The sequence below is a fragment of the Saccostrea echinata genome, unplaced genomic scaffold (genome assembly GCF_033153115.1).
Source record: "Saccostrea echinata isolate AGI-Se365-2 ecotype Australia unplaced genomic scaffold, CSIRO_AGI_Sech_v1 ptg000023l, whole genome shotgun sequence".
Taxonomy (NCBI): Eukaryota; Metazoa; Mollusca; class Bivalvia; order Ostreida; family Ostreidae; genus Saccostrea; species Saccostrea echinata.
In genome coordinates this window covers 14417757-14489845 of record NW_026889772.1, presented here as the reverse complement: position 1 = coordinate 14489845, position 72089 = coordinate 14417757, and the positions used below count along the sequence as shown (strand labels likewise).

The following is a 72089-nucleotide window of genomic DNA, read 5'->3' as shown; positions in this document are numbered from 1 at the left end:
TTTTTATTTGTTTGTTTTATTTTTTTGTTTTTTTGTTTTTTTTGTTTTTTTTTTTTTTTGTTTTTTGGTTTTAGATCGGTCACTGTTCGTTTTCCCCTTTTTCATTCCGATTACCAATACTTCAGCACGATAGTAGTAAAAAAATTGCTATTTAATTGACTGCTTAAACTATATATAGAGATAAAATTCTGGAATGAATAGTCTTAGATTTTTCCATCAGCAAAAAACATTTGATTTCTGTGATAAAAATATGTATATAAAAAATTTAATTGGTATATTAACTTTCAGACACATTGAATTTATATTCACCATATGTTGGAATATTAAAAAAAAGAAATGACCAGTTTTTACAAAATTATTGAGACTCTTTTTTATATTTTGTTGAATTCGAGATATACACATACATGTAATTTTGAACTCATTCTCTCGAGTATCGCAATGTTGCAATTTAGCATTCGTATTCTACAGAAGAAAGGATGGCTTCGCCGCGCCCCCATGGTCATAACTTGAACAAATTTGAATCTGCACTACCTGAGGATGCTTGCATATTGATATGACAAATTATGGCCCTGTTATTAAAAAAGATTTTAAAACATATACCAGTGAATAGCTTCAAATTTAGACCTTTACTCGAGGCACACAGGGCCACTGAGCAGTGAGGATTTTTTTTTATTGTGACATGGGGCCTCGGTTTTTAAGGTCTCATCCGAAAGACCCGCGACTTTCACTTCAAAGTGCTGAGCGCTTGGCGAGGGAACAGTTGCTACACATTTTAATCGACTTTGGTCGGTCGCGGCCGTTATTCGAACACACGGTCTTCCTATCACGAAGCAAGCGCTCTCCCGACTGAGCTTCTGTCATGTTTTAAATTTTGAATTTACCGGGTGGCAGTAAATACAAAATTTACAGTTGTAAACTTTGTATTTACTGTCACCCGAAAAATTCAAAATTTATAACATGACACTACTGTGACGGTTTCGAATAAATTTGAATCTACATTATACTGGGATGCTTGGCTAATAAAGTGATTTATATTATGACCCTGTTGGTCTAGAGAAAATTTCCGAAGACCGCCCCCCCCCACTTCTTTCAGACCAATGACAATAATCATGTCCATGCTGTTCTTGAGAAGTTATTTTAATAGTTTTGCCTACATAATATACACATACCCATGCAAACCTTTGATTCCATTTTTTGCCCCCCCCTTCCGGGCTTGAATTTGTAAATCTAAAGATGCCTACATCTTAGTATGACAAATCATGAAGCAGCTGTTTTTGAGAAGATTTTAAAAACCTATATTTCTCATATGTAAAATTCTGACCCCATTTTGTGGCCACCTTCTGGCCATGATTTGTATTTTTTTTTTTTTTTTTTTTACCTTTTTTGGGGGAGGGAGGAGGGGGGGGTGCTGAGCTATTGTTTCATGAGATTTATAATTGTAACTACTATATTTGTGCTCTCTTAATTATCTTAACCCTGAAAGATGGCGTTGCTCATCATTTGAAGAGAAATGAATTCCTTTACCCAAGGATGCTTTGTGGCATTGACCACTGGTTCTGTAAGAGAAGAAAAAATGGTGGAAGGTTAAGACGACTGAAACATATAATAGAAGGACAGACGACTGACAAATATTGATAGACTGGAATTGCCTGTCTCTATCGTACGAAAAATATTGCGCATATCAGACAGGCAAGGCTGGTATAAAATATTGATTTAAAAAATTCAATTTAGCCCTTGGCCTAGTTGACCTAAAGTATCAGGACTAAGAAATTGCTAAATTAATATATTCAGTGAACACGAACATTCAATTTGAAATCAACTAGGTTTTTTCTTGATAACATTTTTAAATTCAGGTATATTTATATATAATTTAATTTTGTTTGTATTCTAGCCTCTGATTGGTTAGTATCCAAAAAGGAACACAAATTATTTCTGTATAACCTGGTTTGGTATGGGGACACACCCCCTGACAACCAGCTGAATCATCTGTATCTGTACAATCCTCTCATTTCCAGTCCTCGGGATTCATGGAAAATTCCAGATTTAATAAATATACCTTTAACTTCAAACAATAATTCGATCTTACCACATGTAAACAAACTTTGAAACTTTTGAAACTTTGAAACTTTTTTTTTCACTAAAGCCCCGACATGGGGTATGTTAGTACAATAAGAGTTTAACAATTGAACAAATAAACATGTGAACAGTTAACATAATGAACCTCAAAAAGAACTTTGATATGGACAGTACTGACGGTTGTATAAAAAAGCAAATCGTTTAATGTTTTACAACAAGGCTGCTAGGCCTATGTATCAGTTTTTACCTCCCCTCGCTTCCCATCACTTCCGTTACTACGATTGTATTTTTGAGCGGCAAATTTGAACTAATAAAAAGCAACGAAATTTTACACCCATAGTTATTTAATGATTTTAAAATTAAATTTTAAGGAATGACTCTAATTCTGGGCCAAATTATTCGAGTATAACCTGGTTTGGGTCAGCTTACGCTGTTTTAAAATCCGCTTCGCGGATTATAAAGCGTAAACTGACATAAACCAGGTTATACTCGAATAATTTGGCCAAGAATTAGAATCATTCCTGAAATATTTTTAAAAGTGTATATGTAAGTTGAAAACACAAAATACACAAAATCACAATGTTACCCACTGATCTTCATAATATTAATTTGAAATCAACTATGTTTTTTCTTGATAACATTTTTAAATTCGGGTATATTTATTTTTAAAAGTGTATACGTAAGTTGAAAAAAAAATCACAAAATCACAATGTTACTCACTGATCTTCATAATATTAATATACTAGTTAAATTAAATAAATCCTTCAGCTGCAATTTTTTTTATTCATAATATATTTGATTTTAGCTCACCTGGCCTTGTCGCTCCTGAAAACTGGACAGATCAAACTGTGAGATGCGCGGTTTTAGCGTTGCTCAAAGAGATGAGCCAATCAACTCTTGCCAAGCAGTGTCCTCTAACTCAGGTATGTGGTCTCTCGCCCAAATGCCTACAGCAACCCCCAACTAGAGAAAGCACGAACCTTTGCTTTAAGATTTTTCCCGAAACAACAGGATTACTGTCGAGGTTTATTCTTCAAATATTCATGTTTTCGTAAACAATAATGACATTATTTGGATGAACCAACCTGATCTTCATAACAACTGTATTTTGAATTTAATTAAATTTTCTAACAAAGGTTTCGACGCTGTAAACAATAGCAAAAATCTTGTTCATAAAACGTTCAGTTTTGTATTCCACCATATCTTAAGTTGAAGTCTAGGCATACACCTGGTATTTCCTACCGATATTTCCCAACTGCTGATCTAAAATTTTCAATTATAAACGAACTCTTCAATGTGTAGATATTGACCACCTAAAACAAAACCCACTTAAGTGTACTTGTTCTTCCTCTGCTTTCAACTAAAGTATAGCTGGACCCATCATTACAGATGATGTAAGTATAGTTAAAAATGATGAACTAAAACCTGTGATTTTACAAGGTCCTAATTTCAGATCTTTCAAATGGCGACAGAACTTTATTTCTATGAATTCCGTCGAGGAATATGCTAGACGATGGATAATAGAAGAACGGTTCTAACTCCACATCTGGTAATTCAACGTATACTCAGAATTCCCTTTCAAAAGATGAAATTCTTTAAAATCACCTCTCAGTTTTAAATACTTTTATCATTCAAGTCAGTTGTAAGTGAGTTTAGTGAAGGGTGGTCTTTGGCAGTTTGTCACAGTTTAAGTAGCTACCTCAATAGTTACTAAATTCTCCATACAAACTGAATGTTTTTCATATTATAAGGGAACTATTAATATTTATATATCATCATAGTTAATTTGAGTTTAAAAATGCACAAATTAAAACTGTGTAACGAAATATTGGATAAAAAAGGTATTTAAGAAATCACTCTACAGTAGACGAAAATGCCTATCAAATGCGCTATGGATCTTTACGACCTCAAAACTTTTCAAACATCAAAAGCTTCCGAACATAGAACTTCTCTACCCTTTATACAACCATTCTTCACGATAAATTAAAGAGGAGGCTTGTTGACATCATAGAAAAGTACTTCTCGTATTAAGCAGAATTTATTCAAAAACTTTTCAAAAACCCGTGAAGTAGATATTTGAAGACACTATGGAGTCTGAACATCTATTTCATATTTAGATGTTTTACTGACTATAGACGCTAATAACTAAACTGTTTGGCAAGCGGAATAATTTCAGCTTTCCCATTGTCAACTTCCTTTTTTTTAAAATTAAGTAATATTCCACCATCACCTGCATATGGTGTTTTTGTCTCCCGACTGATTCAATACGCAAGAACTTTCTCTGAATATGATCTGAAACAAGCTTCTGACAAATAAGTTGATGCCACAAGGATTTCAACAAACTCGTTTAAAGTCAGCTTTTCGCAAATTCTACGGTCGTTAAAATAACCGTATTGGTAAATATATCTATCATTGGATCGTTTTTTGTCTAACATGTTTGATACCATTTGTTAGGTCATTGCTTAACAATGCTCAGTATACCTGATCATCTTATAGGGCTCACGGCGGGTGTGGCCGGTCAACAGGAGATGCTTACGTCTCCTGGGCACCTGATCCCACCTCTGGTGCTACCAGGGGTTCGTGTTTATGCCTTTTTTTTGATTCATTTGTTTACTGAATTTCTGAGATTGATCACTGTTCGTTATCTTCACATTTTAGATACTACTCCCCACCAGCAGATGTGTTTTCGTGATCTGTTCCAAGATCTGCAACTTATGTTGGTAACAGTGAAAAAAAAATATATTTTTGGAAAGAACCTATATTTTTTTTGGTAATTGTAACGTTTTTGGAAACCTTACATCGGTGTTTGAAAGCAACATTTTCCCATAGTAAGTTTCCCAGTGTTCAATATTTTTCCATAGTCAGTATCCCGGTGTTCAATAGCAAAAGTTCCTCTCTTTCAAAAATTTGCCGAGGAAGATTTGTTTTTATAACTGAACCTCCCTCAGATTATTTGCAAAAAATGTAAACCCCCCCCCCCCCACAACACACACACACGCATCCAGACACACATGAAAAAAAATGTTACATTGCAGTTTTCCCCCTAGAATGTTTGTTATTTATTCTTATCAAGCATTAAAAATATTTTATAAATAAACATTTTCAAAAAGTTCGGATGTAAACACTATCACATGTAAATTGCATCTAAATACCAAATTGCATTGTCTTTCAAATTTCAATGCATAGATGTTTACCTAATGAGATTGGTTCCTAATATCAAAATTATTAAGATTTTTTTATCAAGTATATTTTAAGAACCTACACACATAGCTTAATTAAAATTCACAACAAAAAATAGGGGTTAATGCGCTTGTTTTAGCGCTACGGAGCATTTAATTTGACATTTTTGTACTGTAATTACGTCTAACACATAAATCAATTTTTCGAAGTTTTTCCTCCAATATTTTTTTTCCCAAATAAATCATGAGACCAAATAAAGTCTTATTTTACTTTTTAAAGACACTAGAAAATTTGTAAAATCGAAAAAAGTTTTAAATTACTTTGCATAGTCAATTATTTGACCTTTCTGCACTGAAAAAAATGTCATCTTTATGACATTAAAATTTAACAAGCAAAAAAAAAATTCATTTTAAAGTATTTAGATTTTACTGAATTTAAGCAGGATGGTTAAAAATATCTTAAAATCAGAAAAGAAAATTAACAGTGCAGGTCTATGATGTAATCTTTAATTTTTTTTATATTTCTAAAATAGTGTTATGTCAATCTTGAACTGGGGCTATTTTTTCTTTGACTTTCATGATATGTTTGCTATATTTGTTAGAATATGATGATACAATTCATGACAGTTAATTTAATAAATAATTTGGGAAAAACATGAAACATTTCGAGGCACAAAATGACTGAGTGTGCAACATTAATGGAAAAATAGGAATCCAAACTTAACAGTGTTGTAAATACTTCATAGAGAAAAATTGATCATTTTCTTCTAAAAAAGAAACAACCTTCCATCACAAAAAATACGAGGGTCGTTCAATAAATAATACAAAAGGTCATCTAAAAATAGGAAAAGCATGTAAAGCAGATTATTAATACTTTCAATCCCTCAAAGGATTCCCTGATAACATTTACACATGACTAAAGTCTTTGTATCCATGGCCAGAACACCTCAGGGATACCCTAGAGGCACTGATGAATAGCACTTTCCATTATACACCTGAAATTGTAAAATCTTCCTTTGATTGCTTTCATATATTTTTGGAAGAAAAAAATCTCTCAGTGGCCGAGATCTAGCTAATATGGGGGGTGCCCAAGCTCTGTAAACTTTCCTTTCTTCAATTTTTTCTTCTTCTATGTTTATGTGCGGCAGCGTTTTCAGATGCAGAAAAAATACTCCGGGGACCGGTATTTGGGCTTGCTTTGCAGGATATCTGCTTAACTTTCCTGGGTGAAATTTTAACATAAAAGTAACCATTGAAAGTACTTTTTTTGGCTGTATGTACATGTTTTAGTGGACCTCTTGAATAAAAAGAAAATTAATAAAACATATTTGGAGCCCTTGCTTCTCTTTGCAATAAGAGGACGACAGCTTTCTCTTTGAGTCCACATCTTATTCTTGATCTTCCTTTTCGGCTATAAAAAGTACACCAATGTTTCGTCATCCATCACCCAACGTTTATAAAATTTTCTTTTTTGGAAAAAAATGTTTATTTTTAAATAGACCTTTTGCACATTTAACGTGTGTTTTCTCTTAGGCATTTGTAAAGAAATAAAGCACCCTTCTGAGAGAATTATTCTTAGATTTATTTCATTTGTCACAATTCTATAAACTGTTATGACGATGAAATGCTTTGTGTTTTAGCAAAGTCTGTCAATGGAAATTTTTGCATTTTCAGATATCATGTTGCTCACAGCATCCATATTTTTGGTGCCCCTACAGATTTCGATCGACCACTTTGACTGCGATCTTTTAATTGTACTCTTTTTCTTTTAAATTTCCGAATCCATCTGAAAACTATACAGCATGAAAAACTATTCTTTCCACATATTAAATCATATCTTAAATATGGGTTATTCAGCTATTTATGTAATGAATTAAAGTTTTCACACACGTCTTCATTTTCATCTTCTTGGCAGAGATCATTTTTAAACAGTTTTCAGCTCAGTGTAGTGACCATGCTTACTTTAAAAATGAATTCCTTTGCGACAACAATAGGAAAAATCATGGGATTTTCTGTGATTAGATTATTAAATAGAACTTTTCAACTGTTAAAAAATAAAATTAGATACTTCTACATTTATTATGATAAACCGGATGTTGCAATACTTATTGAATGACCCTCGTAATTCCTCACTAAATACTTTTGGTATTAAATTTCATCGTTGGATTTGAATCAAATATAGTTAAATTGGCATTGTAGAATCCAAGTTTATTATAAGAACTAAAATATTAGGTAGGATTTATTATATAGAGGTTCGGACAAAAATCTACTCAAAAGCTCATGATCGAATCTCTTTAACAAGTATTTAACCAATCACACTTTTGATTTCAATGCGCGCATCAAATCAATAATTGTCATCACGCGCACATGACTTTATTTGATGCGCACTTCAATTTACTGGTTGATCTCAATTTGAATTAAGTTCAGTATAAATAATTTGTTAATAATATCTTTTATTTAAATGAATTAAAAGTTTGGTTATATCGTTATATCGTTTTTTGGTCTATCCGTCCACCGTCTGTCAAAATAACTTTTCCCTCAAACTCAATACAATTACACTTGAGAGAAAAATCTTCCATATCTCGAACATTCCAAGGAGAAGCCAGCTATAAAGTTGGGAAAATTTGCTTTATATAACGAGCATTTTTTAATCGAATTCAATAGATCTTAAATTATTGAAAACAATTTTATTGTAAGAATTATTTTTCGCACCAGTTCTTTTCAAGAGAGCAATATGAATTCAATTATAAGGCCATTCCAAGTTTTTTCTCTGTTTAGCGTCCATCCATCTTTCAAAAACCTACCTACCTATTCGCAAAAAACACACAAACCAAAAAAATAAAGCACAGACTCTATAGTCATAAAAACGACGTCACTCAAAAGATTTGATTTCATTAATCTATTTTTCTCGTATAAAAAAAACCTATTCTTCAGCAAAATCAAGGTATTCAATTCTTACAATATTCCTAATATGACATATTGTAGACAAATATTTTAAGGAATTGACAGAATTCAGTGATTTTGACCAGAATATTCAATTTGAGGACTCATGTCTTGTTTTTTTGTGATACTTGTATGGGGTGTCAAAAACCAAGGCGCACGCGGACGCTAAACATAGAAAAAAAACTCGGAATGGCCTAATCATACATTCAGTTATGGATATGTTAAAATAAAGATATCAAAACAAGTTGCTCTATTCAAACTATATATATATTAAAACTATATATTGTCCTCTGCAATTTGCGCGTCGCCCGCGTGGCGCAGTGGTAGAGCGTCCGCTCTAGAGTCGCGGAGTAAGGATTTTAAATCCTTAAATCGCGGGTTCGAATTCCACTGTGGGACGTGGAGACCGGTCCTTCGGATGAGACCGCATAAACCGATGTCCCGTGTCGCAGAAGATGCTGGCACGAAAAAGATCCCTCACTGCTCAATGGCCCTAAGTGCCGAGTATAGGTCAAAATTTGCAGCTCTCTACCGGCAAGTAGTGGCGTCTCCATATGAGTGAAAATTCTCGAGAGGGACGTTAAACAATGCACAAACAAAAAACATTTATAGCGCACATCAATTTAATTGATGATAGCATTAATCATTGAAGAAAGCAACAATTATTCAAATATCGCGCGCTTCACGTCAGCAAAATAATTAAATGCTTATTGAATGCCATCAACAATTTTAATCCGCGCCATAATTTAGAATCGAATCGAAGATATGAATTATTTCTAGAGACATTTGACTGAAATGTTGCTCGCATCAAATGAATTGATGATGTCCTCAAATTATTAAAAGGGCTGTGACACAGATTTGAAGCTCATATTTTCTAAAATTTTCAAAATAATATCATGACTTACTAGTATCTGTTGCTAGAACATTTCACACCATATACTAAAAGCGTGTAAGATTATTAAAACTACGATTTTCGGGACGCGTTTGATTGACACGTACCCTTGCACTTTCACAAAGTAAAATTTATCCAAAATACATAAGGAAAGTAGAAATTTTGTTGTGTATTAATGAAAAATATGAAAACTATAATCCAGAAAGTTCAGAGTATAAATGCAAGAAAGCAAAACCAACTCATCAGTATTGTCAGTCCGTGCTCAGTGGTGTGTGCAGACTATACAAATTGAACACACCGGGTAAAACTTAAACACTAACAATAACAGAGCTCGTGCCCTGTGTACAAACACAGGTGTTTGACGTGATGTTATGAAGTATGTTGTTGTCATTGAATTCTTAGAATATTCATGTAAGTTCAAATCATAAAACTGAAGTTATTTTTAATTAAAAATAGGCATTTAAAATTGTAAACAATACAACTGTGTCCAGGTCCCTTTAAAGACAAAAAAGATGAAGATAACGAACAGTGATAGATCTAAAATAAACAAATAAATAAATAAATAAATAAAAACAAATATCAATTTTCATTTGACTTTAGGTTATCCTGGCTCTCCATATCCTCTAATGATAAAACTTATTCTTTCTCTTACAGTCAGCGATTTCTAATATTGCAAACTGGAAATATACAAGCAAACTAAGTGACGAAAAATGTAAGGAATTTGGAGCATGGTACAAGCAATACAACTCCAAGAAAGGTATGCAACTTAATACTAATTGCACAATAATATTCTAAGATTTCGAGAAAATAAGTTTAAAACTTTAAGAAACAGAGAACCTGTATAAATATTGCATTGTAGAAATCCGGAGCGAGGGTTTTGGAGTACCGAAAGACTCCAGATTGACGTTCCATCCTCAACATGAGATTCCGCAGATGAGAAAATGGTACACAACTTGTAAAACGCCTTCAGACGAAAAATTAAAATTTTTTGCCGCTGAATTGAATAAGGGTCATGTGAGACAGGAGAGACCAAACGTGACAGTCGCAAGATTGAAAATATGGTGGAAAAATGAGCGGCAAAGGGAAAAGCGTCAGCAGCATCAGACTCCAACGGAAAGCGAGGCTGAAGAAGGGAAAGATTATGATGCCGATCCACAACCTTCAACTTCAAGCAATTTACAGCCTTCAACTTCAAGCAATTTGCAGCCTTCAACTTCAAGTGAAACTGCTTCCACTTCCAAATCTTTTGTTGAATTAAGGAATGTATCAAGTGAACTGCTTACGTCTGAATTATTATGTAGAAATAGTTACTCCAGCGACGGCTCTAATGCTGGTGATCCTTTTCACGAGACTGAATTCCAGTGATTATGATTCCTTGAATTGCGATGCGACCATTCTGACAAAACCATAGAGTATGATAAATTATTATAACGCAATACCTTGTCCAGACTGAATGTTTTACTGTCAGAGATGGATTGCACATTGTTTATTATAAATAATGCTTTCGTATTCTTGTATTCTGAAAAAAATATCTTTCTACAAGTTGAACGTATGTAAAGTGTATTGTGTATAATAGTGCATGCATCGATTTTAGGGCTGTCACGGTTCCAAAATTTTTCGGGTCGGGTCGGGTCTGTAAATTTTCGGTTCGGTTTCGGGTTTTTCGGGTCGGGTATTTACATCTATTTTAAACCTTAATTTCATGAATTTAACTTGAAAAATCTTTATTTGTTACATTAAATTTACATTGAAAACGTCTAGACATCGGTGACTTGGCCTACTATTAGTCACAACCTGACCGTGGCATTCCTGCTCGTTTTGATAATTATCTAACACTTTCGTGACAAGTGTTTTGTCATGGAATGAAGTAAATTTCAGTTGTGACGTTTATTTATCACTGTTATCGTCATCATTCCTTTGATTTTTTTTTGTATTGAACAGACTCTAATATATAAACCAGACCCGAACCGAAATCCGGAAAAATGGAACCGAACCGAACAACTTGGACCGCGGTTCTCGGTTATTTCGGGTACTCGTGACAGCCCTAATCGATTTTGTTGTACATCATTGATATTGGAAATTTTAAATAGGTTTTACCTTTTTGCTTATTGTAAATGTGCTGTATTGCATTTTCTTACTTGCTGCATGCATTGTTTTCTGTTTTGTTTTGTTTACTCACACAGTGTATTTTTAATGTCCTATGCATGCAATAAAAACAATTTTACACCAAAATACTTTAAAGGCCCGTGTGCTCTTGATGAGTCTTATTCGGTCCAGTAAAGAGCAGATGCTCATAGTGAGTGACCCTTTGAGGTTTTTATCGTGAGTTTCTCAAGATATCACCAACTTAATCTCATCAGGGACTGAAAGAGGACATGAATTTTACAGTTTCTGTAAAACTAAATGAAAACTCTAACATCATATTGCAAAAGGTATTCCTAATAGGAGCTAAGAAGACTTGACAAAATGTTATGCATTTTCTATGTATAGTCGACTTGTACTCATCCTGGGACCTACATGCTGGAATCAGGGGACATGCCGTGATGGATTTCAAAATTTTGGTAGGTAACAGTAACTCACTGATCATTGTCTTCATCCATTTGGGTTTTCTGATAAATGATCAAGTAAAGAAAATATTACACTGTAGTCCTACCGTGGTACAAGATCATGAAGTTTACCATTTTTGCTTCATGAATATACGTGAAGAATAATGTTTTAAAAATTGTGTTAATTTTGGTGAATTTGGTTCCTCAAGTCTTGTTGGGTTTGCATCTTGAAAATCATTATTTTTTTCTCCCATGCTCATTGATGTTATTTAAAAAGGTTGAAAGTGGCTTCAGAAGCTTAAGAAGGATAAACAGTCACCTCAGTGTCAATATGCAAGTTTTTTTTCTGAGCCACGTAATGTATTTTTCTTGTTTCCTCTTGTAATTCGTGGGATCTCTGATGCATTTCTAATTCATCCAAAGGGCAATGGTTCAGAAGAATTTGAAATTACAAATGAAACCTTTATTATTTAAGTAGAAGTTTGCGCAGTCTTTAGTTTACCTGAGCCGTACTCAAATAAGCTTTTTTTTTTTTTTTTTTTTTTTTTTTTTTTTTCAAAAGTCACTCGTTCTCTATCGTCGTCGTTTTTCGTAATATTTTCATCTCTGTCCTTCTCTATTTTATAATACCGCGGGTATGATTTTTTAGTAAAACGTTAATTCTGCGTTATTTTTTGGATTTTTCTTATGGAATACATTGTAAATGTGTACTAGAAGAATAATTTATGAAAAAAATACATAAAAATATTTTTTGACCCGTGGGATATATTGGGGGGGGGGGGGGGTCCTGTCTACAAGTACCTTTGGTTAGGATTAGTCCAGTGGTTCTATGAAAAAAGAACCACTGCTCAATGGCCCTGAGTACCGAGTATAGATCTAAATTTGATGACATTTCTGTATGAGTGAAAAATTCTCGAATGGGACGTTAAACAAAATATAATCAATCAATTAAACATGATTTTAAAACACCCCCCTCTCTCTCTCTCTCTCTTCGTGCACCTGACTGTGTATTCATTATATCTATAACATATACACGTAGGTAAATATATGAAAAATGCTAGTTGCAATAATGTAGCCCTCTCCGATTTTTTTTTAAATCTGATATTTTCAGGAGAGGGCTACAACTCCACTGCATCTCCGTAATGGTGCAAATATATTTTTTAGATACGGGCGACTGCAGGCAAAATAAATTGTTTTTGCATTCAACTTACTTCCAATATTCACTATCAACATCATAGCCCTTTATACGCGAAAACCAAGTAAAATAAATCTTCGTGTTCACCAGTCGTTCTCCTCAGAAACCATGACAGTTATCGCGTGATGTACAGAGACTTGCGCTTGAAATTTAGAATCACTTGGTAAAGTAAATGTCGGTGTTGATAAATGATTGTGTTGTAATGGTATCACTAAACATCGATAAATAAAAGCATTCCATGTGATATTTTTTTCATAAACAGTGATATTTATGCTTAAAATAAGGGAAATCCTAAATGATCCGCTCCCCTAGATCCCGAATTCTCATTGGTTGTCCCAAAATAAAATCGATCAAGGTCAGTAAACATGGCGGATAAATTCAAGTTGTGATGTTGACATACACGAAAAATAACCGATATACGGATTGTTCTGTATATTTTTGGATCAATTCATGTCTTGCAGAACTACATTTTATGAGTTCAGGTAAGATATGTTAATAAAATACCCACTTACTGATAATTTGAGCCGAAATCTGTGCGGTAGTGAATCACTCCCGCACTTGCACCATTACGGAGATCCTAAGGAGTTGTAGCCCTCCCCCCCCCCCCCCCAAAAAAAATGGGAGAGGGCTACATTATTGCAGCTAGAAAAATGCAAGCATTAAATATTTGTTAAGTATTTCCCTACGTTGCAATGACTGAATTTCTTATTGCAGTAAAAATATGTTCCTGCAATTCTGTTTTTTATTTGTTGGGTTGTTTTATATTTTGAGGTATGTTAGGGTTAATGTACGAGTAGCGCTCCATTCCTTAAAAGCAATGGGCCTCGGCCCCGAATTTACGAGTAGCGCTCCATTCCTTAAAAGCAATGGGCCTCGGCCCCGAATGTACGAGTAGCGCTCCATTCCTTAAAAGTTAGAGCCGAGGCCCCGAAGGGGCCGAGGCCCATTGCTTTTAAGGAATTGAGTGCTTCTCGTACATTAACCCGCTTAAAATCCACTGTACGAGTAGCGCTCCATTCCTTAAAAGGCGAGTAAAGTGTTATCAAATAATTTAAATCCATCGTTTGTCAACGGGTTCGATAGGTTAGTGAGATGAGTGTCTAATTATTATGGTGAGGGTACCGGGATCGATTCTCAGCGGTACAGTATGATTTTTTTTCTTAATATGTAAATAAACTATAGTTAATGAAATTTTCTAAGTTTTTCCTTTGGTAGAGGCACGGGAAGGAGAATTTGAACATAGCAAATACCGTTGTCAATTAATTTATAACTCTCCAATCCTGAAAAATAATGGAACGCTCAAACAAGTGTGACTTCACAAGTGGATTTTTATCGGCACTCATAACTACTAAGTAGCAGTTATTGCAAAAGAGATCTTCATTTATACGGTCTCATCCGAAGGACTGGCCTGCGATTCATGAAACCTCTATGAATTTTCTTAAAAGTTGCACTTAAGTATTTTAAAAAAATTCTGCCTTGTCTGCTGGAATCAGAATCCATGTATGGACTTGCTTTAGCTTCCTCAAATTGTTTATTCAAAGATTTCAAGGAAATCGAGTAAAGTTAAGCGCAAATATGATGAAAACCTTATTGTTTATTGACGTAAGTGAATCAACAGAGATATCATGTGTATTTGGTCTATTGTATGATTGATGACAATGACTACACCTACGTCTAGGTGCTTTGTTAAAAAGTCCCGTCACATTCACACTGGAACAATGTGGGTTTGAAAGATTCCTACATTATTTATGTGGGCTTTGCAATCATATGGAAATACACTGCAACACAGAATCTTCCACATTTGTTTCATATTTGGATGGTTTACTGACTATAGACGATAATGGCCAACTAGCAATCAAACTGTATGACAACCGAGATGATTTCATCTTTTCAATCGTCAACTTTCCTTATTTATATAGCAGATTCCTATCACCTGAATATGGTGTTTATGTCTCCCAATTTATTCGATACTCAAGGACATGCTCTGAGTACGATCAATTTTTAAACCGAGAAAGGTTACTTACAGATAAGTTACAGGGATTTTAACAACCTCGTTTAAAGTCAGCATTTCGTAAACGCTATGGTCGTTACAATGACCTTGTTGGCAATTATAGCCTATCATTGGACCGTATTTTGACTGATATTTTTCATAACAATTGTTAGGCTTTTGTATTTATACTAAATTTGACTACGGAATATTTCGTCTATCTGATCAATACATAGGGCTCACGGCGGGTGTGACCGGTCAACAGGGGATGCTTACTCCTCCTTGGCACCTCATCCACCTCTGGAATTTGCAGGAGTAAGATTTTTGTACCTTGTTCACTATGTTGTATTGTCTGTAGTTTTTAGCTCACCTGAGCCAAAGGCTCAAGTGAGCTTTTCTGATCAAAATTTGTCCGTTGTCTGTCGTCGTTGTTGTCGTTGTAAACTTTTCACTTTTTCATCTTCTTCTCAAGAACCACTGGGCCAAATTTAACCAAACTTGCCACAAAGTATCCTTGGGTGAAGGGGATTCAAGTTTGTTCAAATGAAGGGCCACGCCCTCTTTCAAGGGGAGATAATTAGGAATTAGTGAAAAAATAATGGCATCATTTAAAAATCTTCTTCTCAAGAACCACTTGGCCAGGAAAGATGAAACTTATGTGGAAACATCATCAGATAGTGTAGATTCAATTTTGTTCAAATCATGACCCCCGGGGGTAGGGTGGGGCCACAATGGGTGATCAAAGTTTTACATAGAAATATATAGGAAAATATCTTTAAAAATCTTCTTCTTAAGAACAGCAAAGCCATGTTTGGTCATATTTATATGGAAGCATCCTCAGGTAGTGTAGATTCAAGTTTGTTCAAATCATGACCCCCGGGGGTAGGGTGAGGCCACAATGGGGGATCAAAGTTTTACATAGAAATATATAGGAAAATATCTTTAAAAATCTTCTTCTTAAGAACAGCAAAGCCATGATTGGTCATATTTATATGGAAGCATCCTCAGGTAGTGTAGATTAAAGCTTGTTCAAATCATGACCCCTGGGGGTAGGGTGGGGCCACAATGGGGGGGGGGGGTCAAAGTTTTTCATAAGAGTATATAGAAAAAAATCTTCTTCTCAAGATAAGCAAAGACATGATTGGTCATATTTATGTAGAAGCATCCTCAGGTAGTGTAGATTCAAGTTTGTTCAAATCATGACCCCCGGAGGTAGGATGGGGCACAATGGTTGATCAAAGTTTACAGAGGAATGTATAGGAAAAAATCTTTCTCTCAAAAACAGCAAAGCCATGATTAGTCAAATTGATATGGAAGCATCGTTGGGTAGTATAAAATGACATTTGTTGAAATGAGCGCCCCCAGGGGTAGGGTGGGGCCACAATGGGGGATCAAATTTTTACAAATGAATATATGGGAAAAAATCTTCTGCTCAAGAACAGCAAAGTCATTTGTTATATTGATATGAAAGAATTGTTAGGTAGTTTAAAATCCCCCTTCCCCCCCCCCCTCTCCCCCGTTAACTTTTCAATACTGAACTGATTTTTGCTTTTTTTTCCTAGCCAATGTGCTCAGGTGAGCGATGTGGCCCATGGGCCTCATTTTTTTTTTTTTTTTTTTTTTTTTTTTTTTTTTTTTTTGATCGATATTAAAGTGTTCGTTAATCATGGCCCAGGATATATTCATAGGGTTTGACATGAAATATAAAGATTGCAATTCATTCAGTTCAAAGAGACAACAAAGCTTCGCTATAGGTGCACGTACGTTAATCAGTTTTTTAACTAAATATTTATACTCTACTCATGCTACTCTACAGATTGAACACGCAGCACATCTGATAAAAAGCTTTTGTTATGACATAAGTTTCCTCTCAATGAAATCCATATTGTTTTCCTACTCTGTCTGAAATACAGTAAAGCCAAATTGATATTGATGGAATTCGGAAAATACAGTTAAACTATCTAAATGTTTGTAGTTGATTTTCCCTCTCTTTCGAAGGTTTAAGGCTTTCTGGTTCGCAGCCAGAAGTTAGAAACTTGTTCGCTATTCGTTATTCACTATTCGAATACCGAATCACATTCTGTGTTTGGTTCACTAATCAAATTACCGTAAGTATCCTAATAATTTGTTTTTCTTTCCGAAAAAAATTGACTCAGTCTAACACATGTATGAGAAAGTAATCGAAGACCCTGAAGAAACAAAAGAGAAAACAAAATCAAACAAACAAACAAAACAATTAAAAAAAAATACACAAGACCCCAACCCTTATGGCTAGCCTGACCAAAATGGTAGCGGTAAATATACTGTATATGTTTTATATTAAGCGTATACGATGTTTGGCGCGAATTTATTTATCAATAAGTTAGCGTAGACTTGACTTAGCGCATTTCTGAATATGCAATATATTCTGAAACGCAAAAGAAACGCAACAAGCAGTAATCTATAAATAGTTTAATTACTTATCTAATGGTTTTCAAAAATGATTAAAGTAAGGTAAAACTCGATTTAAAAACATCAGAGCTTTGAAAAAATGTTAAACGATTACCTTTAATTTAACATTAGAAAGTAAAATATGACTGTAAAACACCCCCCATCCCGGGCATTCAATTTCAGCCTGCAGGACTGCCATGCACAACAATTGCAGCTTGATTTCTACGATGTAAAAGGTTTATCAATCTCGAGATCTGAGCTAAAAAAAAATTCTTTGCCATTTTTAAATGCCTGTTTTTCAGATGATGAGGTCGAATTTTCTCTAGCCTAGCGCAGTGTAGTAACCGTTGGACTTCCGGACCAAGGATTGTCATTCATGCTGATGATACGTAAGGGCCTGTTGAGGGGTGATGTAGTGCATATTTGCAGCTGAAACTCTCCATTATCTTTACTTCGAAATTTTCCAGCTAGAGCAATGGAAATGCGTACTTACGTCATTTTCAGGAAGCCCTGGCATCGCTTACGGAAAAGAAAGAAGAATTTAATTTTCGGAATATTGCTGCATTAATTGTGATGAACAGATACAAACCCTTTAAACCCCATATTATTGCCAAATGTTTTTTAAACATGCAGTTTTTAATTTCTGTTAAGCTGACTCAAAACTTAACTTCCGGTTATGGTATGAAAATCATTCAACCGTTAAATTACCTATATTTACAAAGTTGAAGATGTCCTTACTTTTTAAGTACAAAATTATATCCTATATATAATATTTTCCCCTAAAATAGAATGTTGCGTTTCATTTGCGTTTCAGTATATATATAGAAATATACAAAAGCCATTTAGCGATGGACTTGATATAGCGGAAACTGCCTTCCGCTAAGGGGCTAAATAGAATACACAACCAAATGTATGACCTTTACAGTAATACTGTTATAAGGGGAACATAATCCAAGGGTGTGGATCAGAATCCCATAATTCGACCTTTACCTTTGGCCAGGGGAGGGTTCTGGGACTGACCAGTTGACCTGCAAAAAGAAGGATTACAAGACCCCAGCTCCTAAAGCTAACCTGGCTAAAATGGTGTCAATGCATATAATATTGTTCTAAGGGGTATCATAGTTAAAAGGCATAATAACGTCCAGAATCCCAAAACTCAACCTTTGTCTTTGTTCAAGGGAGGGTATATGACGGACAAAAAGTTTATCCTAAAAGGAATTAGGTTAACAGGATCCTCAACCCCTATAGCTAGTGTGGCCAAATGGTGGCAGTGCATATAATACTGTTATAAGAGAAACATAGTACAAGGGACTGGATACCATCCAGAATCCTATAATACGATCTTTATCCTTGGTCAAGGGAGGAGTCTGGGATTGGCCATTTGGCCCTCTAATGGAAATTAATTACAAGAACCCCAAACCCTGTAGCTAGCCTGGCCAAAATGGATGACAGTGTATGCAATCCTGTTATAAGGGGAACACATTACAAGGGGCTTGACAACATCCAGAATCCCATAATTTGACCTTCATCTTTGTAAAAGGGAGGGATTTGGCACTGGCTAGTTGACCCTCAAAAGAAATTAGATTTGCAAGACCTCCAATCCCTCTAGCTAGCCTAGTCAAAATGGAGGCAGTGCCTATAATACTGTTATAAGGGTAACACAGTATAAGGGGCTAAATAGCATCCAGAATCCTATAATTCGACCTTCATTTTCAATTTCCCTTATTCATGTAGTTATATGCCAACATCACCTGCATCTGGTTTTTAGGTCTCCCTATGAAAAAGATGAAGATAACGAAAAGTGATAACGAACTGATTCTATACGCAAGAGCTTGCTCTGAATACGATCAATTTTTAAACCAAAAGCTACTGACAAAAAGTTAATGTTACAAGGATGTCCACAACTTTGTTAAAGTCAGCTTTTCGCAAATTCTACGGCCGTTATAATGACCTTGTTTGTAAATACCGTATAAGTAGAAATTTTAACGAGTTCAATTTTGGCATTTTTAGCGAGGGTATTGAGTTTGCTAAAATTGAATACCGCTAAAAATTTATTTTGCATCGGAGGTTACTGTTGTCTTTCTAGGCATCAATAAATCGCTAAAATTACTACTCACTAAAAATTGATACTGAGTTTTAAGGAAAAACCGCTAAATTTGCGTCTCGCTAAAAATTCCACTTATAGGATACAACCTATCTTTGGGTCGAATTTTTTGTCCGACATATTTCATACCATTTGTTAGGTCATTGCTTTTATGTCAAATTTGACTACTGATTACGCCGTCTACCTGATCAATACATAGCGCCCAAGGCAGTCGACAGAAGATGCTTACTCCTCCTAGGTACCTGATCCCACCTCTGTTGTTTTCAGGGGTCCGTGTTTTTGCCCTGTTTACGATTCGTTTTGTCTACTGTATTTATGAGACTGATTCTTGTGCGTTATCTCCACCCTTTACATTTAAGTCAGGGGAAGAGTCTAGGGTTTACAAGGACCCAACCCCATATAGCTAGCCTGGCAAAATTAATGGCACTGAATATAACACTGCTGTAAATGGAACATAATCCAAGGGCTGAGTAACTTCCAGAATCTCATAATTTTACCTTCATCTTTGGAAGAGTGTAGGACTGACAATGTGACCCTAGAAAGAAATGAGGCTTGCAAGACCTCCAAACCCTATAGCTAGCCTTGCCAACATTGCGGCAGTGCATATATGACTGTTTAAAGGGGAACACAGTACAAAGGGCTGGATAACATCCAGAATCCCATAATTCGACCTTCATTTTTTAGTCAGTTTATTTATCTGACCAGTTGACCCTCAAAAGGAATTGGGCTTATAAGAACCCCAGTAAAATTGTTATCATATTATGTTCACATATATAAACTAGTGTTTGAAAAATGAAAGTTTTGTTAATTTCATCCACAAAATTCAAGAAGATAAAAACCAAACTTATTATCGAAAGGGAAAGGGGCATCAAAAAGTTGTTATTTAATATTTAGTTATGATACGATAAGCAAGTCTTCTAACATGGATATTCAGCCTATTCAGAATCTTAATTTAAAAAAAAACAAACCCAAAACTGTACATTTCAATGACTTTTTCCCCTTCATATATATGTAGGATCTGCTAGCATACCAAGGATGAACATTTCAAAGATAAAAAGAAGTATATATTGCAAGTAAATCTGATGTTGAAAAATTAAGAACCGAATCATCAAAAACTCTGATGCAGAAATGGACAATTCTGATGATGATAAAAGCAATGAGGGGCATGGAATCTCAGTTTAAAAAGAGAGTGCTAATTTCAATATCTAATGGTGAAAAGACTCCGGAGATGGGAGATGCACCTTATCTGCCAAACAAACTGCTGTGTATGAAAGATGAAGATGACAAATAGAAACCAAGCTCAAAGGTGCATTGGAACAATACAAATTGGGAGCAGAGGAAACACGGACCTCTAAAAGCATCAGAGGTGGGATCAGGAGCCATGGAGAAGTAAGCATCCCCTGTCCACCTGTCACACCCGCTGTCTGCATCATCAATACTTCCAGTATAAATAGTCATGAGGATGATGATAATGAACCCAGGGAACTTTGTGTTTTGTCAAATTCTCATAAATCTAGTGAAGGGAAGAAGGAAATACTGGACACAGCTAACAAGTGCATGTATTCCTTTTAAAGGAATTGAACGATAAGTTAAATATTCAGATGTCAAACTTGTGGCTTAATAGCACAGAATGTACTAAACAGTCGATCACCTAATCAACAAATAAACTCATGGATCCCATGTCCTATATAAGCAAGATAGAGATCAAAGTGCTTTTGCAGTCAAGATACCCATTCATCTGGCATCATCTTACAATAACAGACAAATACTACGAAGAACTGAACAAGTCAGACTTTCGCCAAAAGTTTCCAAACTTGGAAGCCAAAAATGTGCAACTGTGGTTCAAAAATCATAGGGCCAAAGTGAAGCGAATGCGAGTCTCTTGATTTACATGGTATGGAGTATTGAGTCAAGAAATATTAAATTATTTTGTGCACATTTTACCACTTTACATTAAGGTCTACACTTGTGAATTGTATAAGTACACTTATTATTGTATCTTTTCTCTTGAATTCCTATATTAAATTTTCACAAGAGCCAAGATAAAAATATGTGTACTTTACAAGATTAATATTATTTGATGAAAACCTATTATCTTCTTAAAAAAGAAAAACATATTTTGATAAACATGTAAAGTATTTCTGTAAATGTCAGATTAACATTAAAGCTGATGATCTGTTGTTTTAGTTGGGTGTGTTTTGCACACATTTGATAATTAGGTATAGAACAATAGGTGTGAAATATGTTTTGATAGCAATTATAGTCTGATCTCCATCTGGGATTTACCTGGAATTACCTGTATTTCACCAATGAATCATAATATATATATAAAGGAATAAAGTTTGAAAATTTAACTTGTCCAGTCTAACTGAAGTGGTTAAATCAGACAAATATCGTCACGCAGTCCCCCTTCTTTTTTTTGTTTTTATTTCTTGAAGATAATAAGAATGAGTTAATGAATTGAATCTTAATGAAAAAATTAACTTGCCCAGTTAATATCATATGAATGTACATTGTACTTATAGTTTTGATTAGTATTTATGATAATTATTTTTTTATGTTTTGAAATAGTTTTTTTCTTAAATTGAAATTACAGAAATAAATCAAAAAAAAAAAAAAAAAAAAAAAAAAAAAAAAAAAGAAAAAGAAAAAAAAAAAAGAAAAAAAATAATGCAAAATTAATCATTTTTCTTCGTATTCTTGTCGTAGATTTCTTTTTCTCCAAATTCACAACTATGATATAGACTATATCAATTAAGTAATTATCTTACCTGGACAAATTCCCGTTTTGCACACATTTTTTCAATACCTGAAATTCAAATGTGTGCAAAACGGGAACAAACCTTTAGTTGTTCACATAGTAGAGTGAGAGAGGGAACTGGTTGAGAAAAAATTGTTAGTGTACCATTAAATTGTCCGGTTGTATTTTTTCGTAACATTTGGTAATGTCAGAGATATTATTCTACGTCCTATGTTCTTGATTTATTTATAATTCTCATGTAACTACAACATTTTTATTTTTCAGATTAAAATATTTTTTAATCTTAAATATTTTTTAATTTTAAAAACTTTTTAATTTTGTTTAAATATTTCATTTAAAAAAAATCATTATTATTGATTAATTTATTTGTTTATTATTATTATTATTATTATTCTGATATGCATTGATGAACTTCTATTAGATATAGTTTACACATCTGTTCTTTGACCGGTCACGGTAGCCTAGTGGTAGGGCGCTCGCTTCGTGATCGGGAGGCTTGGTTCGATTCTCGTTCGCCGCGCCGCGTCAAACCTAAGACGTAAACATAGGTAGTGACTTTTCCTTCGCCAAACGCCTGGCACTAGAAGTGAAAGTCACGGGTCTTTTGGATGAGACCTTAAAAACAGAGGTCCCGTGTCCCCGTAGGCGTAGGCACGATAAAGAACCCTCACTGCTCACTGGCCCTGAGTGCCGAGTATGGGTCTAAATTTGAAACCCTTCACCGGCATACGGAGACGTCTCTATATGAGTGAAAAATTCTCGAATGGGATGTTAAACAACATACAATCAATCAATCATTTGTTCTTTGTGGTTGAAGGTGCTAATTGAAAAACAATCTGAACTGCATTTTCATATTTATCTAATTTTGAATTTTTTTCAAGGACTCTTTTCATTACATAACTGCCTACATTTGTTAATTTAAGTTCACATGTGCATTATTAATCATAGGAAAATTGTTTTTCTGGATTGTTTTTAAACAAATGGTACAGATGTGGACAAAAAGAAACACCCTAAATTATCTACTTGCACACAGTTTTTTTTCTGTATTTTAGATAAAGTATCGTTATAATCGTTCGTTAGTTACAACACAAGTTGACGAAAACTAATTTAGGCTGCTCTTCATATTCAGTTTTAATTTGACCAGATTGATACTCATGCTTGATCATGCAGGGGACAATTCATAATCACGTAAGCTTCATTCTTCAGTTTTCATGAGCCGAGTTGAACAGGGTACATGAAAAACAAAATCTCCTACTTTTGTTACTTTTATATTCCATTTGACAAAACCAATTTTGGTTGCAACATTAGAAGGGTCAATGAGCTGTAATTGTCCAAATACGAGGAATAAAGATTTTATCTGAACAATTATTTTATATTTCATCTGCAGGATATTTTCATAGGTAAAATATATTTTTTTCAAGTGCTAAATACATGTGAATGGTAAAACTATATAACTTACTTTATCATTATAACTGGTTACTTGTATTAGGATGAAGACAATATTCATTGTGGCATTTCTTTTATTAATATTTTTTATATAGGAATTCTAAATGTGACATGGGGAAAACATGTTGTCTGCAAATGAAGAATTTATGTATTCTTTGGTCATAAATATTTCTAAATTCTTCAATATTTGATCTGGATATTTTTAGGTCTGATAAAGATTAATCAGTATTCAAATACTTGAACAGCATGGTCTCCACATTTTTATTGTAGTGACAATTTAAAACGATTAATTTTATCATACTTAACTATTCCTTCTTTAAGAGAAGGCTGTTATGTTTTTTCACAAGAGTTAGTAAATAAGGTTGTTATTTACTTGTCCCAAGATAATGATTTATAACTTATAAACATCTTTTCTTAACTGCAGATGCTCATGTAGGCTACTGAATGTCAATCTACAATCATTCACTAACAATAGATTGCAGGTTAAGGAAAAACGAATTTGCGGTTTTAAATAATTGTCTGCCTTGGTCTCTATATTAATAAACAGTGCTTCTCATTCGTAAACATATTGATTATTTAAGATTGGATAAACTGCAGACAATTCTTATTTGACATTAAAAGGAAGTTTATCTACTAAAGTGATCAACAAATTCACTGAGATAACATCACAGTTTAGGTTTTGGTGAAGAATTCAAATAGAATAATTGTACTGTAAAATGGAAGAGCTTTCTGTTTGCATGCATCCTATAAGAAATGCTTCACACAGACACCGGATGAAATGAAGATTCAGCAGTACTACCTTCGCGTTTAGACGTCGATTAATTTTGCTTTTACTAGTGTTTTAGAGTAATGAATACATCTGTGTACCGTCACATGCATTTTTCTTCCTGACGAATACGGTGTCAAAACTTTTTTTCTAAGAACCATCTGTCGTGATATTTTATTTCCATTGATAAGAATTTACTGACGGATCTTAATCCTAGTAGAATCACATATTGAATATTTTGTAAATGTTCATAGAATAAAGTAAGATTTGAGGTTGTTTTGAGGTAAATTCAATTGATTAAAATGTTGCTTACTAATTTTACAGTTAATATACAATTTTAAAACTAATATGTGTAGTCTTAAAAATAACATTTTATTATTGACCTTGTAAAATTATCTATAAATTGGGTATTATAAAATTACTCCAAAGATAAGCCCAAATTAAAAAAAAAATCCCCAAATTCTCATCCCCGCCTGCCGCGATTTTTATTCCCCGTCTTGATTTTTTAAATATAAAATGGAAATTTTAGCAGTCCTTGCGTCTTGATTTTGTTCGGGATCGGTATTCAACTTGTTATTCTCATCTCCCTCGGGTCTGGCGTTCTGTCTATTTTTAACAGCTGTTGGTCTGGCACATGTCAGTAGCGTACTAATCAAATATGGTTTTGGAAATTATTGGAATGATCAATTTGTTCCAAAAAAATGTGTGCCTATCTAGAAAGGTTAAAGACCAATGTAAAGAAACTTTTATGTCAGACTGGAAGTTAAATATTTTCAATTTTCCTAAATGTGTTAATGAATTATAAGATCTACAAAACAAACTTTGGCTTAGAGAAATATTTTTCTTTGTTACCCTATGATCTTGTTTATAGTTTAAACAAATTTCGATGCGTTAGTCACAGATTACTTATTGAATGTGGAAGGTATCCATATTTTGTTTGTATCTGTCCTTAAAGGGATTCAATTCGAAGATTATATCGTTATATCGAAGATTACCTGGTATATCGTTATAATTATAGATGACTTCGTACATGCTCTCGTTGAAATGGAGGAGAGGCAGACCAAATACCAGTTTGACCAGGAGGAGAAGAGAAGGAGGCTAGAGGACGAAGCCGAACAAAAACGACTAGAAAGTGAACGCTAATTTCAATTACAGCTCTTTCAAATGCAGGCACAAATACAGATGCAGATGGCCTCACTAATTATGGGCACTTCAGCTCCCATGTCAGGACAAGCTCCAGGGTCAGCAGGAGACAACGATTCAAATATCCCAATACAAGAAGCTCTTCATCATCTTGACTATTATGATTTATGATCATCTATATCCGAACTTATCTCAATTCAAGACTTGATTCATTCACTTGTCAAAAGTCTTATGCGTGTATACTAATTGGATCATTTTACTCATTGCTAAAATAAATAAGTTTAGATCTTGTAAAGTTAAATCACTATCATTCATAATATAATATACATTTTATTGTCTGGGTTCGACGGCAGCATGCGTTTTGTGGGACCCAAAAACCAAACTGTTTGCCTGAGGCCCTGAACACAGTCAATAAATGTTTTGTTACACCTTATCTTTTTTCTACATACATGTATCTTGTACTGGTTTCTATAATGTAAATTTCCTTTAGCCGCACTGCAAATTAAACTCGGTCCCACCCACAGTGTGACGTCCAATATCTCATCGACAGGTCCAATATCTCACTCAGCGGTTAAACATCGATATTTAATGGACCGCTCAGTAAAACATTGGAAATGTCAGACTTTTTAGTATAGGTTTATACAGGAAAGAATTTTTAAAGATGTAACAAAGGCTGATTTGAATTATTTGAATATTTTGACTTTTACTATATCACAATACAAGTCCATAATATTTTTACAGACTTTCTGGACTACAAATATGCGGCAATAGCCTCTCTGATAATGTTTGCATTATGTGGGACGTTTCCTAAATATCTGTTTTGGTCAGCCTGAATTGTCCTCGTCCAATCTTCAATAGCCTCTAAGCTGTCTAGTTCACTCAAGTTATTTAAAACACAGCATGCTGTGACAACATCTACGAAAAACGGGAGTTTTCCATCAAATCTTTTGGACAGTTTTCTCCATCTAGATTTCATTCGCCCAAAAGTATTTTCAATCACCATTCGTGCACTTGAATGTTTGTAATTATATTGAGTTTGTACTGGATCAAGATTTCCTTTGAAAGGTGTTAGAAAATGTGATAATGGGTATGCAGCGTCGCCAATAAGATGCAATGGTACGTTTACAGTATTAATTAAGAAAGAGAGTTGCGGTAAAAAGTTAGATATTTTCTTACAAATAGAGGAATGTTTAAATATTCTGGCATCATGAGCTTTTCCGGGCCAACCAATATATACGTCCAAAAATCTGTAGCGATGATCTGAAACACCCTGCATAACTATCGAATAGAAACCTTTGCGATTATAATAGTCATTTGGATTTTCGGAAGGTGCGAGAATCTGCAAGTGTGTACCGTCAATTGCGCCTATTGTTTGGGGAAAACCTCTGAAATTAAAACCATGTACAATATCAGTAGCTTCCTCCTCTGTTCTAGGGAATCGAATAACTTTTGAACACATGTTTTTTAAAGCAAAAACCACATCATGAACGATTTTCCATACAGTTGACTTCCCACAAGCAAAGGTGACAGATAGAGAGCGAAAATCAATTGCAGAGCTTAGATACCACAAAGCTATCAAAATCTTTTTGCGCAATGGAACCGCAGTTCGCATATTTGTGTCTCTCGATTTAACTGTGTCCAGTTCCTTGACCAAGTAATCAAATGTATGTTTCTGCAACCTTAAGTGAATTTTAAATTCACTATCTTTTCACGAAAGAAAATCCGTATACAAATCACTTTCCCTCTCAAACTTCCAGGTTGATCTTCTGAATTGCAATTGATTACGCCAATTCAATATAAAACCAATAATTAAAAAGATGAATCGTCTACGATGTCTGCGATATGTCATGAGGCGTCCCCACCTTGATTTTCTTCTTTGTTTCAGCATAAGGTATCTCTCTTTTCTTTGCTGTTTTAATTATTTATGATGAAATATCGTGATATGGAAATAACAGCGAAGGAAAAGGAAAAATTTGCTCAGTGTGGCTTTCTCCACAAAATTTGACGTAATTTGCAAATGACGTCATAATAGGTTAACGTCAAATTCGTTAAAACCTTGCTATCTTGTGCTCAACATAATTTTGAGAATTATTATTATTACTATAATTATCATTATTTTTTAAACTTGTTTGTATATCTTTATTTAAAGATATACTTTGAACCGATTATTTACATGTGATGCAGGCTATACGTATTTTCTGTTCACTTCCTATCATCTAAGCAGTTCATATAAATGATTCTGTTAGAAAATATAACAACTTAAATTGTTTTGACAGGCAACACATTGGCTAATAGATATATATATATTTTGTTTTTAGCCATAGCTAAATTTCTCGCACCTGTTAATCTTATGCCCTGTTCACACGGAGAGTTTAATTCGAAGTAAATTAATGCGAAGTAAACTAATGCGAATTAAACTAATGCGAATTAAATTGCGTTCACACGACAGCTAATGCAAAGTAAACTAATGCGAATTAAAATTTTATTTCTACAATAAGGCTATTCAGCAAGACTATTATGACGTCATTTTCAAATCACGTCACCTTATGCAGAGCAGATCCATATGACATAATGTCATAGTGTCTGTACACATTTCAGTGATTAACATAATTTTCCTATGCTTTTACTAAAAAAATAGCAGAAGTACCTACATGTATATCTGACCACCGACATGTGGCATGTGACTTAATTTTGCCATTACGCATGCGTCAAAATTTAATTCGAATTAGCTTCGCTTAGCGTTCACACGAAGCTAATGCGAAGTAATTTAATGCGCAGTAAATTAATTCGAATTAAACTAATTCGCATTAAATTCCCCGTGTGAACGCGGTTCAAATTTAATTCGCAGTAACTTACGTTTAATTCGAATTAAACTCGCCGTGTGAACAGGGCATTAAAATACCAACAAATTCAATGCGAATTAATTTACTTCGCATTAGCTGTCGTGTGAACGCTATTTATGCCCTGTTCACACGGAGAGTTTAATTAAGAAATAAATAACAAGTTTAAAAACTTCAATGGGAATTGAAGTGGGTCGGTCACGTGATCAAATCCTGTGAAGGCCGAAGGCCTTCTCAGAAGATTTGATCACGTACCGACCCACTTCAATTCCCATTGAAGTTTTTAAACTTGTTATTTATTACTTATATATGCATTTGAGACGGACAATCGAATGTAATCGAATATAAATATTGCACTAACTGTACGTCGTAGATTTTGACAAATTACGCTAGGTGTAAATCGGCTTGAAAAGCGGTTACGCTTCAAATTCATCTGGCAAAGGATTTTTTTGAAGGGAATATTCTGTGAAAGGCTTCTTGTGATCAATTATTATAGTGACCATATTGGTGTCTGGGAATTTTTGTATTCACGAGAGTCCATATTCGATGTTAAAAAACACAAGAAACACGTCCGATGTTTGATACTATAAAGTTGGAGGAATTTCGGTCGGAAAGGGATGGATGGAGACACTTGTCCGGACCAGATAACTTGAAATTAAGTACAAAATTTCATCAAAAACATAAAATCTACGATTTCAGTAAGGCATATTTATTAATTTATGATGTTGACATGGAGACACTGGCGACAGCTTACATTGTTAAGACAACGTCACAACGATCTCGATGATGGAGGTGTGCCTACCGAACTTCCAAAGTGCAGTGTTTGTCAGCTGTTTGTGGCGTGATTGCATTATATTGATATTTTTCAACAGATTTTCAAATTTATTGTGAGTAAAGTTTAATGGAAAAAAAATTATAGCATTCAGAGGTCTGCGAGAAAAATAAGGGTTAACGTCGAGACTATGCAGCTCAGACACGTAGTTTTCTATTCTCTATGTAAAATCGATCAAGAACTGTATTAAATACTCGTTTACATTGTAAATAAAATGATTATTATTTTACTTGCGTATTTTGTACATTTTTATGCATGAAAAACATGCTATATTGCTAAGTGGAGTAAGTCTTTTTATGTAGATATTACTGCGCTGTGTGATTAGGTCACATAATGACCTATGACCTTCGAAAAACTTCATACAGGTATGAAGATATTTGCTCTCTGCATGTTTATATAATAGAGAGATACCACAAATGTATATATTTCGAATTAAACGTAAGTTACTGCGAATTAAATTTGATCCGCGTTCATGTAATAGGGTGATATTTTCAATATATTTATGATTAATAAATGATACTAAAGGTATATTGTGTGTCTTGTTGTTTTATGATTATTTCACTTGATCATCATCTACATCATCATCATTTTGTATATATTTAGTTGAAACACAATTAGATAAACATTCCTGTATTGCCCTATTCTCCCTTGGTTCTTTTATTGTGCTATTCATTGATCATTAGTTGACTTCTTCAATTAATGACTTTTTGGTATTTAATGCCTATGGCTATTTTACCTAGGTGGTCATTTTCAGACATGTGATACATGTCATGTGGTTTGAAGAACCAATAGATTTACTTTATATATTTTCCCGCTTTTGGTGAACTGCCTTTGTTCATTAGAAAGTTAGATTCCTTAGAGGAAAGTTCTTATAATATATAATTATGTAGTGACTGTATCTATGTGAAGTCTGCCATATTTGAATTATCCTGACTGACCTGAAAGATGTACTGACAGATAGTAAGTGCACTCTATATTTTATTATCTTGATTAATATCTGATTTAATATTTCTGTAAATTATCTAATTTATGCATTTTCTATCATTCATGAGTAAATTCAATTGATTTGATCATCAAGTTTATTTCTTTTACTTTTATCATTCGACCTTAGTAATTTATAAATATCAGTTATCAATTTCATTGATGGGATCTGATTATTGATTCTGAAGTTATATACTTAAATTATTATTTACAGTTGATATGTAGTATACACGAGACTTGATTCAGGCAGCTTATTGAGTTTAAGCCTTGTTCCATAAACAGGTGATTAATTGATAAGCATATGAAATATAATACTTTTATCATAGAGAAATGTAATGTGAAATAGTTGCATTGAAATGTATATATTTATGGAGTAATATTGTATATGCATAATATTCATTATCAGAATTAATGTTTTTAATATATTTTTAATGCAGTCAAGGGAAATAACTTGTAAAGTACTTTAAACTTTAAGAAGATAGCAAGAGTTATCCTTCTTGTATTAGACATATTCCCTTGCAAGTTTATTGTTGATTTTTTATACTCAATATTGTTTATTCCTATTACAGGGCTTAAAACTATAACTACAACAATTATATTATCATTGTGTCCATCCATATCAACACTGAAGTATTTAATAATAAACGATGAACCCATAAGTGGTGTTATTCTTCACTAAGGGCCACTACTACATTCACACGGAGAATTTAATGCGAATTAGTTTAATTCGAATTAGTTTAATTCGCATCATTTTACTTCGCATTAATTTACTGCGAATTAAACTCTCCGTGTGAACAGGGCATAAATTCGCATTAGTTTACTTCGCATTAATTTACTGCGAATTAAACTCTCCGTGTGAACAGGGCAATAGATAGAGCAGATAGATTATGTGATCTCTGTAGTGTTGGAGAAATTGGAGTCTCAGATGAATTTCACTATATCTTTAATTGCAATTTTTTCAATGATGAAAGAAGAAAGTACATACCTGAAAAAGTTTACAAAGTGAAAAATATCAATAGTTTTGCCAAACTTTGTAACAGTGATGATAAATTTACCTTAATTGGCTTGGCAAAATTTTGTAACATTGTAATGTCTTTATTTCACTCTTGAAATTCCTTCCAATACCTCTAAATTAATATTGTATATATGTTAATCCTTTGTTCATTTGTTACCTTTTCATTGTTGATTTATTTCTTTTTGTACTTTTATGCCTCATGTGAGGCCATAAAGTGAATAAAATGTTTCAATGGCAGTAAAGACTGGCGATCTGATGATGACGCGATTTCCAAAATATTTTTTACGGTGTGACAGTTGGGGCGAGCGCAGTTGCCTATACACAGCTTACACTTGTAAGGTTGATCCGCCTCTTCAAACTTCAAACCACACGAGACACAGTCTAGACTGTGACGTCAATTGACGTCGCGCGATTTCCGAATATGTTTTACGGTGGGACCGTTGGGGCAAGCGCAGTTGCCTATACACAGCTTACACTTATAATGTTGATCCGCCTCTTCAAACTTCAGACCGCAGGAGACACAGTCTAGACTGTGATGTCAATTGACGTTGGAATTTACGGAGACAGCAGAGCGTCTGGTTGAACGAGACTACAGGTCTTGTGCAATAGTTAATGAAATATATTGTAGAGTAGATGCAATTATTTTTTGTTTCTTTTAAGCTCTCTGCAAAGAAAGAAAAATAAAGGTATCTCTTGGTAAGGAACAATTATCCTTCGTCTTTTATATGTTTGTAATAATTTCGCATGGAATCATGGTAGCGAAGGAATTCTGGGAATGTTGCCCAAAAAATGTACAGATTTCAGTCCGAATTTCCTCTGTTCTTACACGTTAGTCTATTTAGCTCGCTGCGCTCGCTATAAAGATGTAAACAAAACTACTTCTCGTCCCCAAAGAATGAGCTATCTATTGTATTAATATTAAACAAAATGGGTCATCTTAAAGAAAAAAACTAGACAGGAGTGGAAGCATCGTTTGGGTGGTGATGGGCCGGGTCATCAAAATAATTATGTTTTGCGTAAATGGTGGTCATGCAGCGTGTGTGTATCAAAATACACGGGTAGACTTTACTTTACCGGTCCCCAGATCCGCAAGATCCGCGCGCTCATTGCACTATGACGTAAGATTTACGTCACTCAACTGATTAGGGTTGGTTTTGCACATTTTTCGACTGGTTAGGGTTAGTCTTGCACCCACCTGAAAGATTAGGGTTAGTCCTTGCATAAGTTTTCGACTGATTAGGGTTAGTCTCGCATATATCCGAGAGATTAGGGTTAGTCCTCGCACATGGGTTAGTCTAGCATGGTCTAGCATCCGCCTGGGAGATTTGGGTTAGTCCTCGCATACCATCCAAGAGATTAGGGTTAGTGTCTTGTTCTTTTAGATTAATTAAGAAATTCAGTTGCGTCTGTATTTTTTGCAAGATCTTAATTCAGCTTCAACGACATCTCGTTGGTTTGTTTACATGAAAAAAATGGCCAAGTACGAAAGAAACGGCACTAAGCATGCGCCGCACGCGCTTCGCTCACAATTATTTTTTGTCTCCTTTTCACTGAATAAACAACATTTATTACTTTTTTTCAGAAAACGAGGTTAAAAACTTCGTTTATAAACGAAGTTTTAAACTAAACTTTTAACCGTAGAATTCGAATGTGGGGTCAAAAAGGCTTAAAACCTCATATTTTTTATTTTTTTCGATCGCTCACGCGATCTCATATATATTGAAGTCGCCTACGGCGACACTATATTTTAGCGCGTTTTTCTGGGGACCGGTAAAGTAAAGTCGTTCCAAATACACTTACATATCTGGCAGATAGAATACTAGTACATCAGCCAAGGCGTGGATCCAAGAATTTACAGAATAAAGAAATCATATGCTGTTTGTCATTGAGGGTAATTTCCACATCTATTTTTAGTAACAAAACTTTTATTAAGCTAAAGTATTAAAGAGTTTCATTTAAAATATATTTTGTAATTATCATTTTTCAAATAAGTATGGAAAATGCATATAAGTTTTAAGTTAAATGTATTGTTTAATATTTTGATAAATTTCAACTTCACTTCCTGTGATAACGTGATTTCATAGTTAAATAAATGATTTTGCACGAAATGTTTCGCGCTACGAAGCAAGACCGTTGAAGACATACTCTAGGTGTCAGTGTCCGTAATACCAGTTGTAAGTTTATATTTTTTAATAGAATAAATTTAAGCCATGTATTTGTTGATGAAAGTTTTCATGTTTGCTACTTAATTCTAGTCATGCTTATTATAGTATGAAGTTCAGACTTATTACATACGAGTGGTTATCAAAAAGTTCGTGGACTAGCGCCATAAAATTAAAACCGCTTAAGGTACATCAATGAATTTTTAAACATTAAGTTAGCATCATCTTTTGAATTTCTATTCATATAATAGTTTATAAATCATATGTATTATTTTTAAATGAATTGTTGATATTTTTGTAAGCATTGATATGTCCAGACGGCGAAACCTCGAAGATGACGTTTTTTCTACATGAGTGTAACCGAGAAAAAACGCGTTTGTTATGAGAATTTGTCATCCAAAATTCCCGTTATTTCACTCATGTGGTATGACACAATTGTACTGTAAAATTTGCAATTTTTACTCAATTCTGTAGGCACTTTAATTTTTTTATTGTAAATTTTTTTTGCAAGATCTAAACAATTAAGGGGCTGTATAATGACATCACAAACTGGGAGGGGGTTTCCTTTTCCAACATACTATAAAGTTTCACCCCTGGAAAAATTGGCAAAGACCTAGGAAATGTTTGAACGGGCAACAGAGAAATAAAATGCATCCAGAGTACCTTTTCAAATGCCGAAAAAGATTAGAGAGATGAAAGATGCACAGTAAATGTCGATTAGAAGTCAGGGTGTTTTAAGTTTGTCACGTCGAAAACTGACGTTGATCATGTGTGATAGATATTGAATTCCGACAAGCAAATTATGCTGTTATAATCAAGTGAGGATCGTTCACTGTGTATGGATCCATTTACAATATTATGAATGAAATCAGCTGCTCATGACATTGTAAAGTCATATAAACAAGACGGGTTGAAGTATTTACTTAACTCCAGGGAATATCATCAATTAAGATAAATGTATGAGGTAGAGGGAGCGGGCATTGAGAAACAATGACGTTGTCAGACGTCATCAAACTAAACAGCGACAGCGCCGGGTAATCATATAATGTCTTTTTTATTTTATGATAATTTAGAAAATTATCGACGTATCAAGCTAAAATTTTCTACACTTCTTTAACATTTGTTGTTTTATGTTCCTTAAAAAATTTGTAAGCATAGACTACGTAGTATTAATTTTATCGAATCAGTCTACGAACCCCTCGTAAGACATAAAAAATTGTGTTATTATTTACAGGTATGAAGGGGGTTACATAGATACATTGATTTTATTAGGTTGTATCACTGTGTCCAATACACATTGTGACCTTGACCTTTTGTGTGCATTTTGCCCTATTTGAGGTAAGGTTTATATCAAGCATATTCCTCATATATATTTATTCATAAATGTCAATTAATTATGAGTGTAATATATTATAATGAAAAGGTCAACTGTATGTCTTATGTATATTTATTTTTATTTATTTTTGATTAATGCATCATTGCAATCATGTGGATTTACATACTCGTATGTAAGTAATATCATTTTTTTTTCCCTACATTTTTCATTTATACAGCACACTGCCATTATTATACCATTATTATTGTTGTTTGATATCTGAATGCAATAAACATATAAAAAGAACCAAATCTGGTTATCATTAAAAGAAATTTAAGATCATAAAAGCACAATTCTGCAGGCATTGAAAAAAAAAATCATTTAGAATTATTTTGGGTATTTTCACGGATGTCTGTTCGTTTTTTTCTTCTTCAAACTGAATTTCTTAGTTACAAGATTGTTACTCCTGAATAAAAGTTTAAAGGAAAAGACGCCTTTTTCTTTATTTGAACATGTATTCAGTTTCCCAAGGTTCAGATTTTAAGGATTAATAATTAAAGAACCTAATTTTCTTTACGCAATTTTAAATTGCATTGTTGGTTAAGAAAAGTCATGAATTCTCTTCCCCTATTCTTGAAATAAAGCCAAAATGATCATGTTTGTTCCCTCGAACAGCATAAAAATTCAGGATCGATGAATTGGAATTCTTTTTCAGATAATTTGTAAATACCGGTACTTAATTTTATTTAATAACGTTTTAATTTTATTATTTACCTCTCTAAAAATACATGTGAACGTTATTTCACTTTATACACAGTTTTTCACTTTTTTAAATTGAAGATTGGTAAACAATTTGGATACAAATTAATAGAAAATTAAATTTGGTGGCCTTTTTTCATTTTTCTAAAACTCGAAAAGTCCTAATAGTCATGCGACTGTCACTGCTTTTTTCCCCTGAGCCATACAATGTTGTTTTATTTATTTTTTATTCTTGTAAAATTTTAGACGCATATGGAGTTTATGCCTCCAAGTTGGTTCGATACACAAGAGCATGTTCTACGTACGAACAATTTCAAAAACGAGACAGCCTATTGAGAAATAAGTTGATGATACAAAGATATCAATAATCTCCTTTAAAATCAACATTTTGCAAATTCTATGTTCGACACAATGATCTTATTTGCAAATAAAATCTGTCGTTTAGTCGAATGTTGACTGACGTCTTTCAAATTGCTAGGTTATTATTTTCTTACTTACTTGTTACTTACGATCATGACAAGGGGCACACGGCATGTTGACCGATCGACAGTGAATGCTTACACCTCCATGGCACCTGTGTTTTTAGAGGTCCGTGTGGCTCTGTTCACAGTTTGTATTGTGTAAATAGATATTGAGCATGATCACTCTTCGTTATTTTCACATTTCATTCAGCCAAATTTGAAATTACACATGGAACCTTCACTATAAAGACGTTTGCAGCTGATTGGTTAACTATTTTCAAAACTTTTTCATTATTTCCATTTAAAAGGGGACTTAACCTCCCCCCTTTTTTTTTGTTTGAATAAGTTTTATTTTCACATCACGCAAGTATGCTTTTCGGCAAGTATGGTTGCGATATGGTCAAGACTACCCTAGTGGCTAATTTAAGAAGAAAATGCTGCTTAAATAATTTAATGAACCTCAACAACAACAACAACAAAAAGAAAAAAGAATTATCAATTATTTTTATTTATCTTGAAAAATTTAAAAGAGGGTCTTGATTTCCATTTTAGTGACACACTTCAAAGTAAAATAAATGCACACTAATTCAACCTTTTTGGTAGAATGTAGTGTAACAGAGAGAAAAGTGTGTAGTCAATTGATATTTAAAGTGGGGTCATGTCAAGCACCCTGAAGATATGTAGGTCGGTCGTCTAAAAATAGAATGGATAATCGTATCGACCATGATCGTCCATCCATTTTTTCGATACTGTTGAGATACATATCTGCAGCTAATGCCAATCTTTCTCTCCTTTGTTATTTATCTTAGTCTGACGTTATGCTATCTATTAATTTACAGATCATCCTTACATCAAAGGGAAGATCACTCTTACTGCATATATCTACCATGAAATTAGAACTCTGTAGTGTGCTGTGTTAAGGATTTTCAAAATATGATTATTTCTTCGACCTGGTGATATCACTAGTGATAGCAAAAACCAAAACAGCACATCACTAGGAAGGTATGAAACAAACTTTGCGACAAAATATCCTGGACAAATGAGACCAGTAGAAAGTTTGCATATGAAAAAAAAAAAGATTTTAAAAAAAAATAAATTTATATTCATTAAAACTTTTAGGGGTGAACTTTAGTAACACATATCATATAACATGTATAAATTATGCGCAAGACGTATAAACTTGTCAAATCCACTTATCCCTTTAAAGAACTTTTAAATGACACTTGATAAGAAACATCTTGGTACGGTTCAGGACAACATGGGTACATCATCACGTTACGCATGGAATTGGTGCTGGTGATTTCCCAGTCCGGATTTGGATAGTAGTTGGACATGCCTAACTGTTTGTCCGAGTGAGTGAGGTTTAACTGTAGTCCGTTGTACGTCCAGGAGCCAAACTTTAGACGACACACGTTCTCTCCTTGTTGGTTTCTGGTGACACATGTACTCTCTAACTGAGCAGGAAAAAGCCACAGTATCATGCCGTTGTTATTGACAACAATTCTTCTGGAGAGATCAGCCTTTTGTATGTCACCCACACTATAAAATTTACAAAAATATGTTTTATCTTTGAAAAGAACGAAGTAACAAAATTGGAATGGCTTGTCAGTCAAAAAAGAATATTATTTTACGCAGACTAAATATATATAAGGAAAAGATTTGATTTTAAACGTATACCCATTATATAAGACCACATCTGGCGTCCATACTTGGTCAGATCCGATGCTGAATGATGTCAGACCAAAAAAGTTACTTGGGTTCCATATAAGACGTGGATCCTGCCATCTCATTGTCACCCAGACATCGCTCTTTAAAGTAGAATCTCTCTAATATAAAAGTAAACATAAGTCAGTATTTCAGAGAGATATTTCTTAAGAATATAAAGAACACTTGTAGGCCTCCAGAACTAGCAGGATAAACTCGAGTTCTTGTGATCAGAGGTGTTTTGGACTTTTTCTGGATTATCTTGCCTATCTGTTGTAAATGTGTAAATCTTTCACATTTTGACATGTTCTTAATAATCACTGAGTAAATTTCATGTTGGTGCAGAACATTCTTGGAGAGAAGATTCAGGACACTTACCTATCTTAAGGACACATACCTATCTAAATTAGTTTATAATTAGTGAATAATCTTCTTATCTATTACATTTGGCAAGAACTTTTACTTATATATTTGCTTGTATTACATAGATTTATTCACGTCATATAATACCTACAAAGCTGTTGATACGAATGAAGTCCATGCTGTGGTCCACGTTAACAACTGGTGCAGAAACTGTGGCAGGACGAGCATTCTTGTTGTATTTCTGAAACAAGGATTTCAATAAGAGTTCCTCCGGCATATCTGGATAACCTGAAAAAGGAGAACAACTAATTCTAAGGACAACTGTGCATAGTCATCTTAAACATTAAGCTCAGTCAGTAGAGCGCTCATCCCGTGATCGGAATGTCGTGGGTTCAAACTCCGGCCGCGATTGACCTAAGTTGAAAAAACAATAGATAGCAACTGTTCCTTCGCCAAACACTTGGCACTTTGAAGTGAAAGTTGCGGCTCTTTCGGATGATCGAAAAAACCGTGTCCCCATGTCACGGCAGGCGTTGGCACGATAAAGATTCTCCCAGTGCCACGTAGAGGTCTAAATTTGAAGTCCTTCGCCTGTATATGCTGACGTCTCTATTTGAGTGAAAATTTCTCGAACGGGACGTAAAACAACATATAAACAATCAATTTTAAACATTAGTTCCATTCCCCTTGCTTCTCGCTCGCCTGTGCACGTATTCTTTACATACTACTATGCATACACTTCGGAATATATTGTACTTACATTCATCAGGGTCGCCAGCAAAATGCCAGTAAAAGGCTGCAAATTTAGACCTGTACTCGGCACTTATGGGTATTGAGCAGTGAGGGATTTTTGTTATACCTACTCCTTCTGCGACAAATGATCTATATTTATACGGTCTCATCCGAAGGTCCGTTCTTCACGTTCCACATTGGGTTTCAAACCCGACGTATAAGGATCAACTCTTTATTTCGCTACTCTAGAATAGAGTGAATCCTTTAGATTCATCGTCACTCTGTTTCAAATCAAGTTTTGCTTTCATGAGGAATTCCAGTCAGTTTTCTGACTAGATAAACTATTCAAAGAATATTTTCTTAAATTTCAAAATTTATTTTACTTGAGATGCTTACTCCTCCATGGCATCTGGTCCAACCTCTTATGTTTTAGAGGTCCCTGTTTGCTCTGCTCCCGATGTGTATTGTGTCAATGGACTTTTGAGCTTGATTAATGTTAGTTATCTCTATATTTCATTGAGAAGTTAGGAATTAAAGAAAACATTTGTCTTTTCTTCTACAATGATACAACTTTATACAGGAATCTACATGTGCAGGGACAAAAATTTTGGCAGAACAGCAGCGTAGGAAAATAACACGTTTTACTTTTCAAATACTACAGAATAATAAATTCATTTCACATTTTGAAACAATCAAAGTCTTAAAGGATTTTCTGACTTTGTGTCTTAATGTTTAGAAAATAACAAATACTAAGTAAATGTCTTCATAAACTTCATAAACAAACTCCTCTAGTTTGATCAGCTTTTAGCCTATTATCAGATTTGAATTAAAAATAGGTAAAATCTTTCTTTTTTTAAAATATCAATAATTTTTTTTTATCTCTTTAAGACATCTTGTATATGAAAATAAAATTAATTCAAATATTTCTATATATATAAATCTTTTCAAGTTAAAATATTCATCTCAGTTTGGTAGTATTATCTACGGAAGCCAAATGAGGCCAGTTAAGAGAAAGAAATATTTTTTATTGCTTTTAAACGCAATAATTATTGCGTTTAAACGCAAATCATTGCGTTTAAACGCAAATCATTGCGTTTAATCGCAAAAAATTGCGATTAATCGCAATGTATATTGCGTTTAAACGCAAAACACTTTGCGTTTAAACGCAATACTTTTGCGATTAAATACACTTTTTGCGTTTAAACGCAATAATATTTTGCGTTTAAACGCAATAATTTTTGCGTTTAAACGCAATAATTTTTGTGATTAAACGCAATAGTATTGCGATTAAACGCAATACTTTTCGGATTAAACGCAATACTTTTGCGATTAAACGCAATAGTTTTTGCGATTAAACGCAATAATCTTTGCGTTTAAATGCAATAATCCTTCCTTATAAGGATTTGTTTTGCATTTTAACACAATGATACTGTAGTTTCAAAATCAAACATGAATTAGTCAAAGCTTATAATTACATGTACATGTACTAGGATCCGACACTTCAACTTTAAGAAGATCCGATTTGTTCTGAGTCTTTTTGCAAAATTTTCCAGTTTTTGAAAATTGTAGTAAAACAATGGCATCCTAACAACCTGAATGTCTTAAATGTATTAGAACCCAATACTCTTAATGAAGTCTCTGATCAATTGCTTACGTTTATCACAACTTATAGAGAATGTTTCAGTGGTATTTATAGCACTTGTAAATTTGATACATGAAATGCACATCGATCAATCTGCTTTCATTTGATTTTGATTTTGATCTCATATAAATCCATCACATATGTTCTTAATTGTGTTTACTGTATGCAACCATAGGTAGGGTTATGAATGTACATTAAAGTCTAAATACTTCATCATGTTGTACGTAATTCCAACATTTCCTCAGTCCTTTCCAAAAATCCCTTTATACATGGGTTAAACTTGTGACCGCAACGTAGGGGACATTTTTTTACAGAGCAACTGACCAAAACTTCATTAAGAATGTAGAGAATAATAAGCTCAAGACGTCTCGTTCTTAGGTTGCCTTTGTTCTTACAACCCGACATTTTTTTCTCCTCTAAAAATTCTAATTAGTGATTTATCCTTTCAGAGAGCGTTTGCTCGGAGAATTCTGATTCTATAAAGCTAAACAATACGCAATTTCCTCATAAGTAAAAAGAGAAAGAAATAAAAGATATAAGTATGCTTAGGTCCACTGTACTCTGCAAGGTTTGATAAAAATGACTGCCTTTAAACACAAAGATTATTGCCTTTGAACTAAAAGATTATTGCGTTTAAACGCAAAAAGTATTGCGTTTAATCGCAAAATTATTGCGTTTAATCGCAAAAGTATTGCGTTTAATCGCAATAGTATTGCGTTTAAACGCAAAAACTATTGCGTTTAATCGCAAAAATCATTGCGTTTAATCGCAAAAACTGCTGCGTTTAATCGCAAAAATATTGCGTTTAAACGCAAAAACTATTGCGTTTAATCGCAAAAGTATTGCGTTCAAATGCAAAAACTATTGCGTTTAATCGCAAAAATTATTGCGTTTAATCGCAAAAACTGTTGCGTTTAATCGCAAAATTATTGCGTTTAAACGCAAAAGATTGCGTTTAATCGCAATCTTTTGCGATTAAACACAACAGTTTTTGCGTTTAAACGCAATGATTATTGCGATTAAACGCAATGATTTACGTTTAAACGCAATTCTTATTGCCTTTAAACGCAATAAAATATATTTCTTTCTCTGAACTGGCCTTACGGAAGTTCGTTGAGGCCAGTTCAGAGAAAGAAATATTTTTTATTGCGTTTAAACGCAAAAGATTGCGATTAATCGCAATGTACATTGCGTTTAAACGCAAAACACTTTGCGTTTAAACGCAAAAGATTGCGATTAAACGCAATCTTTTGCGTTTAAACGCAATACTTTTGCGATTAAACGCAACAGTTTTCGCGTTTAAACGCACTAATATTTTTGCGTTTAAACGCAATATTTTTGCGTTTAAACGCAATTATTTCTGCGATTAAACGCAATAGTATTGCGATTAAGCGCAATAGTATTGCGATTAAATGCAATAGTATTGCGATTAAACGCAATAATTTTTTGCGATTAAACGCAATGATCTTTGCGTTTAAACGCAATAATCCTTCCTTATAAGGATTTTTTTTGCATTTAAACACAATGATACTGTAGTTTCAAAATCAAACATGAATTAGTCAAAGCTTATAATTACATGTACAGGTACTAGGACCCGACACTTCAACTTTAAGAAGATCCGATTTGTTCTGTGTCTTTTTGCAAAATTTTCCAGTTTTTGAAAATTGTAGTAAAACAATGGCATCCTAACAACCTGAATGTCTTAAATGTATTAGAACCAAAAACTCTTAATGAAGTCTCTGACCTATTGCTTACGTTTATCACAACTTATAGAGAATGTTTCAGTGGTATTAATAGCACTTCGCGTTGTCAATTTGATATATGTAGTGCACATCGATCAGTCTGTTTTCATTTGATTTTGATTTCATATAAATCCATCACATATGTTCTTGTGTTTACTGTATGCAACCATAGGAAGGGTTATGAATGTACATTAAGGTCAAGATCTAGTAAATGACTCTAGAATGTCTTTTTGGTGCTAGATCCATTATGACGTCATAATCAATTCCAACTTTCTTTTTCCCGTACTTTGCGACTCTAATAGACTTATGTAGAAGATAAGGTATTTTCATGGCGTTCAATTTGAAATCGTATAAAAAGTAATCCCGGTTCCTATATTCAATTTTACATTATTTCAAAGAAGAGGCTCAGAATATACAAATTACTGTTTTCTGAGAGACTGTAGGCAATCTGGATACATTTCATTTGTCTGATATGACAAAAACCTCCATATTCATGACTAACTTTCTTAATTTTTCATTGAAAATGACAGTTTAAAATATGAGTTTTCATCTTGTTTACCTATAAATTATACCCCGATACACCTTATTTGACCAAGCCATAGTTATAAAGCATCATAAAAGGAATTCAGCTCTCAAATTTGAAAAATCTGTAGGCTCCTTTCATTTACTAGATCTTAACCTTAAAGTCTAAATACTTCATCATGTTGTACGTAATTCCAATATTTCCTCAGTCCTTTCCAAAAATCCCTTTATACATGGGTTAAACTTGTGACCGCAACGTAGGGGACAGTATTTTTTAACAGAGCAACTGACCAAAACTTCATTAAGAATGTAGAGAATAATAAGCTTAAGACATGTCTCGTTCTTAGGTTGCCTTTGTTTTTAAAACCCGACATTTTTTTCTCCTCTAAAAATTCTTATTAGTGATTTATCCTTTAAGAGAGCGTTTGCTCGGAGAATCCTGATTTTATAAAGCTAAACAATAGGCAATTTCCTCATAAGTTAAAAGAAAAAAAAAAAGATATAAGTATGCGTGGATCCACTGTACTCTGCAAGGTTTGATAAAAATGACTGCCTTTAAACACAAATATTATTGCCTTTGAACTAAAAGATTATTGCGTTTAAACGCAAAAATATTGCGTTTAAACGCAATAATTATTGCGTTTAATCCAAAAGTATTGCATTTAATCGCAAAATTATTTCGTTTAAACGCAAAAACTATTGCGTTCAATCGCAAAAATCATTGTGTTTAAACGCAAAAATATTATTGCGTTTAAACACAAAAACTATTGCGTTTAATCGCAAAGTTATTGCGTTTAAACGCAAAGGATTGCGTTTAATCGCAATCTTTTGCGATTAAACGCAAAGCGTTTTGCGTTTAAACGCAATGTTTTACGTTTAAACGCAATACTTATAGCGTTTAAACGCAATAAAAAATATTTCTTTCTATGAACTGGCCTCAACGGGCTTCCGTAATTATCTGATAGGCCTGGAATTTTTTTTTTTTTTTTTTTTTTTTTTTTTGTATTATCAAAAACTAAAGCATATTATATCTTATAATCGAAATACTTATCACGTAATTGGCTACAGTAATTTTTATATTTAAAGATAAGAAAAAATAGAGTGACCTTGGCCTGTCCTTGCTACTAAAATACAACGGTCAAATTTGATGTAACTTAAAACGTCTTTTATGGCGTTGTAGTTTTGAAAAGGTATTTAAAAAATCCTTAATTTTTAAATATAATGAATTCAAGAAGAATTCATCCTTATATTTACTGCTTCTCTAAAAGAAATCTGATTTTCATATAAAACTACACCTTCAAACTTTGACAGAAAAAGGCATTTTGACTTGACAATTTTATAAAGGAATAATAACTATATTTAAAATCTCTAGAATAAAACAACCAAAACTAGGCAAACAGATATGCAAACCTCTCCTAGAATCAACAAGATTGCAAGTTTTAGTTGTTCGAAACCAAAACTAGACAATATAATGCAATTTGATTAGGAGATTCGTTATTCAATTATTCACCTACATAGTTTTACACTTCTGACTGAATACGCAGAATTTGTATATATATATATATATATATATATATATATATATATATATATATATATATATATATATATATATATATATATATATATATATATATATATATATATATATATCTATGGCAATCAGCAATAAGGTTAATACTCTGCTTGAAGTACAATACAAGAAAGCCATATTGTTATTTACGGTCAGTTGGATAAATGCAGATACATTATCTATAATAAATGTTTGTTGTTCGCTTTTTTGAGGACTTTTAAATTAGAACATACCTCTGTAATATTAGGTCATTTGTTATGGTTATGATTTTCATTAAGAAGCACCGGCATGAAATATTACGTTTTATAAACTTCGTCTAAAGTTTTGGCAATTATACTCTGGCCTCAAATGGTCATATGAATATTTTGGCATTTTATATCCTTAAGAATGTTGTAAAAAGATAAATGTCTCCAGTAAACACGCAAATTAATTCACTATTTTGTATAAATTCCTAAGAGATACAACACTGATTCTGATGAAGTGTTTGAATAAATATATAAAAATACGATTCCGATAATACATGATAGAAATATATCTGGTCCTAAAATGATGAAAAAAATATCCAAAGGAAGAACAAACCCCGCAAAGTGCATAAAAATGTCAGTCATGAAATTTATTATCGATGATAAACATCAAGGCAACATGTCTATAAGCAAACAGACACAAACGTTAATAACCTGCACATGGAAAGAAAAGTAACATACAATACTGACAGAAAATATGTTTACCTAACAGTGATAGTCTTATTTCATAATTTTTTTTATCTGAAGCAATGATTGGAATTATGTGTCTGCATTTAACATTTCAGGAAAAAGAGAAAAAAGAATTAAGGAAAAAAAGAAGAAAAAATGCACTAGTATTAACAATCCAACAATCATTTATGACAACATCACATACGACTGAATATTCATGTCGAAGCTACAATATATAAAAATCATACTTACCAATGCACACGCATATAATCACAACTCCAACGAAAATGCATGTAAATTTTTGTGACATTTTTTGAAAAATTAGAAATTCGTAGATGAATTCAAACTAAGTTGATGCCAATGACAGGTTCTATTGTCATCTATCTTCATTGAATACCAAAATTTCACAGTCATTAACCCAGTGGCATTAATCAATAATCATTAGTTGTTACGCCTAATTAATCGAGGTTGTACGATTCAAGGTGGCGAGTGATTTCCAAATGAAAATGGAGTTAGTTTCATATGTATTGCAATTAACATTTCCTTCTCAGCAATTTTCATCGTGGGACAATTTGCATTTTTAACGGAATGAAAAATTAGCATGCTCTACTAGACTACAACAAATTACGTTTAATGTCTAGCTGGTAGAAAGTAGCTTATTTTCCCGTGGAAATGTTAATTCAATGTTGGAAGCTACCGAATTTTAAAAATGTTAATAATCAAAAAGAATGAAAATCGAATGCTCATAGATATAACTTGATTTTTTTTTCTAGAGGGAGGGATTGTGGTGGGTTGTCAACATATTGCAGCTAATAAACAGGTTTTAACGAGATACATTCGTTGAATAAATGATGGTAATTTGTATTTATACCAGACTTGTAATTTACAAACTGGTGGCATCTAGCGAATGCCATTTACTTCTGACTTTTAAATAATTGGTCCTAAAATTCTGCTAAAGTTGATTGCTCAAATTACGAGTAAATTGCATTTCTATAATGATAAATTGCTAACCCCAGAACAAAGAGCTTAAAGGGAAGAAAGTCCTACATATGTTTCTTCATAATCTGACATACCTCATGTACCTGTGATAGTTGGCTTGGTAATTATTGTACTAATACATCGATAAATCGATTTATTTTGATGCAGAAGGGATCGATATGGTACATCAATACATAAATTGAAGTATCAATGATTTTCGATACTTTTTAACTCACCTCAACGAAGTTGGGGGAGCTTATGTAATACCCTCCAGGGTTCTCCATCATTTGAAAATTTTCTGTTTTTTGCAGACTTTACGTTAACCACTAATATTCGCGGTCTTTTCGCGATCAAATTCGCAACCGAGCCACTATTCATTATAATTACGAAAGGACACACACACACCCTCCCCCCCCCAACTTTTTTGAATCACCAATTCGTTATACAAATGGTATGGTCGTACATATTAATAAAAAATAAATTAGTGGAATGGATATTTAAAACAATTAGAATTTTTCCGTATAATTATGTACATACAATGTACTACAAGACAAACCGACTGTAACCCCCACCCCACCCCCACATACACAACACACAACTTAAAAAAATAAGTACGGTATTAAAAAAAGACTTAAATAATATACTTGTTTCACTGTCTACAAGTTGTACGTATATATTAAACCTTTTTATTTTTGTATATACAATGTATATTTATATTTTACAGATGCTTTGAAGAGAAAAGGAAATTCTTGTCGATAAAATCGATCTACTTCCCCACTTTAAAAGTAAATTTGCCGAATTTTTGTCGGTTGATCGAATTTACAATTTTAAGAAAAGAAACTTCAAAATAGTAAAATACTTTTAAGGGTGTCTTTAAATTCTTCAACAATACATTTACATCAGTGAAATGATTACGGTTTGACTGACAGTGCCAACATAATTCTAGAGACGTGGTCCTGAAGTATATAGACATAATTTATAATAAATTTTTAAATAATATTTAAAAATACAACTAGCAATTATACGGTTACATGGAAGTGTGAAAACAAATTATTTGTCTATGTTCCTTCATGCGATAAAGTCTAGCGAAGGTCTAGGAGATAATTGATTATGCAAGGTGAAGCAAGACAAAGTGCCCTAATTAAGAGATAATTAAGTGATGTGCCTTAAAATTTGAAAGACGGTACATTTGTTTGATTAAAGTTTCAGGTAGAGAGAATTTATTATCTGATTTTCTGATTATCAAAGATCTTACTGTGTTGCAAAATTTTTACTGTGTCGCACTCATAAAATTTCAATCGTTACGTGTCGGGGAAAATTTTGCTGTGTCGGGGCCGTCACAGTAAAACTGCTCATGGAGAACCCTGCCCTCGGAGTCGAAGTCATCGTCCCAGGTTAAAGTTTTTGGTGCAGTTTTCTTTTCAAGTACTTCGGTGCCCTATATTAATCAGAGATGCATGGAGAATGCTTCTAGTATATTTCATTGTACCAGTCAAGGTTTCAGATGCTGCAATTTCAGCTGAAAAATGACTAGGTTTATGTTTTTGGAGCAGGTAAAAGTTCTTAGAGCAGGTTAAAGTTTTTGGGGCAGGTCTCATTTCCAAGTAACTATAAGCCCTATATTGACCAAACTTGCATGGGTGATACATGTAAGAATGCACAATACCAGGCTTGCTTCGGATGCTGGATCTGACCTACATTTTCCGGATGAGTGACCAGGTTAAAGTTTTTAGAGCAGGTCTCATTTCCAAGTAACTATAAGCCCTATATTGACCAAACTTGCATGGATGATACATTTAAGGATGCACACCACTGGACTTGCTTCGGATGCTGGATCTGACCTACATTTTCCAGATGAGTGACCAGGTTAAAGTAAACTATAGAGGCTATCTGAACCAAACTTGCATGGATGAACACTCTCAAACTTGCTTCAGGTGATGGATATGACTTACATTTTCTGGATGAGTGACTAGTTTAAAGTTTTAGGTACATGTGAGTCCATTTCGAAGTAACTGCAAGCCCTATCGGACCAAAATTGCATAAATATTACATCTAGGGATGCACACTACTAGATTATTAGTTTGGGACATTGGGACTTACTTAAAGACAACATTCCTTTAGGTGAGCTGTGTTATCTCTGATTACCTATGTTTGGATGTATATAATGGTTTTAGAATGAGAGTTTTTGCTTAAATAGCAATTTATGAATTTAATTTCATTTATTATCCAAAAGAAAAATAATTTTTCTTTTTTACCAAAATAAATAACATCAAAACTTAAGACTTTTCAACTGTATGTACAACCATGCCCCACGATAAATTAAAGTTCAGATTTTTTGTCATCATTGACAGCTGCTTTTTAAATAAAAATGGAACTCGTAAATTTACTTATCTTGTCATTGGACGGTCATTTGCAAAATTATTTTGTTATAAAACATTCTGATTGTACACACATGTACTCTGAAGTTAATATTAAAAAGATGCTTGAGTTTCTGATTGACAATATCTATGTGATTTTTGGAGACCAGGTCTTCCAACAATCTTCCATGGGTACCAATTGCGCACCGTTATAAGCAAAACTCGTTTTTTTTCATATGAAGAAAAAAATATTCAAAATCTTCTACATGAGAGGAAGAAAACACTTGCTGTGGCCTTCAACTCGACATTTAGATATATCGAGGACGTATTATCAATTAACAATATTACTTCCATTCATATGTCGACACGATATATCCCTGTGAGCTTGAAAAGATACCACAGAATCTGACACATATTTTTCATACATTTGGATATTTTACTAGAAAATGGTAACCTAACAACGAAACTTTATGATAAACGCGATGACTTTAACTTTTCAATCGTCAACTTCTCTTTCTTATGCAGCAATATACCATAATTACCTGCATACGGGGCTTATATCTCTCAGCTGATTCAATACGCAAGAGCATGCTCTAGGAGCGAACAATTTCTAAAAGGGGTAACTTATTGACAAGCAAATTGATGAAACAAGAATATCAACAGTCTCCTTTAAAGTCATCATTTCGTAAGTTCTATGGTCGATTAAATGGCTTTGTCAGCAAATACAATCTTCTGGTGTGTGACGTCACTATGTAGACAGGATGGACTTTGTGGGGCTCCGATAATGTTTGTCTTTTTTGAGTGATTTGAAATAGGATATTCAAGGAATGAGTGATTACTGGAACTATGTAAGTTAAATGTAACAAAAAAAAAGCCTTGAAAAAGTTTATTTAAGAGTTATTCGTGACAGCCATTCCCCAAAACTTATTTCTATGATTGAGTGTATGTCGCCATTGTGAACACCTACTCACTACTCATAAGCAAGACTACGTTAGAACTTCAAGGCTTCTATACTTCTGTTGTTTATACATCGTGCAAAGCACTATGGCCACTGACAATACTGAGCTAAATCCAAGCAAGAGAGCCAGACAGGACAGTAGCGTCTTACTCTCTGGTGATCTAAGCAAACTCAATGATTTGTTAGACTCCGTTTCCTCGGATGAAAACGCCTTCAAACAGGCAATCACTCTCATACTCAATAAAGATAACTTTAAAAACGCTCTTGCTGGAGTTTTTGTCTCGGAGATAGGCTCACTCAGAAAAGAAATAAATGAACTCACGTCGAAAATCGACGAAATGGAACAATATTCAAGGCGAAATTGCCTAAAAATTACTGGCATATCTGAAGAACAAAAAGAATCTACTGATAAGCTAGTTCTGAATGTCATCAACAACCTGGTTCTAAATGAAAACAATGAGAAAATCTCGACCAAAGATATTTCAAGGTCACACAGAGTGGGCAAATACGATCCAAGCCGAAAAACCAGAGACATTATAGGAAAATTTATTAGTTATAGAGATAAAGCCAGAGTTTATGCAAACAAACGAAATTTAAAATCCTACAACCAAAACCCAACAAAACAAACTGGACCCATCTACATCAACGAAGCGTTGACGTCCAGACGGGCGGAACTATATGGGAAAACTCGCCAAGTAGTAAAAAACAAAAAAACTTGACAGCTGCTGGACGTATGACGGTCGAATTTATGCGAAACTCCGTGGTCACCATGGGAAGAAAATATCGATAAACACAACAGAGGACCTAGAGTGTTTCCAAGATGACAACGTAGACGAACAGTTCCTTGCTTCGACGCCAATATCGTAAAACACCGTGTTTATAAACATCTCCACGTGTTCGCGTCTCTTAGACGCTTGGAACCTCGTCGAATCAGTGTTTACCTACTTTCGTTTTCATTTATAAACATGTGATTGACAGATCAACATAACGGATGTCCCAAACATATGTACAGTATGTTCAAATTTATTCTTATATTATTATGTTTGTCACGCTGTCTTCAAATTGATCTGCATGTGTATATAGTTGGATGTTATATCGTTCTGTCTCGTATTATTTACATCCCAAAACATGTATGTAAATACTACAATTCAGGAGTTATGGAGTGGAGTTTGGAGTGGAGTCTGGAGTCAAATTTTGGAGTCTAACATTTTTAGTTTAATTTTTGCTATCAAGCAAAAAAGTCAAAAATAATTTCTTGTAATTTTGTTTGTTAATAGAAGTAGAGCTCAATGGAAACTAGTTTATGTCACCTAAAGCATAAGCATTTAATTATGGAACACCCTTCCATTTTCTGTTTGTCCCTACGTAACACCTTATATCTTCAACTGTGAGAGGAATTGATTTTCATTGTTATATTTAGTCAAAATATTTAAAAACACAAGGATCACCTCATGACATAACCTTTGATCAAATTTTCAAGAATATTTCATACTTTCATTAATGGTGACAAAAAAGGTTTTTGATATTTAGCATATGTATTTCTTGTCTTAATTTTTTTTTACTTATTTCGTAGCAATAAACTTTATGATCTAACTGCAAACAGTTTAACCTCTAACTTTCATACAACACAATAGGGTTTTGGTATTTAGCATGGAATCGCAACTTCTCGGGCCTTTCTGACAAGCTCTGAAAAAAACCTTGAATGTATTAAGAACTCAGGATGTTAGAATATTATACAAATTGAACTGGAAGGAAGTGAAAACAGAGCTGGTGAAAATGGCCATAAAAAATATCCAGAAGAACACATTTGTAATTTGTAAAACGACACATAATAATTTGTAAAACAGCACTTAGAAATTTGCATAATGCCACTTGAGAAATATTTACCAATAAGATGTTTGTCGATCTTTATTATTTATCATAAAAATAAGCTTGGCTATTAAGTATAATTATTATAACCTTTTTCTGTATTTATAATCTTATCATACCTCTGTGATTTTTTTCTTTTTTAATTAAGATATAACAGATATTTTTCTAAAAGCCGCTACCATGGATTAGTTCTGTGCTATTTCTCCATGATGAAATAGCCATTGAACTATTCACCGACAATTAATTACCATATACATGTACCTAAGTCACAGGACGGATATTATATTTATAAGTTATTTTTAGGGGAAAAAATCGGCTAATCTTCCACTCAACTCTAATCAGTATCTTCAATGAACTATTTTCCCTCAAAAATGGAGTTCCTAAAATTATTGCACTTTAATGATAACGTGCTGAGGTGAATAAATGGGTCTGTTATAATCACAAAACACTGCCTGCATGCTCTTGTAAAATTAACTCTTGACAGATTCTGATAAACTGTATATGTGGGACATACAGTGGCAGCATCAAATTCCTGCAGAGTTTTTAGGATAGGGTCATGGGTATTAATTTCATTCACGAATTTCATTCTGTGAAGCTAATATTTTACCCTCCAACTCTGTTTCCTTTGTTGATGAAATGGGGAGACCTGCACATGTCACAATATAAAAGCAGGGGTTCATATCTTCATATCCCCAATAATCAAAAATTAATATAAAATATAAAAAAAGTTTTTAATTTCATTTTTTCATAGTAATTATAATCTTAAGCAATATAATTCATATATATAAATGATATATATATAACATTTATAATGAAAACAATGAAAGTTGATACATTGTATAAATAAAATCAAATATATCGCCAAAGACAAAAAACATAAAAAATACGGTAACTGCAGTTTTTCTTATCAGTAATTAAAGAGCGTATCTCTTAATAATTCTTTTCTCTCAGTATCTCATCGTATACAGTAATTTTCTAATTACCAAGGTATATGCCACTTTCATTTAGTATCTTCAAATGACCTGATGTTAATTGACATTTTATTTCATCATGTGTAATAACATCTCTCATTTCAAATTCGGGATATATTTTTCTAGCGCATTCCGCATTTAGGTGGAAATATGTATTTTGCAAATTAAATGATTTCCTTTTCTGTTTTGTACGGGGACTAGTATAGATTCTGTGATCAAACCGTTTTAATATAAGGTCATGCGGAGGTTGCCTATTTGCCTGTTTAAAATCTTGTCCACATCCATAACACACTCTTATCAATCCCGCAAGGAAGGTCAAGTGAAATGGCTGACACTGTGTAATTCTAGCTGTTTTATCAATATCGGATTCACTGGAATCTGCATAAAATAGAGTGTCCTTAGAAGTTTTGCTTATTTTTCCTTTCCGTTTTTGGGTCGCAGCATTTGCTTTTCTTCCACGACATGCAGGCATATTTGTACTGGCTAACTGATATAAATTACACCTAACTCCTTTTTGTGCTCTTGTTTTGGAAAGTTTTGTTAAATATTCTTTTAATACACCTAGATATTGAGCTAAACTAATAGTATGTTCACAAACTTGAAATGCACTCCATCAAGAACACCTCTTTTCACAAGATACTGATGCTGAATTCGGAGAGAATTTTAATTTAAAAGGTTCAGATGATTTTTCGTTGTTTGCAGCAAGGTAGGTCTTTCCCTCTGTATCACCAGGCAAAGGAACAATGCTGTGTTTTGTTGTAATTAACTTATCAGCTTCCTGTATAATATCTTCAGAGACCCGAGAGGGAAGGCCAGGTATGCAGCTCGTGGACTCGGATTGAGAAAACCAGCTTGGGATGTTATCACTCTCTTTTTCTTCTTCTTTGAGAGGTTCATTTTGGAATCTATAAAAATTTAATGAATTGCACATAACATGGTGTAGGCGATAGATGAAAGCATACAAGGAAGGTGTTGTTCCAGAATATATATTGTATTGTTAAAAAATATTTTCAGAGTATTTAAGGGAAATAGAAATCCATATTTTCTACTCAATTCAATTCAACTCAATCTAGATTCATATTTCATTTAGCCAAATATAGAGAATTCATGTTCGCTTTTTTCTCATAATAGAATTATTTGATATAACTGTCAGTTTTATGAGTAAATAAAAGTAATTCATTTGAATTAATAATGAATTGTTTTAAAAATAAAATTATGAGTGTTAATAGATAAGTGACCATAGATCATACTGCATACCGTTTAAATAGTGCTTCTCTTTGTTGTGCCGACTTTTTCCAAAATACAGTCTCATCTGTTAACAGGTGTCTGTATTCCACTTTTAACTTATATTCCCCTTTTCCAATCAGTGCAAGTTTGACTTCATGTTCTTGTCGCCTTACACACTTCTCTGCCAGTTTGACAAAGTCATATGGGTCTAATTTCTTTTCTTTTCCTTTATTTTTGCTAAAATGTCAGCTTTTAAGACAGAATTAATACATTCGTTCCCATTCTGTGTGTAAGGTTTAGGAGAAAAGCCGAGTCCAGATCTTGCTCTTACTTCTGCACTCATACAATTTTTTATAAGCTCAAGTTTGTGCTCAAGGAAGTATTGTAAAAAGTCTTTCCCATTTTCGTGTCGTGAAATCCATTCCTGCTTTAATTGTTCGAGCGCATTATTCATTTCTGTTTCATTTGAATAATCCACCAGCCCTTTTATTTTAGTGTCCTTCTGTACATGACCAAATATATCTTGTATGCACTGTCTTGCTAGATTTCCTCTGATGTTTAGTTTATTTAATTTTCTCTCTATATTGTCAACCATATGGATATCACATAGTAGATGTGTGCTAGATGGAAAGCAAACCTCAAATGCATTTGACAAATTTACATCACCGTCTGTTCCAAAAACTTGTAGATTTTTCAGATTTGGAGAGTTTTGTAATAAAGATGAAGATAACTTGAAGTAGCTATCAAATGTTTTTCTTTGGTGTAATAGCATAGGTCCTATCATAACTGGTTCTACCCCGAAAGAGTTTGTCAACATCAGGTGTCTATAGGTGGTAATTGACACATAGTATTCACCAATATTAAATGTCGTATCAATTCCAAGAACTGACAAATTGGCCTCATTGGTACAAAATTTTTCTATTTCTGTCAATTGTCGATCGGTTGACATAAACATTGTGAATTCAGGTGATGCTCTCACCTCTCTTAAAAATCTACCCTCGGTTTTCTCCTGTCTCTTCGCTAAATCCAAACATTCAATGACAGGATCTGGTGTTGGTGGACTTTTTCTATTAAAATTACGTATTTGCTGCCTATCTCGAGCTATTTGTGACCCACATTTTATTTCGTTCAGCCCCCCTTCATCTTCTATGAGAGTATGAAAAAACATCCTTTGGTTTGTTGAACGAACAGAGTTCTTTGATACGACTCTTGGTGCTCTCAAATGCTCTTTGATATTTAGAGGTTGTTGGTTCATTGCTGTTTCCATGGGCTGCAACTGTTACAGAAACTTCCTTTCCATCAAAATAATACTGTACAAGCATTTGATCTAATATTGCATCAGTGTCTGACTCTTGTAATTGAATAACAATTCTATGAAGTTTTGAATAAGATTTGTTTGTATATTTCCTTCTTATGACTCTCAATTTCTCTGAATTTTCATGTTGATTTGATATTTCAATAGTTCCGACATTTCCAATTCTCACATAACTTGTGGTTTTTCCATTCTGAATCCAACATCCCATTCCATCACAAAGGGCATTTTTCCAATGCCCAATGGAATTAATGCTGTATACAAATACAGCATTTCTGTCAATTTCTGTTGGAATGGTTCTAGTTATAGTTGGTTTGGTCTTAATTTTTTCAGAAGAATTTCAACAGCCTCTTTAGTAGTAATTCCATTGTTCAGTGACTTGTAAATTGGTAAAAGTGGATCATTTTCATAACATTCTACAAATTCTTCTTGGCATTTTGAATGTTTCTCTGGAATATAATCGACACTGTCAATATCAGGCAAACTGTCATTTGAATCTGATCTGTTATATTTTCTTTTAAAGAGCTGCCTTCGCACAGGTGATGGCCCAATTGAATTTTTCTCATCTTCACTCATATCACTAATAATGATGGGGGAAGCTAGAAAATCTTTTTGTTGAGTTTCCCCTTTACCTTTCTTGACGGGATAATGCAGGCAGTGGGGAAGTTGAGGGTGAATGAACAATGGCTTCTTTAAAAGGTGATACAACTGCAGACATTTTTTTCTCTCTCTTCTTCGGAGTAGATGAACTATCCGAGTCGGAAGAAATTGTCCATACAACTGGTTTTACCTTTTTGACAATTTCTCTTGGGGACTTTTTTGTCTTCCGGAGCTTGAGCTGCCCTTCTTTTTGGCATGACTGGCTGGTCTTTTCAGGTGACAAATTGTGGTAAGGAAATCCAGTCATTTGAGGCTTGATGACACTTTCACCTGGGACACCTTCTTCAATGTCTGACTTTTCATCACCTATTCAATTGCAATTTAGCTTTATTTAACAAACATATAGAAAACTTAATTTTTTTAAATTTTAAATTATCCAAAAGTTAAACAAAGTTTGTTTTACTTATCACAAATTTGACAATAAGATGTTTGTGTACAGTTAAAAAGATCTAGTTGAAATAAAATGCGTAATATTCTTACCTTTAACAGCCTCAGCATATGTTTTCTTCAGAATTATCTTCTTAGACATTTTTGAAGAAAGAGAAATTAACACCTGAAGAATTAAGCTAGCAAGCACAAAGTAATCTTGAATGTGAACAAGTACTCTACCAGTTACTTCCTCATATATATACTCTCTTTTTGGGGTTCATTTAGGTTTTAATTTTATAAAAATGGTTCATTTGTATTGCTTGCATTAATATTAATTACCCCTCTGTGTCCCCCTGATTATTTGGATTTTAGAGGACCAAGTTATTCCAACATTAGGTCACATAGACCAAAATTAAACGGTCATTCGCCACAGTTTAATCAGCATCTTTGAAACTGGGTGTGAATGATTCTGACCTTTCACTTAGAATAACAACTGTGAGCTTATGTAATCTAAAAGAGTTTTCATTTTTAATTAGTATGTTGCCTAAAACAATGACAGTTTATTCTGTTTAATCAAATCTAAATGTTACATCAATAATGACCACTATTGCTTTCAACACAGAATTGGAAGGTGATAAAACCCTCTATACTAACGTTTATCTTTCTGTCACGTCTTTGTTATGTCTGCTGAAACTTTTTATAGGTTTTTGACCGCACAACTTTACATGTAGGTTAATTAATTGTTACAAGGTTCTTTTTTGCAAATTTGTTCACATAATAACTTCCATGGTTTTAGAACAAGAATATTCAGTTATTTTTCTCTTTCTTAAATTTGCAACTATCAACTTAGTTTCTTAACGTGTGACTTAAAAAACAAGCATTCTGAGAGTAGTGGATAATTGAATTTTACACTACCTGAGGATGCTTTCATATCAGTATAACTAACGGCTTTGCTGTTCTTGAGCAGCAGATTTTTTAAAGATTGTTTCCTAAATATACCCTTGTAAAAATTTGATCCTCTACTGTGGCCCCTCTCTACCTACAGGGGTCATGATTTGAATAAACTGGAATCTACACTACCTGAGGATGCTTCCATATCAGTATGACAAATGATGGCTTTGCTGTTTTTGAGAAGAAGGTTTTTAAAGATTTTTTCCTATTTATTCCTATGTAACAATTTGATCCCCCAATGTGGCCCCACCCTTTCCCCGGGGTTCATCGTTTGAACAAACTTGAATCTGCACTATGTAAAGGAGGTTTCCTATAAGTTTAAACTTTTTTTGGCCCAGTGGTTTAAAATATGCCACCATTTTTTCATTATTTCTGAAATATCTTCCCTTGAAATAGGGCATAGCCCTTCGTTTGAACAAATTTGAATCCCTTTCACCCAAGAATGTGTTTGTGGCAAGTTTGGTTGAAATTGCCCTAGTAGTTCTGAAGAAGAAGTCGAAAATGTGAAGAGTTTACAGAAGGACGGACAGACAGATGTACTACAAACAAAATATGATCAGAACTTTCAGCTGAGGTGAGCTAAAGATGGATTACCGATAATTATTGTACTTTAATGAATAGCATGCTGATGTGAATAAATGGGTCTGTTACAATTGCAAAACAGACTGCTTGCATGCTCTTGTATAAATAATTCTTGACATATTCTGATAAACTGAATATGTGGGACATACAGTGGCTGCATCGAATTCCCTTAAATTCTTTCAGATAAGGTCGTGGGTATTAATTTCACTCTCATTGTCAGTTAGTGTGTTATTTAAAACAGTGACAGTTTATTCTATGTTTTAATCAAATTTAACTGTTACAAAAATAATGATCACCATTGCTTTCAACACATACCGGTAATTGAAAAGTTATAAATCCCTTTGAACTACATTTTAGCTCTCTGTCACATCTTTGTTATGTCTGCTAAATTTTTATAGGTTTTTGACAACACAGCCAAACAATGTAGGTTAATATATTGTAACAAGGTTGTTTGAATTTTGACATTTGTTCACATCCATGTAATGTACATTAGAATAAGATTGATGATTTTTCTCTCTATAATTTACTTTAGATTTGCAACCATCAACTTAGCATCTTAAAATGTGACTTTAAAAAAAGAGTATCAATAATTCATATACATTTACTTTGATAATTAAATAATATTATGATACCATAATAGGAATACAATACATACATTGTTGACTCACAATTTTATTAATTTAGAAGTTAATGGGAAGGAATTAATGCACTAGGATGCCAGTTAAGGGATGGTGATATTGATATAAACTCCTAAATAATGCAATGGTTTTAATACATGCATGATGTTCTGTGGAGAACTAAGTTAATTCAAAATTAGATTACATACACCAAAATTAAATAGTCATTGTACAGAGTTTAATCAACATCTCTGAAACAAGGTGTAAGGATTCTTGCTTTTCTCTATGAGCCAGTTTAATCTTACAGAGCATTTACTATCAATTAGAACACTGACAGAGCATTTACTATCAATTAGAACACTGACAGAGCATTTACTATCAATTTGAACACTGACAGTTTATTTAAATGTTTAATAAAGATAAACTGGCGTAAAACAATTAACACATTGCTTTCACTTGAAGTGTGATATGACTCAAAGTTGATTTGTTGTATCTGTTGTATCTGGGGGTGGGGAGGACAACCCAAGGAAAAAGGAGAGAGATTAATATGGTTATCACTATGTTGTTCTTAATGCAATGATTAAGGGAATGAATAAACCTTTTACATCATATAATAGTGGTATAAAGCGCATAAGTTATTTTAAAACTAATGATCTTTTTTTGAAAATATAATTTTATGCCGAAGGTAATGAATAGGTGAGTGTATTATTGAAAAACTGCGTTTGCTTTAAACTCTGAACCTAACAGCTCTTGGTAATTAAACTGTATTTAAACAGCCATTAAGACCGACTTTTAATCTGTTGATTAATTAGGTTCAACAGTTTCCAAACGTTTTCAAAGAATAGGGGTTATATTGTCAGTATTCAATACTGATGTAATATTCCCAAGTTACAAATATTTACACAAGTTTCAGAAACTTACAAATGTTAATTAGGTCATAGTACTTATGAAATTGTCAATCTGTTTAGTTACAAGACATGAAACAGCCAACAATCATACAAAAAAGAATGAAATACTTTTATACTAATAGAATTCCTTGAACATCTTTTTCCATTCATGTTTTTGAAAAAAAAATATTAGACTCCAAAATTTGACTCCAAACTCCACTCCAAACTCCACTCCATAACTCCACTCCATGCCTCCAGTCCATGAATTACACGGTGCCATTTTCATAAGGCATCTCCCAGTTTCTACGTGGGAAATGTGCGAGTTAATGCACTTCTTTTTCAAATTTTATGTTTACTGTTTAGTGTTTTTTTATTCTATTTATTTTGAATTGACACATCTCATATATTGCCAAATAATTACAATGTCACTAAATCCCATTTCAGGGCGGCCCAGTTGCAAATCAAACTTTGGATATTGCTTAACCACAGTTTTTGATAATGGGTAATTCCCTTGAACAACACCGTGCCGCGATTGGGTTTTTTTTACATTAAATGTCATAATATACTGTCAAGGTCTGCTTTCAAAGTTTCAAAATCTACTACACTATTAGATATTTTGCTATTCATATCCAGTATCTTCAAAAAACAATATAAAAATATGGCATCTTGCTCTCTCAGAATTAATTTTTTTGCACAATTATTCATGTTTGTCATTCTATTGCTATCTGGTGATGTTGAAACAAACCCAGGCCCACCTGCTCCAAACTCTCTTGACATCTTGCACCTTAATATTAGAAGCATCAGAAAGAAGATTGATTCCCTAATGTATTTAGTTCAAGATTTTGATATACTATGTTTTAGTGAGACTCATTTAGACACACATGTTACAAATGAAAGTTTGTTCATAGAAGGTTTTAAGAATATTTTCAGAAAAGATCGCAATTCTTATGGTGGAGGTGTAATGATTTATGTTTCAAATTTAATTAAGGCTAGTCGAAGAGAAGATTTAGAACCCATTGATACTGAACTCATTTGGATAGAAATACCACAAGTAAAGGGAAATCTACTTATATGCTGTATTTATCGTCCACCACACACTAATAGTGTCTTTTGGCAAAAAATATCTTGGTCCTTTGAAAAAGCTTGTGATATCTCCAGCAATATTGTTGTACTTGGTGACCTTAACACCGATTTCTTAAAAGTTAACAACTCACATGAGATTCATACAATTATGAACAGCTGTAGATTAACTAATATCATACATGAACCAACAAGAATTACTTGCAATACAGAAACCCTTACAGATCCTATCATAATTAGTGACAATATACATGTACATGATTCTGGAACATTAAATGTTAGTAATACAGTTAGTGATCATAAAGCAACTTATATATACATTCACCAGAATACCAATGTTAATGCGGCATATAAACGTAAAATTTGGAACTATAAGCATGCAGATTTAGAACTCCTTAATGATTTAATCCTACAATGCAACTGGAATAGCCTTATTGATGCAGAAAACATTAATACTGCAACAGCAAACTTCACGGAAAAGTTTAATTCTATTATTCACCAATGCATACCCGAAAAAACTGTACCTATAAGGCCAAATGATAAACCATGGATGGACTCTCTTCTAAAGAAAACTTTGCGTATTCGCAATAGGCTAAGAAAAATAGCACAAAAAACAAAAAGAGAACCTGATTTGGAAACTTTTCGGAAGGTAAAGAATAAGTTTAACAACATGAAAAAATATGCTATCAAAAACTATTATGACAATATAGATTCTCATCTTAAGGATGCTAGTCTGAACAATCAAAAACTATACTGGAAGTTACTGAAAGACACTTTTCACATTAAACCAACAAATGAAATTCCACCTATTCAGTTTACAGCCAACAATGGCACTGAAAGTTTTGCATTTTCAGACATAGATAAAATTGAACTATTGAACAAATATTTCACATCAATTACAGTCTTAGATGACAGTAATCAGGAGCTCCCAAATATGGTGTCTAGATGTAAGGATAATTTTCCGGATATAAAAATACAAGAACAGGAAATTATTGATATAATTTCTATTATTCCTGTTAATAAAGCAGTTGGTCCTGATTGCATCAGCCATAAAATGTTGAAATCTTGCAAAGACACTATCTCAAAACCTTTGCGTATACTATTCAACAAATCCCTAACACTATAAACTTTTCCAGACTGCTGGAAACTAGCACATGTTCTTTCACTATTTAAGAAAGATGACCCTTCCATCATTACAAATTATAGACCAGTTTCTTTGCTGAGTTGTATAAGCAAAATTTTTGAAAGAATCATTTTTAAACATGTATACAATTTCCTGTATTCACATAATATATTCTATAAATACCAAGCAGGTTTTTTACCAGGTCATTCCACAATATATCAACTTTTAGAAACATACCATTCTATAGTAAAAAGTATTGATGAAGGTAAATTCTGTTGTATGGTGTTTTGTGATTTATCCAAGGCATTTGATAGAGTCTGGCATAAAGGCTTAATTTACAAACTAAAAATGTATGGAATCAATGGTGATATGCTAGATTGGTTTGATAGTTATTTAAGCAATGGAACACAACAAGTCATGTATAGAAATCACTTTTCCTCTGTAGGACATCTAAAAGCTGGAGTTCCTCAGGGCTCAGTACTTGGTCCCTTGTTATTTTTATTGTATGTAAATGATGTGGCTGAAAATATGATATCTGTTTGTAGATTATACGCTGATGATAATTCCTTACAACAATTTTCAGATAATATTAATCATATTGAACAAAATCTTAACCATGATCTTAGAATACTAGATGAATGGTCAAAGAAATGGTTATTGAAATTTAACCCACAGAAAACCAAAGCTGTATTTTTTAATTCAAAAAATGTGCAGCAGTTTCCTAAATTATTTTTTGACAATTGCCAATTGTAATATGTTACAGAACACAAACATCTTGGGATACTTCTGTCGTCCAACTTAGGATGGTCTGATCATATTGATATCATTATAAAGAAAGCATACAAAAAACTAGGGCTTCTTAAAAAACTAAAATTTACTGTGTCAAGAGATATTCTATCCCAGATGTATATATCTTTTATTAGACCACAACTTGAATATGCTGTTGAAGTTTGGTCTGGATGCACAAAAACAGACATTGAGAATCTTGAAAAAGTACAATTATTTGCTGCAAGAATAGTTACTGGGCTTACAATTATTGCTTCAAGAAATTCATAATATTTGGAAACAGGTTGGGAACCATTGGAATACAGAAGAAACAGAGCAAAACTAATAACAATGTATAAAATGCACAATAATTTAGAACCTAATTATTTACAAAACTTAGATTCTCTTACTATTGAACAAAATGCTGAACTTTTCAAAACTATTCAAACCTTCTTAAATGAATGTGGTCGTTTTTCAAATTAAGCTTACTTTTTTTTTCTTCTTCTTACCAATTCAAATTGTACTTTTACACTTAAAGAACTTTTTTTTCTTTCTATTACTACGATGTATATGTAGTAGACCATATGTATATATGTTTTTTATTTTGGCAATTTTACAAAATGTTTTATCAGGAGAAGACTATCTAAGTTTCTGAACTTGTGTCCGATCCTTTTGACTTTGTCAATAAAATATGTTCAATTCAATTCAATCTTCTCACTAAGTCAACTGCTAACTGACGTTTTTCATAATGTGAGGCCATTATTTACACACTGCATTGTCTATGGATTTTTCCGTTTTTTCCGGATCATGACAAGGAGCATACGGCGGTTGTGACTGGTCGGCTGGGAATGCTCACTCCTCCATGGCACCTGACCCCACATCTGATGTTTTAAAGGTCCGTGTTTTCTCTTCTCTTGATTGACTTTTGAGATTGAATACTGTTCTTTATCTCCATATATTTCATTTAGAAATTATAAGAAAAAATTAAACATTTATTTTCTTTTAACCTTTTTTTAGTTACAAAGTATAAAAAATTGTGAGAATTAGGTTTGTTGTAAAAATATTTAATTCTACATTTTCCTTTCTCAATACCACAGAAATAATGATTGTGGTAAAGTCAGTCAATGAGTTGTGATATATCAATGATGCATTATTTTTTGAAAGATCATGATGAATCATGACACTTTTCCCCAAACGATACACAATCCTAGTAATCATTAAATAAACTATGATGCTATCTTTCCTATCTTCTCAGATATTCAGATACAGAGATCAAATGTCAGACTTCCATTCCTGAGATTGATCCTTAGGCAATCTTGACCTCTCAAATAGAATCTAATGTTTAGTACTGCCATCTTCTTCAACAAATAGCTTGGGCTCAGTGAATAAATAATGTTGGCAAGAATTACAAATCAATAAATGGCCCATTTATATACTAGTACTAGCAACTTTCTGAAGTCCTTGCCCGGGTTTACACTCATATCAAAGTTTATGTTTGAAACACTCTTCACAGATCATTTGTCTACAGAACAATTGGTCAAATTAATTAAGGTGCAAGTATTATTTTAAATTGGGGGGAAATGTCGTCAAGACATTGTACACATGCAAAGGTTTGCTTGCTTGGTATCCACGAAAAAAAAAAAGATCTTTCAAATGTTAAATAACTTTTAAAAGTACATGTATAGTGAGCTCAACCCCAACCTAGGCTTGATATTCAAAAATTTTTAGAGGGTTGTTTTTCATCATACTCATTCAAACATTTTCCTGCTGGATATGCAGGAGCACAGAAAAAAAAGATATTGAATTAGGTATTGCATAAATTGAGATGCTTTTCCACCAGCCTCAAATGATTATTATGATATAGTAAAGCAATTCTCATTTCCATTTTCCGTCATAACGCCTATTGGAAAGATGTAATAAGGTCGTTTGGAAAGGCGTTACAATGCCGTCTAAAAATCCATCATTACTCCTTTTATTCGCGTTATTACGCCTATTCAAAAGGCATTAAAACGCCGATTATTGGCATTATTAGGATTTTTTTTAAATTGTAACACCTTTTCACTTTGCGTTGTTTCGTCTTTTTGGTGCAAGTAGGCCTTTTCACTTTGCGTTATAACACTTCAAACTTTCCCCCATATTTTGTTCCTAATAGGCTTTTGTACCCATCAAATTTTCATCTTCTCCAGAACCAAATGGGCCAATTTCAACCAGACTTGCATCAAAGTATCCTAAGCCGCATAAAAGGGACTCAGATTTATTCGAATAAAGGGCGGCATTCCTTTTCAAGGGGAGATAATCAAGAAAAGGCAAAATAGGAGTCTTATGGGGGTCTTATAAAAATCTTTTCAGGAACCAATGTAGCCTTGTGTGAAGCTTACTGACGTAGTGTACATACTAGTTTGTTAAAACATGCATGTCTCCTGGGGTTGGATGAGATCAGAATTTATAGAAAAAAACCTGTAAAACTTCTTCAGAAGGACTGCAAGGCAATGATAAGTCAAACTGGTATGCAAGCATCCTCAGGTAGTTCTGCCCGGGACCTTATTAAAGAATCAACCTTTTACATTGAAATATATAAGAAACAATCCTTAAAAATCTTCTCAAGAAGAACAGGGCTATTTGTGGGGGGTGGGTGGGTAGGGTGTTGTCACAATAGGGGATTAAAGTTCATATTGGAATGTATAGGAAACAGTCTTTAATGGAATAAATAGGAAATATTCTTCTCAAGAACAATTAGCCATATTGTTATGCAAGTGCCTCATGTAATGCAGATTCAAATTGTTCATTTAACGAAAGAATATATAGAAAAAAATCTTTAAAACATTACTGCTCAAGAACAACAAGGTCTTGATTAATATTATTATGTAAGCAAGTTTGTTCAAATCATTACTCTGGGGGCAGGGTGGTTCAACAAACCATCGTCCGAGGGTTTGGTTGGTCACAATAAGTAATCGAAATTATATTGATATAATAATTATTGATATAATAATTGGATTATACAAAAAGAATCTTTGGTGCATATTCATATTTTTTCAGTTCAAGACCTCTTGGGGTAAAAAGGGGTTGGCATATTTTTTCCCTCTAAATTTTACATTGGAATATAAAGGAATCGTTTTTGCAAATTGTGAGAGTAGTAAGATGACACTTAATCCTACTTATATGCATACACTTTTAGATTCTATTGATTCAAGTTTTTTGAATTATGGACACTGGGGATCAATTTTTTTTTTACAATACGTGTATATATAGTAGATCTTTAAATAAAAAATAATTCTACAAAACAGCAAGGCCATGTTAGTTACACTGATGTTTCGAATCCTCGTGTATTATTAATTCAAGTTTTTTAAGCCATGGTCCCTTGATGCTACGAATTAGGGCCATAGTGTGGAGTAAAAAAATTTCTTGGAAATAAAGAGGGGGGATTTGATTAGAATCTTCTGAAGAATACCAGAAAAATTAACTCAGGTGAGAATTGTGGACCTTGGGCCTCTTAAATTGTTGTAAAAATATTTTATTTCCATACCAGAGAAATGGAGGGGTGTAACCTAAGAAGCTCTCTTGAACAAATCCCAATTCTGATTTCAAATAAAGTGTACATTTTTATTTTATTATGTAAGCGTTCAGACTTATGTCCTGTTGTCTGTGTGTTTCTATGCAATGTCATGTGTCTCAAACATTAACAGTTTCATAATTCGAAATATCGTATGCAACACATGCACTAGGAAAAAATTTATCTACGTATACTTGTGAATTCAAAAGGGGTACACTTCATTGTTTATATGTGCATGCAACAGGAAAACAGCATGGAGTGTGGTATTGGAAAGTTTCGACCCAAATTTCTCCAGCATTTTGCAAACATCAATGCATTTGTAGGAGTGTGTAGTGCTGTAGGCATTGTGTCTCAGACTCTGAGTGTTTACATTAATACTCAGGTACCAAACCTTGAGCGACAATTTGGTTTCAATAGCGCTCAAAGCGGCTTACTTATTGCCTTCAATGATATAGGATTTTTCGCGGTTATTTTATTTGTTTCTGCGTCTGCTAGGTTTGTTCATATCCCACGCACGTTATTTCTGAGTATATTACTTTTCGGAATTTCTGGCCTGGTATGCAGTCTCCCTCACTTCATCGCTCTTTCTAGAAGTCTAGTGCCTACCCACAACCTTGATTCGGTCCTTAGAAATGGAAGCACAGAAAACGATAAAACAAACATCCTCTGTCGACCAGAGTTTAATTCCTCTGATGAAGAATGCCAAAATAATAGGGAACAGAATAATAAAATATTACATGCACCGAGTTATTCAATGAGAAATCTTGCACTGGCCTTAATTGGAATTGGAATGGCCCTGCAAGGCATAGGAAAAGCTCCACGGTCTCCATATTACATGGAGTATGTTGACGATAACATTGACAGAAGAAAAACTGGGTTTTACTTAGGTATTTATTTCTTTGATACATATATTTAGATCTATATAATCTAAAGTTTCAGAAGTCATATTCAGTTCTTTGTTTATAATGATACCTACTATTTGTATCCTACATTTATATTAAGTATCCTAATCAGGAAAATGAAATATGTAATTAACATATTGCTTTATCCCAATGTTAGGTATTGTCATCGGATTGTCTATTTTCGGTCCAGCAATATCATTTATACTCGGAGGATACTTCAGCAGACTGTATGTGACTCTGGAAGGTAATTTTACTCATATTGAGGCAGTAACTGTCCATACTCTACTAAAAGTGTACCTGGGTTCTCTACATACTAAAAATGTCTTCTAGAAGGAATTCTTCCTCTATGTACATTTTCCACCTTAGGTTTCGTACAGAAATACAGCACAGTATATCTGCTGAAGAGATTATCTAGAACTCTGCGTTATATCTATTGTGGTTGTTCTCGAGATAAAGACAGAGTAATTGATTTAAAACACTTATAACCATACTTTCATTTCTTTATTCTTCCAAAACACACGAAGAAAGAGGAAATTTGGTATTTTTAACTCACATACTCCAAAGACTCAAGAATACTGTTTGATCAAAGTGTGTTCGGTGTTTCCCAGTCTTTCAGTGATCTATTTTGTGCTTTTAAAAAAATTTACAACTCGTTTTTCTTAGTCTTCAGGGGCCCGTTTCATCAAAGGTCGTACGCCCAGTCGTAGCGCTACGCCGGCGTAAAGTCGGGACTAGCACAAAGATTTGCGTTTCATTAAACAGCGTATCTTTACACCGTACTAAAGTTAGGCCCAAATTTTACGTCTACTCATGGGTAGGCGTAAGTTTGGGCGTAAACATAAAATAAAGCGACTTTACTGATTTGAAAACGATTTAGCCATTCATTCAAGAGGAATTACGGTTCTAAGAAGTTTTTTAATACAAACGATGCATAATTTCATTTCAGAAACTATGCAGATTTGGGAGAGCGGAAATTGGGGAGGGGGGTACACCCACTTCGGGAGGTAGTTGACATGCAGTATCTACATAACTTACTTTAATAAATTTCTTCATAAAAGATTGCCTTATTAGAGATTCATTTTAACACCATATCTTAAGTTTTGACAATCCTGCATTTATATGCATTTGATTGTTGTATTTTGAGTATGAGGAGGTATTGCAAATCCACTACACGATACAGATACTGTGTCATTCACTGAAAAGAAACATATTAAAAATGTCCATTTTGAAAAAAAAGCTATTTTCCCAACATATTTTTTGTGTGGAAAAAAGTATTTTTTTCCCTCAAAAGCACAGTTATCTTCATTAGCTTTGCATGGTTAATATCTATAATTGAAAAACACAATTTTTTTTTAACTCATCGTAAAACCAAGTATAGGCTTTTTAAAAAAATTATCGTTCTCGAAAACTCCATATCTTATTCACTCCACGTTTACACGCGTGGACCTAGAGGGAGGTCAGGGAGGGGGTCCATTTCTCAAAAGATGAAAAAGATTCCAGTTGATTAGGTAAAAATACTTGAACGTCAAATTTTTTCTAATACAGAATACAAATGAGAGAGAATTTTACCTCAAGAAGGGCAAGGGGCAACAAAGTCACTCGGTAGATTCTGAAAATCAGCAATCGGAGAAACTTGACTCAGAAACGACTGTAATTTTACAATTATTACGCCCATGTATGACAATATATTAATGTTTAAACAATGTATGATACATTTCTGAAAATTTCAAAATGAATATCGATGGTACTTGCCTTTCTTTATTGGGAAAAATAAAAAGAATCCACATTAAAAAAAAAAATAATAATACTACAATTTTTAGGAACAAACGGAATGGCGTACACAGTAATGTCAAAGAAAAATAGAAAAAAGTCTTTATTTTTTCATGATAATGCATATTTTGTATTATTTTATCGATTCTTAATAATTTAGTAGACTAGTCCATCATATGCACAGTTACATATATTTACAAGTATATACAATTGTAACGGATTCTCTCTTTCTCTCTTCCTGTATCAAAATATCGAGGGGGGGGGTGAGGCGGGGGGATGTAAATATTCCGAAATAAATACATTTATAAGATGTTTATTTCTTTTCTTTGACCTTTAATTTTGGAGTTAATCAGATGGTATATGTTGTAAGTAGTTAATATTTTATAATAAGTAGATTTAAGATGTATGTTTTCTTCAAGGTCCCTAAAAATTCATGTAGTTTTTCATTTAAGTTAATGTATACGTGACCGTATTGTGTACAATGTATGTAGAACAACATTGTGTGTTGCATTGTACACAATACGTATGTTTATGTTTTTTGCGCATGTGCAGTGCAGCGTTGTCAAGGACTTAGTCCTGAGACTAAGCGTATTGTTTACGACTAGTCTTACGCTACTTCGTGAAACGCAAATTACACCCGACTAAATTTTGGCGTAAGCCCCCGAAGTACACCCAAGTTAGGTCTTGAATTTACGACTTTTGATGAAACGGGCCCCAGATCCACAGGATTGTTAAAAACCAGACGTGCCACAAATCATACTTCAGTGAAAGGACACAAATATGTTCAAATTTAAAAATTAATTCATATTTGGATACAGTTCTATGTATACTCCTGCATACTCCAATGGTTCATGGTTTAACTAACTTGAATCTAGAATACCTGGAAATGCTTGAATATATATTTGACCACATTTTGCCAAATTGCTTCCAAGAATAAGATTTTAATCATATTATATATATCACATACAGCTCAAAAACTTTTTAACCTAACATGTTTTTGTGAACAAATCATATGAACATTTTTAAAGAAATACAATGCGTCTATTAACAAACACGCGAACGAAAGTTTTGATGAATTTACAGAATCATTATAGTTTTTATGTTCATGATTGAGTTTTCATTTATTAGTTCTAAGTTTCTCTTGTTTTTGCACAAATTGAGTACCATTCCCGCTAGAGTGCCTTCCACTTATCTTTTTTGAGTCGTTGGCGTGTTCTGAAAAAAGATCGTCCTTTATTCGGCCTCAGATATTTTTAATTATGTTTAAATCAGGAGAATGTTTTGAATAGTGCTGTTTTAAAGCATTGAATTTAAAAATCTTCAAAAGGAACTTCAAAATCGGCTCGATAATGTTCGTTATCTTCATCAGGAAAAGATACTGAAAGATGTTACTTCCATGTGTGCTTGCTTAGTAGATTCCAGAAAATTATTTGTATTTCAACAGTTATTCGTATATCGTCGTAACTAAAAAAAAACACACACACACACACACAAGAAAGTTTCTCAAACACAATGCAGTTTCTACCCTTCCGTGGCCAGGAAATAGCTCTGATTGAAACCCTTGTACAAAATCTGGGGTTGAATAAAGAAGACCCTTGCTCAGAACATGCCATCAACTGAAAAAAATATATACTAGTATGTGGAAGGTTCTCCAGAGGGAATGGTACTCAAATAAACAAAAATTGAAAATTAAATTCAAGCATGTCTAGTTGCATTAAGGTTTTTATTCGTGCCAAAGGGGTAGCAGTTATTTTCTACAAGTTAGGTATCAACCATGAATATAACTACTATAATTTTGCACAATTCATCTTATCTTTTGATTGTGTCTTTGTTTAGATGCATTACATTTCTTTAAAAAATGTGCATGTAAGGATATCCGATCCTCAGCAAGAAAGGATGACTCTTAAAATTATTATTATTATCAAAGTGGAGCAGCCACAACCTAAGAGTGCCTTGTACATGAAATGTCAAATAATAGCACAAATCAGCTTTTCACTCATTTTTTCTCCTAAGCAGAGAAATTGAAATGCGTTCATATATGTCTTTTACATCATTTTAAATCTTGCCTCTTTGTGTAACAGTTGTTGATATGGAACCGCAGGATCCACGCTGGATCGGAGCATGGTGGTTGGGTTTTCTCGTCTTTGGAACTGTGTCCATTCTTCTAGCTTCCCCTCTTGTATTGTTTCCCAAATACCTAAAAATGTCCTCAAAAGACATTGCTAAAGGCAAAATTCACGAAAGACCAGTTTTTGAGGAATGCTCATTTTTGGAGAAATTAAAAAGTGAGTAAAATGTAAATAAGAAAAAAGAGTTAGGATAAAAATAATATTAAGTCCATAATGAAGATCTTTGATTATTCTCGATTCAATTCTGAGTATTAGTTTGTGAAACCTTTCATGACGGTAACTGACTTGGTAAGAGAGAACAGATTTGGTCAGGTTTTGAATGTCCTCACTTTCATTTAATTTTTCATTAAATTAAAGATGCTTTTTGTTTTAGAAAGCAAAGCAATCAAGCAAGACTATGTGAAAAATTTATAAACTTTAATGTTTACATGTAATTTTAGACTGGCAGGTTTGTCTCGTGTATTTGCAAATCAAATAGTGAATCTCGAATTTTAAGAATTGGTCAAAATCGACAAAACCACAAAATCTGTTGTTTTTTCTGGCATTTCTGTACCCTGAGATTCAATATTGATCCAAAATTTAGACAAAGTGTTACACCAGATCTTTAACATACCTCTCTTTATTTTTTTTCTCTCTAAATTTGTGCCAAGCTTGTACTAGGCTTATATTGTACTTTTATGAACATCGTGAATATCAATTTTGTCCTCAAAAATCCATCAAATAGTTTTTTTCTTTATAAATATGAAAATAATAGACTTAACACCTCGTTGAGAAAATAGATATGAAAGAGGCGTGTGTTTGTAGTTGGGATTAAATATTCAATTGAAAATATGACCAATGGGATGTTAAGTTCCTTTTCATACTCAAATATTTTAACAGCTAAATTTATCCGATCGAAAACTGGAACGCTTACTAGTGAATACTTAATACCTATAGCTTCAACTATTGAGTCCATATCGTTAAGAACCACACATTATTTTTCGTGTAATATATATCTCTAACACAAAATCAGATCAGGGCAATTTACATAATTTGAAATGCATATAAATGAAACTGTTAACTAATATGATCTATTCATTAAGTGAGTTTGAAGGGATACGGAAAGGTTGTCCGAAACCCAGTTTTTCTTCTAACGTCTGCTAGTGAAGTCATCAACCTCATGGGGGAAGGAGGATGGTCGAGCTTTCTATCAAAATTCACAAAGACACATTTCAATATTCCACTATACCGTGCTAATTACATACTGGGTGAGAACAAAGTTCTACAGCTTTCCTCACTTTACAAAAATCATTTCTTTTGTGTGATTACTGATTAAAAAATATTTTGCAATTTTCTATGGTAACATTGTTTTTATTGAATTGTTTTGGCACTACAAATTTAATTTATATATTCTATATTTTTTTCTTTTTTAATTTAGCTGGAGCACAAATGTGTGCATTAGCCTCCGGGTCAATTCTGGGAGGAATCCTCACAAGGAAAATCAATATGACGCCGAGAAATGTCTACAGGATGATATTACTGATTTACACCTTGAATATGATTTTCACGGCCCTTGCTATGACAATGAGTTGCCCACAATCCAATATAATTGGTCCAAAGTTAAAGTAAGTGCAAGATTGTTTTTATGTAAAAAGGTAGGTGACGTACTTAATTAATAGCTTCATAACATTTTTCTTTTAAAATTCTCATATTTTTAATTGTTCTGCAATTTTTGTTTTTATTTATTCATCGGATAATTAACTTAAAAGAAAACAACTTTTATAATCATATATTTACATTTGCAAATGTTTTCTTTTATATAACACTATTAAAAGCAACGCGTATCTATATCCGTATAAACACGGGTTCCTCGCGTCATAAACGTTCGACGTAATTTCTCAGTGACGTCATAAAGGGTCGACGCGCAATCAATAGATCAAACTTGTGCCGTTGAGTTTGAAAAAATAAAACATTTCACGCGTTAAAGGTTATAATCAGGCTAATATATGATATGAATAAGTCACAAATGTAAATATAAGTAATAAGGTATCATTTTTAAACATCTATTGGGATATAAATACGGGTTGGTACGAGATCAAATTTACCATAAAGCCCTTCGGGCTTTATGGAATTTGATCTCGTGACCAACCCGTATTTATATCCCGATAGATGTTTAAAAATGATACCTTATTTCTTAAATAAAGTAATGTATCATGCCTAGCTACATTATTCAGAAAAACATTCAATATT

General features: G+C 33.4%; 2 protein-coding genes across 2 annotated transcripts in view; one reads left to right on the top strand and one right to left on the bottom strand.

The window, feature by feature from the left end:
- Positions 1-36320: 36320 nt before the first annotated feature.
- LOC133191515 (neuronal acetylcholine receptor subunit alpha-9-like) lies at positions 36321-45399 on the bottom strand. Its single transcript, XM_061327266.1, has 4 exons — positions 45056-45399; positions 38052-38188; positions 37511-37659; positions 36321-37372 (listed from the first exon to the last, which is right to left on the bottom strand). The coding sequence occupies exons 1-4, from the start codon at positions 45111-45113 to the stop codon at positions 37027-37029; spliced, it is 690 nt and encodes a 229-aa protein (XP_061183250.1). The 5' UTR covers positions 45114-45399; the 3' UTR covers positions 36321-37026.
- Positions 45400-65308: 19909 nt separating this feature from the next.
- Positions 65309-72089, top strand: part of LOC133191234 (solute carrier organic anion transporter family member 2A1-like) — a 19114-nt gene continuing 12333 nt past the window's right edge. The window contains exons 1-5 of the mRNA XM_061326988.1: positions 65309-65946; positions 66119-66205; positions 69813-70016; positions 70943-71107; positions 71278-71464. Of these exons, the coding sequence (XP_061182972.1) occupies positions 65313-65946; positions 66119-66205; positions 69813-70016; positions 70943-71107; positions 71278-71464 (1277 nt within the window). The 5' untranslated portion in view covers positions 65309-65312. The remainder of the gene's footprint in view (positions 65947-66118; positions 66206-69812; positions 70017-70942; positions 71108-71277; positions 71465-72089) is intronic.

What these genes read in the sequence shown, in the direction of transcription:
- LOC133191515 (XM_061327266.1), bottom strand. Translation starts at nt 45,113, where the DNA reads ATGTCACAAAAATTTACATGCATTTTCGTTGGAGTTGTGATTATATGC. An exon ending in TCATTCGTATCAACAGCTTT is followed by an intron (nt 37,660 to 38,051) that starts GTAGGTATTATA and finishes CTTTTATATTAG; the next exon opens with AGAGATTCTACTTTAAAGAG. An exon ending in GATGTGGTCTTATATAATGG is followed by an intron (nt 37,373 to 37,510) that starts GTATACGTTTAA and finishes TAAATTTTATAG; the next exon opens with TGTGGGTGACATACAAAAGG.